The sequence below is a fragment of the Littorina saxatilis genome, linkage group LG2 (genome assembly GCF_037325665.1).
Source record: "Littorina saxatilis isolate snail1 linkage group LG2, US_GU_Lsax_2.0, whole genome shotgun sequence".
In the NCBI taxonomy this organism is placed as follows: domain Eukaryota; kingdom Metazoa; phylum Mollusca; class Gastropoda; order Littorinimorpha; family Littorinidae; genus Littorina; species Littorina saxatilis.
The window spans coordinates 4,372,022-4,444,110 of NC_090246.1; the positions used below are offsets into that span (position 1 = coordinate 4,372,022).

The 72,089-nt window shown below is 44.0% G+C and overlaps 2 protein-coding genes across 7 annotated transcripts in view; one reads left to right on the top strand and one right to left on the bottom strand.

Annotated features, from left to right (window-relative positions):
• The window catches only part of LOC138958048 (uncharacterized), a 64,109-nt gene extending 58,717 nt beyond the window's left edge, over window positions 1-5,392 (top strand). For all 6 annotated transcript variants that reach the window (XM_070329096.1, XM_070329095.1, XM_070329094.1 and 3 more), the window contains one exon: window positions 2,845-5,392. In XM_070329096.1, the coding sequence (XP_070185197.1) occupies window positions 2,845-3,128 (284 nt within the window). In that variant the 3' untranslated portion in view covers window positions 3,129-5,392. The remainder of the gene's footprint in view (window positions 1-2,844) is intronic.
• Window positions 5,393-13,688: 8,296 nt separating this feature from the next.
• On the bottom strand, window positions 13,689-53,236 carry LOC138958049 (uncharacterized). Its single transcript, XM_070329100.1, has 11 exons — window positions 53,103-53,236; window positions 42,649-49,328; window positions 33,028-33,143; window positions 30,698-30,783; window positions 30,019-30,264; window positions 24,502-24,616; window positions 22,331-22,441; window positions 21,741-21,903; window positions 20,440-20,920; window positions 19,656-19,822; window positions 13,689-18,617 (listed from the first exon to the last, which is right to left on the bottom strand). Coding segments are annotated over exons 2-11 (8,055 nt in total). The 5' UTR covers window positions 49,217-49,328; window positions 53,103-53,236; the 3' UTR covers window positions 13,689-18,615.
• Between the last annotated feature and the right edge of the window lie 18,853 nt (window positions 53,237-72,089).

Consider the following 72,089-nt stretch of genomic DNA (forward strand, 5'->3'; position numbering starts at 1 on the left):
TTGCTTTGTCTTGTTTTGTTTTGTCTTGTTTTGTCTTATTTTGCTTTGTCTTGTTTTGCTTTGTCTTGTTTTGTTTTGTCTTGTTTTGTCTTGTTTTGCTTTGTCTTGTTTTGTCTTGTTTTGTCTTGTTTTGCTTTGTCTTGTTTTGTTTTGTCTTGTTTTGTCTTATTTTGCTTTGTCTTGTTTTGCTTTGTCTTGTTTTGTTTTGTCTTGTTTTGTCTTGTTTTGCTTTGTCTTGTTTTGTCTTGTCTTGTTTTGTCTTGTTTTGTCTTGTCTTGTCTTGTTTTGTCTTGTCTTGTGTCTTGTCTTGTTTTGTCTTGTCTTGTGTCTTGTCTTGTTTTGTTTTGCTTTGTCTTGTTTTGTTTTGTCTTGTTTTGTTTTGCTTTGTCTTGTTTTGTTTTGTCTTGTTTTGTTTTGCTTTGTCTTGTTTTGTCTTGTTTTGCTTTGTCTTGTTTTGTCTTGTTTTGTCTTGTTTTGTTTTGTCTTGTTTTGTTTTGTTTTGTCTTGTTTTGTCTTGTCTTGTTTTCATGATGTGAATGCGTGATATATTGTGTAAAAAATTCCATCTCACACGGCATTAATAGGTAACATGCGCCTTGAGTCGCCTTGTGTGGTGAGATACGTGCGCGATATAAATCCTCGTAAATAAATAAATAAAATAAAATATTGTCCGTTTGAAGCCACTCGTTTTTTTGGGATTTACCAAAAAATATTCCGTCGGTATTTGTTTTGTGTTTTGTGTTATTTTGATTGTTGATGTCGTTGGGATTTGTTCATTTTTTAACATATTTTCATGGCTACGCGCCGAATGTCATTATTCAACCATTCTGGCCGTTCTTCGTTATAACTGTAATGCCAAAAATAACTTGGCCAACCCTACACAACAGCAATAGCTTGAAGAAAGTGCTGAAAAAACGATTAGTGTTGTGGTTGCGTTTTCGATGATTTGTTACACGATTTCATCTGCAGTACAGGGACAGAGTTGATTTTTACATTTAGTCAAGTTTTGACTAAATGTTTTAACATAGACGGGGAATCGAGACGAGGGTCGTGGTGTATGTGTGTCTGTCTGTCTGTCTGTGTGTGTGTGTGTGTGTGTGTGTCTGTGTGTGTGTGTAGAGCGATTCAGAGTAAACTACTGGACCGATCTTTATGAAATTTTACATGAGAGTTCCTGGGTATCGTATCCCCAGATTTTTTGGGATTTCTTTTCGATAAATGTCTTTGATGACGTCATATCCGGCTTTTTGTAAAAGTTGAGGCGGCACTGTCACACCCTCATTTTTCAATCAAATTGATTGTAAATTTTGTAAAGCAATCTTCGACGAAGGCCGGACTTCGGTATTGCATTTCAGCTTGGTGTCTTAAAAATTAATTAATGACTTTGGTCATTAAAAATCTAAAAATTGTAATAATTTTTAAATATAAAACGATCCAAATTTACGTTTATCCTATTCTACATCATTTCCTGATTCCAAAAACATATAAATATGTAATATTTGGATTAAAAACAATCTCTGACAATTAAAAATATAAAAATTATGATCAAAATTAAATTTCTGAAATCGATTTAAAAACACTTTCATCTTATTCCTTGTCGGTTCCTGATTCCAAAAACGTATAGATATGATATGTTTGGATGAAAAACACGCTCAGAAAGTTAAAACGAAGAAAGCCACAGAAAAGCGTGCTATGCAGCACAGCGAAACCACTACCGCGCTAAACAGGCTCGTCAGTTTCACTCCGTTTTGCACAAGCGGCGGACTACGGTCATTGTGAAAAAATGCAGTGCGTTCAGTTTCATTCTGTGAGTTCCACAGCTTGACTAAATGTAGTAATTTCGCCTTACGCGAGTTGTTCTTTGGTTAACGAAGTTACGAGCGCAGTGATGTTGATATTGTTCATATGAATGTACAAAACTGTACATTACGATTTCATCTTCGTGTTTTCCCCGCTTTAACCTCTTTTGTCCTGTACAATTTGAATGATACGGACCATGTACGACTTTTCAAAGACGAATTCGGCGTAAACACACGATCTTCGCCATCTTTTTATTTTGACCCACTTTTGTTTTTGATCAAGTCACATTGAAGTTGCCGTTTTGTCGTTTTATGGATGTTGTTTATTACACCCCCGGTATAGGGGTGTGTATAGGTTTCGCTCGATGTGTTTGTTTGTTTGTTTGTTTGTTTGTGTTCGCATATAGATCTCAAGAATGAACGGACCGATCGTCACCAAACTTGGTGAACAGGTTCTATACATTCCTGAGACGGTCCTTACAAAAATTGGGACCAGTCAAACACACGCTTAGGGAGTTATTGGTGGATTAAAATTATACAAGGACTTATAGAGGAACATCTTAATGGTCAAAGGGAAATAACCATTCTCACTCAGTCACTGCCACCAACTGAGAAGGTTATTTCCCTTTGACGGGGGTGTTTTTCCTACCTCGTAGGAATTTCTTGTTTTCCAAGTTGGTTTTTTTTTTAATGTTTTTTTTTATTTGCTGTTTTTTGGGGTTGTTGTATCATTTTTTTGTGTGTGCTTCGTTTTGATTTGTTTGTTAGTTTTTGTGTGTATTTTTTAAATTTTTTTTTTACTGGTGGCGGTATAGCCTTAGGGTTGGTATTTATGTGTGCGTGTTTCTTGTTGGTTGTTGTTCTCGTTGTTGCTCATGTTGATGTTGTTGTTGTTTCTGTTGGTTGTTGTTGTTGTTGCTGCTGGTTCCTGTTGTTGATTTTGTTTATGTTTTTGTTGTTGCTGTTGTTGTTGTTGTATGCTTGACTTGTGTTGTCCTTGTGACGGTGTTTGACCCCCGACTAGCCGTGTACCTGCCTGTTGCAGCGTCCACCCTGCCCTCTCAGCACGTGCAGCAGTCCGCCCCGCCCCCCGTCAGCCAGGACTACCCGGTGCAGGCCGCCCCCCTCTCCCAGCCAGCCCCCCGTGTGCAGTACGGGGACTACAACCCCCGGCCCAGGGCCTGGCAGGCGGGAGGGGTGGGGGGAGACTCGTTCTCCTGTCCAGCCTCCATGTCGGCGTCGTGGAACTCGAGTGACTTTGACGCCTACCAGCACAACGGCTATGGCAGCCACTACTCGCCTGAAGACCTGCCCGCCTGTGACTTGTGAAGCACCCGTTAAAACACCGTCCACTGGAGTGACCGGTCCGTTAGTGTTGTGTGTGGTCAGTGGGGATGTGTTGTGAACCTTCCAGCCCGGCCTCGCTCTCAGTCAATGGCTGGTGCAAAGAGTGGCGTCGTCACTTCCGTCTGCGAATGCCTGAGGGACGGTCTGACGTTTGTTGTTGCCTATTTCAAATGACGTCACGGAGAGGACTTTGATTGGTGTTATTGACACATGGCTGCCAGCCCACAGACCATTGGAAGCCGTGCTATTTCATCGCACATCATCAGCCATGGGAGCACTGTATACCGTCATTTTCGCTGCCTGCCCAAGACACATGTACATACAAGTGCCTAAACTGTTCCTTGTCCTGAATTCAGAGAAGCGTGTCATCTTCCCTCTACCTGAGGTTTCAATTGTGCTGTGCTCCCAAGGTCGTCACACTCTTTCGAACTGTTTGACTTTCCGCTCTCAGTGTTTGCATTATTTCAAACAAATATGTGAATAACAGACCCTTCATTAACGTTTCCTCTCATGAAGTTGTAAGAAAAGATTGATGCAAAAAGTGAGAGACAATAATTATGGTCCTATGCTACAATGGACGCAGCAAACGTGTGTACATGCCAGAGAAAACTGAAGCTATGACTGGAGCGAAAAGAACCTGTAGAGTACGAGGAGCGAAACATCACGCACATTTTGCCTCCATTTTCGATCACCGCAGAGAACTTAGAAAACGATTTGTAGCAAGCTGGTATCGTATCAACACCGAACGCTGATTCATAACTTCGCTACTATCCGCCCACAGAACCTCAGTGTAATCTCTCATTGTATTTATTCCTTTCCAAATGTCATCTGTTCCCTCGCGAGATGAAATGTCAATGCAAAGAAAGTCCGATCGCTGCGAATCAGTAATAATGACTGGTCCCTTCAAGATGGCTGTTGTTAGAGGAAAAACACTGATTCATCTAAGCTGAAACAATATAACTTTTCAATCAAAAGTAACGTTTTACTCACGAATACAGACCACACATGTCCACACCAATCCAGTCCTGTTTAATCTGCGGCCGCCATCAATAATTCTGGTATAATTTCAAAACTGATCTGTAAAGAGAAGAACAAAAAATCGTAACTTGGAGGTAACTCGAGGGATCGCTCATTATTACTTGCAGCTAGACAACTGAAGGGATCACTCATTATTACAAATAGAATGTGATACAGAATAAATGTGACAGCAAGAAACGGGACTGACAAGTCACAGCTACAGGAGTAGAAACCGGGGTGAACTTGTAAAGGCAATGGCCGAGACGAAAGTGCGGCTCAGTGAAAAGTACAGCCTGGGCAGCGAAAAACTGCTGACACAGGTGATTTCGCTGTTACTGTAGCTGTCTCTGTGAGGGAGTACCCAAATTCAAAAAGGTCACATCTTGAAGAAACAAAATTTTTCAAAAATCGTATCGATGGATATTATTTTCAGACCTGTTTTGTAAGATACACACTTAAAACGCAATCGTTTTGACACGTATTTTGGGTTACAGAAGCAGAGGCAGGAATAACATGTATTTGATTAAATACCAGCAACCAAGCAAATAACTGTACATACGTTTGAGAGTTTGTTCTCGTGTTCTGAAATGACGAGTATCTGTTTTGCCTAAAGTTAGGTCTGATCACAGACTTCGTGCATTTTAATGTTTTAATTGATACTTGCTTGTTCTGATTTGTTTAATCTTGGTTTGATAACCTTCGCCTGATATGAATGTGTATTGTTTGAAACGAGTGTTGAGGATAGTGTCGATATCAGTCCAACTGACCATGAATGGTGCAAGCTACATGTGGTTATGTGTGATACATTGTATGTTGGACACTTTGACAGTATTTATACCAAGAGACTTTATCCCTCGCGTGTTCTGTATATTCGTTTTTTCTCCTTTGTATAAAGTACGAAGAGGTCAGTTTTTATACCCGAGTTTTGCCATAACCCGCTGCGTGTGTTAACAACGATTCAACTTGTACATATTCTCGACACAGGTCTTCCACACTTTACAAAATAATCTAACTTTTTTTTAAAAAGCGTTTGTAGATGATACTTGTGTTGACTGGTTTGATACTGTTTCCTGAAGTGTTGTTCATATTCATCACTGATTTGGTTGTTTTACTCATGTTTCTCTATTCCGCTAGAACGACTTTTGTTGGCTGAATTTACCAGTGGCTGTTCCAGTGATTTTGTAATATTATCACCCAAGCGAAGAAAGACAGAACGCGTGCAGGCTTGACCAGCTCGTTGCTTCAGTGTGTGTTTGTGTGTGGAGAGCTGTGCACACTGTGCACGTGATACATGTAGAGACACTCATTCGACATGCACACACAATTATCCACATGCACTCCCACTCAGACAAGGAGCTGGCACGAAGCACTCTACATGTATCGTACCAACACATCAACCTTGATTCCGTTACCATGGAAACAAAACTCCAGGTATGTTTTGGAAGAAGATAGCGCAGACCGTTACAGATGAGTATTGTCATACGCGCTATTCTTCCGGCCAAAGGCTGTGTCTGGTTACCTCAGCTTGCCAGGGACCACAGAATACATTCTATATGTATTCTGTGCCAGGGACAGAGAAGAAAGAGTGCGTAGCCTCGGGAGGGTTGAGCCGGGGGGGGGGGGGGGGGAGATATGCCAGAAAGATCATCTAATCCTTCACAAGTTGGCAGGTGAGCGGTGACTGCAGCAAGATGAACTTGGCACGGAACAAGTCGTAGGCAGGCACGTACATCACGTTACTGAACACACACACGCACACACATACACGTACACACGCACGCAAATACGCACACACATTGACATGCACGCACACACAGACACACACCACACACACACACACACACACACACACACACACTCTCACACACACACACTCTCACACACACACACACTCACACACACACACACACACACACACACACACATACATACAGTTATGTTCAGTTGCAAAGCCGGCGCTGATGATAATAAGACGTGACTGGCAAGGTTAGACCAAAGAGACTGTCACTACATGCCATGAAAGACCGACTGCACCAGGTGACAGGTTTCCTTTTCCCCCAGACGCACGGCTCAGTCAGTGTCGGGGAAGCGCGTTCTTCGAAGTAACCAAGTCAATAACAAAAACATTTCAGAAAAAAAAGAGTTTCAAACTATTTGGATGATACAAAAAAAATCGTCAAAACTTTTTTAATCTCCGATGTTCCGAAAAAGAAGAACATAGTCTTGAGTTACAAAGATGAGGTATGCTTAAAACACGTGCGCCCTAGACATCCCCAAACTGGGTCAACAGCCAGCGTTACTTCTGTGTGGGTGAGGTAACCACTGAATTAAGTCTCTGTGTCAATTTTCTGACTATGCAGGTTATGACTGAGCTACCACTCTGCAGACGAAGCAAGTTATTCCTGGTTACATCTTCACTTGGCATATGTCTTGGGTAAGCTACCGCAAAAGCTGGCGGAAGGTAATACCCGAGATGTACCCGAGACCACAGTGTAGGTGCTGACAGTACAGCCATTGCTCAGGGCCAACATATTCGTTCCCATCAAAACTAATCTTACTTTAGAAAGTGCGTTAAACAGGATTCATTACTCAGTCGCCTCAATCTTCAGGACAGATATTAGTCCAACAACAACAAACAACAAACAACAACCACCACCACCACCAACAACAACAACCAACAAACAAAAACAAACAAACAACAAACAAACCACAAACAAACAACAAACAACCAAACAACAAACAAACAACAAACAAACAAACAACAACAACAACAAACAACAACAACAAACAACAATCATCCTATAAACGTGCACGGCGTGTGTCCATGTCAAGGCAACACTGAAACAGGACCGAGCACGTGCGGCACAGTTAAAACATATTGCGGCAAAGTTGGCATTAGTACAAAGTGATAGACGTTACGTCCGTAAAGTGGGTCGTTACGGGAAGAGTTCAGCGACCTGCACTGTTACACGATGATGACGCTCATTTGTCACGGGACATGTGGTAAGGGTGTTATGAAGAATTTGCTTGATAATCACAGCTACCTGGGACTCTAGTTAACTGCTTGTTCACACCTCATCCACCTGCTATTGTCGTCACACGCGACCAGCGCGTTGTTCACACCTCATCCACCTGCTATTGTCGTCACACGCGACCAGCGCGTTGTTCACACAGACAGGTAGTTGAACGCGACAGGCACATCAAATCTTATTGTAAAATCTCAGTGCATTTCTGTCAAGTTTACGAGCTGAGAGTTCAAGTCAGACTGAAGCAGGTTAAAAACACGGTGAAAGAACGTCCTGCGTGTGCCTGTAGCAGAGAGAGAACGCAGCAAGGTAGGTACAGGATAGATTTTCACCTGCTGAGGAGCCGCTCGCCATATTAGGTGTGCACAATACCTGTGCGCCGCACACACACACACACACGCGCGCAGTCTTGGTTCTTTCACTCACCTCTGTTGTACCTTTCTCTATCTCTTGCGCTGTGCGCGTTTTACCGCAAGTTACACGTGCAACCAGCATTTGGCACACACACAAACACACACTGGTAACACACACTGGTAACACACACTGGTAACACACACTGGTAACACACACTGGTAACACACACTGGTAACACACACTGGTAACACACACTGGTAACACACACTGGTAACACACACTGGTAACACACACTGGTAACACACACTGGTAACACACACTGGTAACACACACTGGTAACACACACTGGTAACACACACTGGTAACACACACTGGTAACACACACTGGTAACACACACTGGTAACACACACTGGTAACACGGCTGGTTTCGAATCACAACAGTTTTGTTTGCGAAATTTCAACCGCCAACATTTTGTTTTAATACTTTTGCTAAGTTCAAATGTAAATGGTCGCTAGATATTACAAACAAAAAACAAACAAATAAAGAAGAAGAAGAAGAGAAATAATAGAAGACAATAACACTCGACACTCTTTGTACACTTCAATTTCACCAGGAGACTATAAAATCAGATCAGATCGAATCAGGTATTGAGGTTTAACGAATAATGTATCACAACGTCAATGGCGGTCAAGAAAGCCGCGGGCGCCGCCGCGATCATTGCGCAAACACTTCAAGACAGCCAATATTTTTGTGCGCATCACGTGCTCCACATAAATCGGCCAGAAACGAAGCAATAGGGATACAGCGTATAACAAATCGTATTTGAGGATTTAAAAAAAAATGTGTACTTGGAATTTGTCTGAGAAATGATGTAGGAGTTGTTAAAATCACAAATGATGCTCGAGGCTCAGAGGCCCACGACTTTTAGGAAAGATATTAAATTTTTATCAAACAAAAAAAAGTAATGTTGCATAATTATTGCTCCCATGATTTATTTTATTCGTTTTGAAATCCACATTGACAGACAAATGTAGTTAATGTGTAAAGCATTTCAAACATGTATTTATGCTAAACTATGGAGCATGTTCATTACAATTTGACGCGACCTTTCTCCAGACTAGTATCACGACGTATTGTAGTAAGCTTCGCACAAAATAAACGGATTGTTGCACGTAATAAGAGTGTTAGTTTTGTCCGCCTTTTATTTTTTATCAATTTATTTATTTTATTTATTTAGTTGATAGGAAAGTGAAAATAAATTTAGATGCTGTCTGCATTCCGTTGAAACAATATACCCGTTTCCTCTTTTTGAGTCTATGTATAGTCTGAGTGCGGTTTTGTTTTTCCCTTCATCTTCATTGGTTTATCCTGTTCGTTCTGTTGACTTCTGTCTCTGGTGTACTCATCGTTTTCTTACAATGAACTAACAATGGTTGTGACAAACCTGTAGCAATTTGTATATTACATTTTTCATTCCCCACGATTTGAGAGTTTGTTGATGATGTAATAATCTCGTCCTGTCTGCTTGAGCGTGTGCGTCGTAATTGTAATGACGTCACGAATGTGACGGGTACAGGTAGCCAATGGGTCACCTATGACGTCACTATGACATACTCGGGTGATTAGACGTGTGACGTAGACTTGGATTCACCTCCGCTTTACCACTGCCCTGGAAACCCCACGAAAAGCATATTGTATTCCCTGTCTTGAATTTGGAACTGAGAAATAAACCCATCAACCTCCACAATGGTGTTGTTGACGATTTGGTTTGTTTGTTTGTGTGTGTGTGTGTGTGTGTGTGTGTGTGTGTGTGTGTGTGTGTGTGTGTGTGTGTGTGTTTTCTCTTTCTGTACGAATAAAAGTGCATGCTGATGTTTTGTTTGAGCTCTAAACAATCAGTACGACAACGTTAACCTTCGCCAGTCCGGGTTATCGACCACACACGGAAGACATCGTGGGGCCGTGCGGACCCATGCTTCTCAAAGATGCACGTTTTTCCTTCTTTGAGAAACATGGGTCCGCACGGCCCCACGATGTTTGTAGTCTAAATTTGACTTTTATTTTTTTTATTAGGGGAAAGGCTCCTAATATGAACCGGCTCCTAATATGGACCACCTCCTGTTCTGACAAGCTAACGGCGCTAGAGCGCTCAAAACATTTTCATTCGCTTTATTCACCCTCTCTGGATAAGTTGCATGTATGTCAAAACACAAACCGCCTCAAAACCGTTAGGCTTTTTCGCTTTTTTTCACTTTTGGCAGCGTTCACTCTAAATTTGCCGCCTAAAACGGACTCGTTTCTTTCCACAGCCAAAGCTTTCATAACACAAAAATGGCTATATATGACAGCTAAGACAGTATTTGTTACATTTTAACAGTGTGTACCCCGAGTTTCTACTGCAAACAAAAAATAATAGCAAAACCTCAAAGTATACTGTTCAAAAAAAGAAACGCATAGTTGCTACTTGCCAAATTTGTTTTATTTTTCGAAAAAATTAACAGAAAATCCAATATTTAGATTATTTGTTTGAAATTTGGTATGGACACAGTTGAATGCACACACAGTTCATTTGCATCTTCAAATCAATCAGTCAATCAATACGATTGGGTGCCGAGGCTGTCAAGTCAGTAGGGGGTGTGACTGCCTTGAGCAGCAACAACTGCCCGGCACCTTCTGGGCATGGACTGGATCAGATGCCGGATATCTTGCTGTGGGATGGTGTCCCACTCCTCCTGAAGTGCCTGCAATAGATCGCGGTGATTTGCCGGCGCTTCTTCTCGCCTGCGCACACGTCTGTCCAATTCATCCCAGAGGTGTTCTATCGGGTTCATGTCTGGCGACATGGATGGCCAGGGAAGCACCTGGACATGGTGGTCGGTGAGGAACTGGGTGGTGAGTCGTGCTGTGTGCGGGCGAGCGTTGTCCTGCTGGAATATGGCATCCTGGTCAGCCAGAAGAGGAAGGGCGTGTGGGCGCAGAATTTCCTCCACGTATCGCTGGGCAGTTATGCGCCCTTGGACGTGCACCAGGGTGCTCCTTCCAGCGGTATTGATCGCCCCCCACACCATGACGCCTCCACCACCATGAACGGGTGCCTCATCCACACAGTTGGGCGCGTAACGTTCATTTACTCTCCGGTAGACCCTCCTCCGACCATCATGTCGCTGGAGCAGGAAGTAGGACTCGTCGCTGAACCACACGTGTCTCCAGTGATTCCGGACGGTCCAGCGAAGGTGCTGGTTGCCCCACTGCACTCGGTTCTGGCGATGGCGGCGGGTGAGGACAGCTCCTCTGTGAGGTCTGCGAGCTCTCAAACCAGCTTCATGCAGGCGGTTCCGCACGGTCTGGTCCGATAATCGGTGTGGCCCGGGGAGAGCCTGGACAGAAGATGAGGCCGACAGGAAACGATTCCGGAGGTGGCGGAGCCGTATGAAGCGGTCGTGAGCAGCAGTTGTCGCCCTTGGTCTTCCCGCTCGTGGCAAGTCAGCAACGGAGCCAGTGGCTTGAAACCTGACCCACAGTCTACTGATGGTGCTCTGGGACACGTGGAAGTGCCTGGCGATTGCACTTTGACTTTGGCCTGCTTGTAAACGACCCAATGCAATTTGGCGGTCTTCTCTGCTCAATCGGGCCATCTTTCGTCGCTGAATTGTCGTCTGATTTCTTTGTGGCGAACAATCCGCTTTTATGGGTTTTGGAAGACATGGTGAGAGCTCAATATTCCCCGAGTTTCACGAGATTACACTGAAGCATGACGAGTGGTCATGCCAAATGAGCAATTTTGACATTGTAGCCACTGATAACGCATGCGTCACGTGCAGAGCTCACTTGTGGCAATGGACGAAAGGTCGACGACCAGATAAACATTTTCTGCAGTTTGGTGGATATCCTTGTAGCCATATAACTAAATTAACCAAATATTGCAAGCTATGCGTTTCTTTTTTTGAACAGTATATGTGTGAGTCCCCTAATATGGACCACCTTCAACAAATCGAAGAAAATAAAAACTAAAGGCAATTTTAATTAATTCATTAAGAAGCTTGCTGAAAATAACCTATAACTAGCCCTCGAAATTTCAAAAAAAATATAACAAAGTCTTTTTTTTGTGGAAGTTGATAATTTCACTTATTTTCACTCTGTTTTTGATAAGCTTCTTCAGTTTCCTGGTGTGCTTCAAATAATGCTCTCATCAACCCGAAACAGCTAAATCCAAAGCATATTTTTATTAGTCTAACTTGCACGCTAAATTGTATCATGTTTTTTGAAGTATAGGGGGCTTTTTACATTGATTCGTGAAGGTTGCTTCACTGGTCCATATTGGGCGCCCAGGCTCCTAATATGGACCATTTGTGATTTTTTTCTGTATTTAATTTTTGCTGAAGGTCTATCAAAGCTATTTCACTCTAATTAGGCCTAACTGTTAAACTAAGAGAGAAGGACTACCAACCACAAAATGAAATTTCTTCGCAAAAAAACAAGCTAGTTATTAGCAATAAGCAAAAAGTGGTCCATATTAGGGGCCCTTCTCCTACTTCTCGCTGAAATTTTTAGGACATAAGAGCTTTTTAGGTGCCTGAGGCTGGTTTTCGCGACATATGTCGCGCTATTTTACGTATACTGTCACCTGGTTGTCACGACATATTAAGTAGTGTATGTCGCGCTACTGGCTCAGTCTGTTTGGTCGGTTCCAATTACCTCCCATGGATGCGAAAACCTATATGATCATTTTTACATTTAGTCAAGTTTTGACTAAATGTTTTAACATAGAGGGGGAATCGAGACGAGGGTCGTGGTGTATGTGTGTGTGTGTATGTCTGTGCTTGTGTGTGTGTAGAGCGATTCAGAGTAAACTACTGGACCGATCTTTATGATATTTTAATGTCTTTTATGACGTCATATCCGGCTTTTTGTAAAAGTTGAGGCGGCACTGCTTGTCACACCCTCAATTTTCAATCAAATTGATTGAAATTTTGGCCAAGCAATCTTCGACGAAGGCCGGACTTCGGTATTGCATTTCAGCATGGAGGCTTACAAATTAATTAATGACTTTGGTCATTAAAAATCTGAAAATTGTAATTACAATTATTTTTTTATAAAACGATCCAAAATTACTTTTATTTTATTCTTCATCATGTTCTGATTCCAAAAACATATAAATATGTTATATTCGGATTAAAAACAAGCTCTGAAAATTAAAAAATATAAAAATTATGATTAAAATTAAATTTCCGAAATCGTTTTAAAAACTATTTCATCTTATTCCTTGTCGGTTCCTGATTCCAAAAACATATAGATATGATATGTTTGAATTAAAAACACGCTCAGAAAGTTAAAACGAAGAGAGGTACAGTAAAGCGTGCTATGAAGCACAGCGCAACCGCTACCGCGCCAAACAGGCTCGTCACTTTCACTGCCTTTTGCACTAGCGGCGGACTACGTTCAGTTTCATTCTGTGAGTTCCACAGCTTGACTAAATGTAGTAATTTCGCCTTACGCGACTTGTTCTTTATTTTTCTCTCTGTTAATTCACCAGTGGCTATGTAACATGTGTTACAGAATTGCACCAGTGTAAGGGTTAAAAGCTCATTAAAAAATTCCAACTAGTTTGAGATATTTGCAATTAAAGACCCTTCTGGGTCCACACGGACCCACGACCACCAGCGAAAGTTAATTGATTCTTTTAACTTTGTGTATTCTCATTCTCATTTGTGATTCTTTTTCATTTCAAGTTCAAACACCCTACGCCAATCTTTTGTTTTCGTTTGATGTAATTGCTTTTTCTTATATTTTTTCTTTGTTTGCTTGTATGTTTGTTGGAGATGAAACAATCACGTATTCATGCCTACTGTTTCTTTATAGACAGCACATGGCCACAGAAAGAACATATAATTATGTCCCTTGGGAGAGCCTCGTGGGCTCGAGAACACTGTCAACACGTATCAACCACACAATAGTGTCCACAACACACACTGACACACACGCGCATACACATACGCACACACACACGCACATACACACACACATACGCACGCACATATGCACACACACACGCACATACACACACTCACGCACACACACACACACAACAGAAGAGGGTGATGGCCACACACACACACACACACACAACAGAAGAGGGTGATGGCCTCGTTTTACCAACACTTTATTTTCATGCACCAACAGAATCATAGGAAGAGAGCTGACTTCAAGTTGAATCCAGTGATCGTCTACAAACTGCTGCAGGAAAGAAGAGTTGAACCTCAATTTATTACTCTAATAAATCTGTCTTTGGGATGGAAAGCAATACATTAAGAGTTGAAAATGAGCTTCCTCAGACCACTAACTTGTAAATCCTATCACAGCAAAATGCCTGTGGCCGTTGTGTTTTGCAGTAATTTTCCCATGCACAAATGCAAAAGTAACAAAGTGCAAATGTATTCTGAACGTCAAGGTAAAATCTAGTTAATGTACTTGTCCTTTCTATGAGAACATTGAACCTTTCCCAACCCTGCACTGGAATTGGAATGACAAGACTATAAACTGGCATCTGTCTGGGTGTTCTTTACACTATTCCATAATTATAATAGAGTCTGCAGTTGCAAGCAAACCCTGTGTCGGGAACAGGTTATTAACATTAGGGTTACGAGGAATGGCTGAATGTTATTCAATCCTGACTTCCTCACTCACAAGACTGCAAGAGGTGAAAGCAGTGTTATAGCATTATGTTACTGCAATGTGTGGTTTGCAAAATAAGCTGTCTGCGCTTGACAGAAGCTGGACACTCTTACAAGTTGGAAAACAGCTAAAGAAAATGTGGATAATTCTTTAGGAAAAGGACCAACACTTCTGTGGTTAGTTTAAATCGTTCTTGGATTGCATATATACTATGTATACCATTAAGAGAAGCAGTTTTTCCGACAAACATGGCGATAACAAATACAAAAAAAGATTTTGTGAAGCTGGTTGTTAAAAGCACGGATAACAAGGCAACCGAAAGCCAAAGAAGGCATTTTCATTGTACGTGTATCACATAGCAGTGTGCATTAAATGCACACACTTATAACTAAGTAAGAAAAGAAAACTTGATGTGGAGAAACCCTATAATGTCAGCTAATAACCATATACACTGACATTTCTAAAGATAATGCATCCAGTTCAAAGAATCAAAATGTATTACAAATCTGACACCGGCTGGTTTGAAAAAACCATAACAAGAATTAAATGCTGCTGCTAGCATAGTTACATTGTGAGGAAAATAAAACAGCATGATCGTACATGAAGACTGATTCATAGTCAGAGGAACAACTTGAGAAGAATGGAGGTTGGGTGGCAAGTAGAAAACAAATCAGAAGCCAGCACACACACAAAATTAAATTTCTGGTACTAGTCACAACAAAGGCTTACACGGAACATGCAAATTGAGGTAAAATACTTTCAAAGTAACCATTTGACTTAAATATCTGTGTTTAAGTGCAACGTCTGAATACCAGAAATTGATTAACGTATAAAAATATGCAGACACTCTCAGAAACTTTTCTACTCTCTTCCAAACACGCATCAAACCAAACCCACTGAGTTGCCTAAAAGCCACACATCAAACAAAACCCACTGAGTTGCCTAAAAGTCACACTGCAGTGCCAATATTTCACTTCATTGTACTGTCTAAGATTACGTAGAACATTGCACTAAAATTCCTGATGAAATTCGACTTTCAATTTCTACACAGTTTCTAGACCTAATTTGTCCTTAACATTTATTGTAGTATCCAGACTGAACCAATGCTCAGGTACTTTTCAGTGACTTCTTGAAAACAAAATCAGAATTCTACAGTGAGAAATTTGCTTATAACTGCTATCCAATGTGAAAAAGTACTGGCACACCTAATTCCTTCTTCATCCCACGCATTCATACTCTGTAACAACAAACGTATACAAAGACGGTTCAGACACTTCAAGAAATACATTATTCACTTTCACGCTTAAATCTACAAGCAGGTAGAGAAGACAAGCATGTCAGCTGATGGGAAAACAGCTCTGGAGTATAAAGAATGAAATAAGAAGAGAAGAAATCCCAGAAATCAGAGCTCAGAGAAGTCATTAAATGTAAAAGAGGAGGGAGGTGGGGGTGCTTTCAAAACAAAGGCAGAGATCGCAGGTCACTATGCATTTTCAGAGTTGCAACTGAAAGAAAAAAACAAAACCAACAAAAACCTCATCTTAAGTATTACAAAACAATTCAATACAGAAACAAAATTGACAACACGACAGTAAACTTAGTAACAGGTGAAGCACGGCACAGAGCGGAAAGAGGGGGTAACCCTCGGGTCTGAGAGGATACAGGATAAAAGTATAACACAATGTTACAGGAAAACACGGACCGTTACAGGAAAACACGGACCGTTACAGGAAAACACAGACCGTTACAGGTAAAGACGGACCGTTACAGGTAACAGACGCTGGGACAGGTAGACAGACACAGGTATAACTGACAAACAACAGACCGGACATTCCTCCAATCTAGCACCAGTTTTAAATTCAACGAGAAAACATCTTGATACAAGGACACAATATATGCGAATCATCCAGTGTTATCACACCAACTGTTGTAGTCTGGACTTTAAAACCGTATTGAAGTACAAGCAGCGATTTATAAATTTTCATATTAGCACAAAAGCACATCTTTTATCAGCTAAAATCAGAAGCACAACACATGATAAAGATGCACAAAACGATATAAGAAACTGAACACATACAAAACACACCGCTGGCAGTTTGAATGAAAATATTCTCTGAACGATAACTTTCTGCATACTTTTAACTTCTTTTGTTGGATAAAAGCTCTCAAAATGTGTCTGGCAATCATATCACCATCAAACTTGGAATATCAGCTGTACAATTCTTTAGCGAATCTACCTGTTTCTTTCTACCAACACACTTCTACACAAAAATAACTTTATTGTAAAAGTGGCTTGAAAGGAATTGTCAAAGAGAACAAAAAACGTGTGGGTGTGTAAAACAAGAGTCACAACACAAAGCGCGATGTCACAACACTGAACTCAACGTTCAAATAAATTAGGATGGTAGATTTGACATGAACAAATTGATTATGCGTCTGCCCCGGGCTTCTGTCACCGACAAGATGTCAGTCACAGGAAGGATTATGATGAAGAGTCACAATATAAAAACAACACAACTAGCTTTTCAAAGTATTACATGCACAGTACAAAACATTGTTTGCATAAAAGCGTATGTCATTTGTGTTTGCATGCAGCAGTGGGTAGTGTGTGTATTTCCCTCTGTTCAACAAAGGAGCTTGCACACAAGCGCTGCATGTCCTTGTAGTGATCTGCATCCCATGCACTTCTTTCCGTCATGCAAGATGCTTTCACATGCAGCAACACATTTTTTTCTTTCCCCACGTCAATGCCCTTACCAACTTTCTCTGACAGTGAGGATCGACAAGCAAGTCTAATCTCATCGCTGACTTTCCTTTTCTAGAAGTTGCATCCTGTCGGCAATGAACGTTTCAAGCCAGCGTAAGACCTCAGCATTGACAATGAATCATGAACGCTGTTCCCAACGGTCCATGGCATCAGTTTGCTGTGACACAGAGAACAGGGCTTGGTGTTTGCTTCATATGGTCAGGGAGATAACTCTGTGGTTGGTAGCTGCTTTGACATGCACTGCAGTCTGTAAAGTGAGGTTTACAATGCACACTTGTTCTGTGGAGTGTCCCCCTTTTTCTCAGTGTCGACACGCAGGGAACAGTCCGCTACTTGGATTGAAATCCTGTCTCCAAACTTCCAATGTGACAAATCTAGCTCGTGTCATTGCCCTGTCTGTTCTACTATCCTGACTTGATCACATGCCATTGCTGACAGATATTTAGCTTGACAAAGTAATCTGAAAAAAAACTTGGCTGTGCTTTTGAGATCTTGATGGTAAAGTTACATTTGGTACTGCCCAATTTCCCTGCTACTGCAATAGTGAATCCTTTCTCCTCTTACCAGGTTTCTGCTGCGTCTCTGAATTATTCCAATAATTTCACACACCAGTTCTACACTTGATTTGCTTAACAGTCCAAGCTATGTACACAATCCATACATAATAATGAAAACAATTCACCAAACATCTTGTCGACTACCTCCTAGCTAGATTCCAAACATAAGCATGGATGAATGAAAATGTTTGTAAATATTGTCTCCGTGATCAATGAATGCTTTCACACATAAGTAAAAATTTGAATCTGAATTAACAGTCGTGTGTTGTCGCTGAGTAAAGGCTCACGCTGATCGGTGCAACTCCATTCCTTCTTTCCGTCAGTAGTTCCACCGATACAACACAGCTGACTTTACACTCAGGCCACAACATCAACAGTTAGGTATGTCTGTACACACTTATTACATTTCTTTGATATACAGCAGAGCTTAACAATTCCCAGAGGCTGCACCCAGTCTGCAGTTTGTACTGCCGTGATGTAACAAAGGCACTCCCTCGCCACGTTCACAATATCCGTCTTCTGACCATCATGCCTCAGGCTTGGTACGGCCGTGAGAACAACCTCACACAAATCCAATTCCATTCCATCCTTTAAATCCAGCGAATGCTTTAACAGGCACTCCCTAGCGTGAAGACAGGCTGACATCGGTCAGACTGGCCGTCATCCTTCACATCCAGCGAACACCTCAACCCCTCAGCACACAGTGTCATGTGTCCCGCAGTGTGTCCCCAACATGTGTCCCGCAGTGTATCCGCGAAGGACACATGACAACATGCAGGTATCAACGCAGGCGGGCCGCATGCAACGAACGCACCCCTGCCACAGGCAGAGACACAAAGCAGCGGTGTGTGTCCGAGCGTTGCATAGATCCTGTGTGTGAGGTGTGCCGCTGTTCCGCCATGACCCTGATGACCTTGATGGCAACACTCTCCATGACGATCACCTGATGATAATGATGACGACGACGATGATGGTGGTGATGATAGGCGAGTGCTGCTCTTCGCTGCGCCCACAGACTTTCTCTTCCGCCCACTTTTGATTTGGTTTCACCTTGCCACGGCATGAACACTCTGTTTCTGAAATCACATGAGATCAAAGAAACGGTCACACGCAGCACATTAAATTCATGAAAACTTTAATTCTGTATCATATATCTTAGCAGCTACGACAACAGCCAAATGTGCACACAAAAAATCTGACTGACATCTTCACTTTTGTACACAAACATGAAGCACATATGCACCAGTCTTCAGTAAGAATTAATGATAGATGGATCAGTTCACTGCAAACTGCACTCCATGGTAAAAAGCAACTTCTACGCATATACACAGCACACTCGCTTCACACACGAGTGTAGCAACAGTGTAGCAACAGTGTAGCAACAGTTACAGTGGAACCACCACACCCCCCCCTCCCCTTTTTAATTAAGACCTTCAAAAATCTGAGAAAATCCGGTCTTAAATTAAAAAAGAGGAGTCTTAAAATGAAGGTCAATATACAGAGGTCATGAACAACACATCTCAACAAGTCAGGTCTTGAAAGGGAAAAAGTCTTAGATGGGGGGGGGGGGGGGGGGGGGGGGTCTAGGCTTAAAAGGTGAGTTCCACTGTACAAAACCCCACCGACATACACAAATCCAAATCCACGCAGTACACCCACAATCCACGCAGCACACCCACAATCTACGCAGCACACCCGCAACCCACGCAGCACACCCACAACCCATGCAGCACACCCACAATCCACGCAGCACACCCACGCCCCACGCAGCACACCCACAACCCACGCAGCACACCCACAACCCACGCAGCACACCCACAACCCACGCAGCACACCCACAACCCACGCAGCACACCCACAACCCACAATCCACGCAGCACACCCACAACCCACGCAGCACACCCACAATCCACGCAGTACACCCACAATCCACGCAGCACACCCACAATCTACGCAGCACACCCGCAACCCACGCAGCACACCCACAACCCATGCAGCACACCCACAACCCACCCACAACCCACGCAGCACACCCACAACCCACGCACACAACAGCCCCCTACCCCCTCCCACACACACATATAAAACAGACGGACCGTGTGTACCCAACTTACATATTTTCTGGACGTAGTTGCCGGGGAAGGTACCGAAGCTTCCGGTTCTGTTGGACGTTCCGACATACCAGCCATCATCACATTTTTCCATCACAAATATTTCGTCTCCCTCCCGTAATTCTAGCTCGTCCTCATTCTGCGGCCGGTATGCGTACACTGCTCGATACCTGCACACCAAAAAAGGTTTTGTTTAGAAAACAAATACATCAATCAAAATTAAAATCAGATTGAATTTTCACTAACAGTGTTATAAATGGTTTGATTGTATGCCTCATCTTCTTCTGAATCAAAAAATATATATATATATGTCATGTTTACTCTGAAAATGTGCTCAGGTCTTCGGGTTTGGGCTAGCCAAGCCTTACTTATAAGTCTTGATGACGATTGGTTTTCAGTGTTGATGTTTAAGTCTCAGGCTGACAGGTTGACTAAATGTTTTGATATTGCTTCACATCAACTATTTCTGTTTTCCTGTGACATCAGGCCCTTCTGAAGGCAATTCTTTGACCACAATGACAACTGTTACCACAGATATCATTTGAGGAAATGGGTAAAGCCTGTCCTTAAAGCCTGTCCTTAAAGCCTGTCCTTAACTGGCCAAAGTCGACTATAAAGCCTGTCCTTAACTGGCCAAAGTCGACTACGCCAAGTATACTTCGCGAAGCTGGGCGCACGAATTCTAGCACTGAGTTTTTGGTAAAAAGACTTGGCAAAGTCTTTAGGAAGTCGACTTGGGGCTCAATTAAGGACAGGCTTAAGGGTAAAAAGCAGCGTCTGAGCGAACCTTGTGACAGCCAGGTCATCATCAGCCACCTTGCCGGGCCGGGCTTGACCGTTGGTGTAGGGCTTGGCCTTGCTGTGGATGTCCACCGACAGGCTGGGTGCGGGGCCAAACGAGGGGGTGGGCCCCGGGGAAGCCCGCTTTCCCTGCAAGGGGCTGCCCAGCCGAGCGCCGGGGCTGATGGGCGACTTTGTGGGCGACCTTGCGCTGGATACAGGGGACCGGGGGTTGCTGAAGTCGGGTTCGGTGCGAGACAGGTTGATCTGCTGGCGTGAGACGGAGGGGGCGGGGGCCAGGAGAGGGGCGGAGCCGGAGCCGGAGCCGGAGCCGGGGTCGGTGGGGAAGAAGTGACCCCCAGGGCCCTGCTGGCGGTAACCATAGGGACCGCTGGGGGATCTGTGGGCAGCCAAGGCGCTGGGGGAGGGCTGGGGGGGAGGGGTGGGGGCAGCGTCGTAACCCACTGGTGACAGCATTTCTGGTGTGCCTGCACACAACACAACACAACACACGTGGTAAGGAGACAGGAATAGCTAGGAGACAGGAATAGAGACAGGAATAGAGACAGGAATAGAGACAGGAATAGGAGACAGAAATCGGAGGTGTGACTGTTTTCATGAGTCATCAAACTGTCCAGCTCAAAGCTGGTAAAACTAACCCAAACTGCCCTACTGCCTTGCAAAGAACATTCCAAGGGAAGTAACCCCACACAATGTAGAAGCACAGGCCAGCAAGTAGCAGTAAGCCACATACTGGGATCAGCAATCATGCTTTTTTATGATGACTTGTTTCAATGTCGGAGATGTATCAAAATCATCTTGCATAATAATCTTGTGTCCCTCCCCAAAAAACCCACTCATAAATCCTTCTCACTTTTCTGCCCAGATGGTTTTATTGTTGGCCCTGAAATTAATCATGAAATGAACATGCAAATAATTCTCTCTGTGCATAGACTAATGAAATGATACAGAAAAATGGTGAAGCCTCAAAAAGCCAAATTTGTGAGACAAAACAAAAACAATACAGCGGAACCCCCATTTTAAGACCTAGTTTTCTCAGACTTTCTGTTCATAACTTCTCTAAAATTACCCCCATTTTAAGACTCTCTCCTTTTTAAGACTCCCTCCTTGTTAAGACCTGATTTTCTCAGATTTTTGGAGGTCCCAGAAGGGGATTTCCACTGTACATTTGTGTGATAAGTGCTTTCAACATTTGTGTGATAAGTGCTTTCACATTTCTACACCGACACAGACCCAAACTGACTATTCATTTATGTAGCGAAAGGAAGTAGAGAGAAAACCCCATACCTGTCATGGGGGTGGTGATGACGGAGGGTGCGGGGGTGATGAGGGGGGTGGAGGGTTGGCGCGTGACCTCCACATAGCTGATGGGGAAGATGCCCTGGCGGTTCCCAATGCGACCTTCGTACCAGTTGTCGTCCACATGGCGCAACAACACCACAAACTCTCCCTGGTACACAGTGACAGAGAGAGAAGCGTTATAACATGGCATAACAGATAGGTTGTTGTGATTTTCAATGTCATGATATCAGTTTCAACTGTAGAGCTCACTCTGGGGAGCTACAAAAAAAAAAGCTGTTTCACGAAATTGCACATGATTTATTTGGGGGGGGGGGGGGGGGGGGGGGGCAACAATTTTGTTTCTTTTCCTAGCAGTGGCTTCTTCAGGCAGAACAGACACGCAGTGGCTGCATATTTGAAGCAAGCTGTGCCAAAATTGTAGTAATTCGCAGCTCTGGTTGTTATAACCTCCACAATGAAAGTCCGTTACACGACTTTCTACATCTAGTTTTCAATGCCACATCACTGATCATCACAAGGAGTACATTTCCCTCTTCCATAAACATTGCTGTCCATGGTTAGAAACTTGCAATTACCTTTCTGAGAGACAGCTCCACTGTTGACTGAGCTGTGAAGTTGTACCTGGCGCGACCTTGACCCTCAGCCTGCATGGCCGCTGCTCTGGCCGCCTCGATCGACGTCACCACCTGTACACAGGTACACATGTTAAATTACCCACTGAAATCACATGCTTAAAAGTTACAATGCAGACATAGACATAGCAAACTTTATAGACATCACCACCTGTACACATGTTCAATCACTCACTGAAATCACACGCTGCATAGTTACGGCAGAGAGACAAGACAGACATAGACACAGAAAGCTTTACAGAAATCACCACCCGCACACACGCAATTACATCTCGCAATCAAGTCAAACACATAATGGTAAGATAGGGTCTGAACAATTGTGTAGCGCAAGGGAGACAATCTGATGCAGTCTGGCTGATTCCAGCACCAAGCCTATTTTCAGTGCAATGGAAGGGAGATGACCTACCTCCACTGTCGACAACTTGAAGACTGACGTTGCCACTGTGTAACTTCATCATGCGCTACTGTTTGCCGACTGTTTATTCATCATTTCAACTTCAGACTTCCTCTTGTAGCAGGCCTACCAAAGAACTTCTGATAGACTTTAGAAGAAACCCTGCCCCTGTCCCTGACCTGATGATTGATGGTGTGACTGTTGAGCGTGTGACTGAATATAAGTATCTTGGCACAGTTATCGATGATAAGCTGTCCTTCAATGCAAACACCACCCTCATACACAAAAAATGTCAGTCACGCATCTACTGCCTTCAGAAACTTAGGAAGTTGAATGTGAACTCTTCTATCCTTCAAACTTTCTACCGCTCTTTCATCGAGTCTGTCATCACTTTTGGTTTTGTGTTCTGGTATGGAGGTCTGAGTGTGAAGAACAGGAATGTTTTAGTGCGAATGGTGAATGTCAGTAGCAAGGTGATTGGCAGGCAGCAAGCAAGTGTGGAGTCCCTGTATGAAAAGCGTGTGGTGAGAAAGAGTAGGCGGATAGCTTCAGATAGGTCCCATGTCCTAGCCCACCTCTATGAACTCCTTCCCTCTGGCCGTAGACTTCGCACGCCAGACCTGTTTACCCCCATAAGTGTTTTGGAGTAATGCTCAGCCCCCAAAATAGTAATCCTGGCACAAAAATAGTAATCATCCAGCATTCGTCGCCAATTACAATGCACATGACAACTGTTTCTGCGAAACGCAATCATGCACATATATCCATCATTCACAGACAAAACACATCAGTCAGTTTTTGTAGTCATCATAATTTCAAAGAAAATCTCATCAAAAGCACATGCATCACTGATTCTTTTTCTTTTGCTCGTAGTAGGCCTTTTTCAGTGTGTCTAGCGCTTCTCTACTGTACTTGCGCTTGCCGAATGAGTGAGGGCGAGACTTCACCACTAGAATAAGGCTCTCCAGCGTCTCATCAGACAGACATGATCTCTGGTCAGTCCTGTGCTTTTTCACCCCATTTTGCCATTGAAAAAAACAATGCCAAACATGTGAATTGATAAAAAAAAATAAAATAAAAAAAAAATAAAAATTTATGAAAATCGTAGTCTTGACACGGATAGCGGAATGGCGTATTTTTTGCAGAAAATCGTAATAAATTACGCCAAAATCGTAAGGGTAAACAGGTCTGGCACGCACAAAGCTAGGACACTCAGGCTGCAAAACAGCTTCATCCCCAAATCCATCACCCTTAGCAACATGTAAACACATCCACATACCCGACTCAGCCCCTCTTCTGCCAGTGCAATCAGTAGTAATGTACATGTATGTATTGGTTTTATGTACAACCGTATATTTCCTGCGATATATTGTATGTTATGATATTTTGCAATGATGTTTAGCCATAGTTCGTTATACGCGTAGGTGTGCGAGAATATGTAAGCGCAGTGCTTTAAAGATGTCCATGTTATATAGTGCTATATGTTTTATGTAAAATCAATGTCTTGTTTGTATTATTGTTATGTACCACCCCTGAATTTCTCTATGAGATAATAAAGTATTCTTATTCTTATTCTTACTATTCATGCAGTGAAACATAACGAGTAAAGAACAGAACAGAATGAACCACATGCATACAACTTTCCCCAGAACCTCCCTCTTCCTCACGCACATGTCACACACACAAACACACACACAAACACACAGTCTCTCTCTCTAACCTCCACATAGTTACTGGGGAAGATGCCCAGGCGACCGTGCCTCTCTCCCTCAAACCAGTTCTTGTCTACCTGGCGATGCAGGTAGATGATGTCGTTCTTGCGGAAAGACAACTCTCTGAAACACAAAACATCGTGCTCTCACTGTCCTGTACTCATCACTATTTTGCTATAAGAGGCAAGCGCTACTCAGTCTTGAGAAAGCCTCTTCGAACACTGATTGTTAATCCAAGTTCTCTATGAAATGAAATATAAATAAAATAAATGTTCTTCTGGTCAGTCTTCAGACAGCTCTGCAAATGACTTACAACCCTAATTATAACCATGGCGATTGTGTCACAACGGAACCACTTAAATGACCACACCCCCAGTCCTTAGACATAACATCATTTTCAACACTTCCAAAGTGAGCGGGTGTTATATTCCAAGCCACATATAAATCCAAAATGACAAGAAAAGTATCTTCAAGAACTACCAGCAGAAATGCTGCATGAATTCTATTGACAATAAGACACTCACAATGAGATGTTTATTTCACTGTATTCTATTCTACTGGTATTTTTGCCTCCTCAGCCAAGTCTGCAAGCGGCTAGTTTGCAGCTGGCGGGCTAATTATAGTCGAACTCTCCCCTTCCGAGGGCAAGCCGGCGAGCCGAAAGCAAGCGTCTTATCTAGGTCACTCTGGAATGTGTCCAAATGAAAATGCCGGTCTGTGAAAAATACGTGTTTCTTGGTGTGAAAATGGGATCGTTTCCGTGACTTGACCCGTGGATTACGTTCATCTTGTATATTTGGTTACTCTGATATACAGGCTTTGTGTTTGTGCAAAGTAGAGGTTTGGGTTGGACTCGTTTTGTTTGATTTTGTAGTAATACTGATATCACTCATACTAACACGTGCTTCTTTGTTCCTCTTGAAAAAAACAGAATGTGCCCGTTGTGTACCATTTTCTAACCACACTCAATGTTGATAGCAGCCACTAACTGTGTTTTTTATGTTGCCGTCAGTAAGTACTTAGTGTAAACTGTGTGATAGAGTGAGAATAAGTTTCGCGCAGGGTGTTTGTGTTTGATTTCTCGAGCAGTTTTGTGCTGTAATTTTTGTTAACCCACGCGCTGCACGGTGCTCGGAACAGGCACTCGATACAAGACACTTGTTTTATGCAGTACGACAATCACTGTGGCTGTAGACTCTAGTGCATTTCATCTTTTCTGTTTTTTTATTGCTTGTTTTGTTTTGCGTTTCCCCCCTTCTTTTTTGTTCTTCAGCATATTAGCGTTTAGTCCTGACTTAATGTTGCGACTGTAATTGTGCTAGCGTTTAGTCCTGACTTAATGTTGTGACTGTAATTGTGCTAGCGTTTAGTCCTGACTTAATGTTGTGACTGTAATTGTGCTAGCGTTTAGTCCTGACTTAATGTTGTGACTGTAATTGTGCTAGCGTTTAGTCCTGGCTTAATGTTGTGACTGTAATTGTGCTAGCGTTTAGTCCTGACTTAATGTTGTGACTGTAATTGTGCTAGCGTTTAGTCCTGACTTAATGTTGTGACTGTAATTGTGCTAGCATTTAGTCCTGACTTAATGTTGTGACTGTAATTGTGCTAGCGTTTAGTCCTGACTTATTGTTGTGACTGTAATTGTGCTAGCGTTTAGTCCTGACTTAATGTTGTGACTGTAATTGTGCTAGCGTTTAGTCCTGACTTAATGTTGTGACTGTAATTGTGTTAGCGTTTAGTCCTGACTTAATGTTGTGACTGTAATTGTGCTAGCGTTTAGTCCTGACTTAATGTTGTGACTGTAATTGTGCTAGCGTTTAGTCCTGACTTAATGTTGTGACTAATTGTGCTAGCGTTTATTCCTGACTTAATGTTGTGACTGTAATGTGCTTATGTTCTTGCCTGTCTGTATGTGTGTACATGGTTTTGCTTGTTTATTGGTGTCAATTTCTTTTGATTTGTAGTCACTCTATTTATTGATTTAATGTCTCAGTTAAGAATGGCTGCAGTGCAACATACGGAAGATCTCCACATATTTAGGCTAAATGCTATGTGCAGAACTTGTGGCAGAAGATCAAAGGCAGCGAAGGACAAACATCATACCATTAGGGATTGCAAAAACTACGCATCAGTGTTGTTTCAGTTTCACGGTATTCAAGTTTCTGAAGAAGCCAATGGCATCACTTTCTCAAGTACATTATGTGTAACATGCGCTTAATTCTCGTCTCAGCCAAGAAAAAAAATCTTGTCGTCGGATCGACGAGTTTTGTTTCCTGTGGCACTGGTACATACAAGTTTGTGAGAACAATAGTGAAAAGTTTTAACCGAGTCTGTGTTGAAAAACTTTTAAATGGACTTGTGTGCTGCTCTGGGATTACTGATGTATGGTGCTGCAATGATACCAGTCAAAAGTCGTGTATAGGAGTGGCCGTCAGGTAGGTTTTTGTTTTATTCACATGCAGCTAACAATTTGCATGAACATGTATTGCGCAAGATCTTTTTTCTTTCTTTTATATTACTGACATTGAGATGTTGGCTTTCCTGTTTATATTGTGCCGTGCTTCGAGATGTTGGCTTTCCTGTTTATATTGTGCCGTGCTTTGAGATGTTGGCTTTCCTGTTTATATTGTGCCGTGCTTTGAGATGTTGGCTTTCCTGTTTATATTGTGCCGTGCTTTGAGATGTTGGCTTTCCTGTTTATATTGTGCCGTGCTTTGAGATGTTGGCTTTCCTGTTTATATTGTGCCGTGCTTTGAGATGTTGGCTTTCCTGTTTATATTGTGCCGTGCTTTGAGATGTTGGCTTTCCTGTTTATATTGTGCCGTGCTTTGAGATGTTGGCTTTCCTGTTTATATTGTGCCGTGCTTTGAGATGTTGGTTTTCCTGTTTATATTGTGCCGTGCTTTGAGATGTTGGCTTTCCTGTTTATATTGTGCCGTGCTTTGAGATGTTGGCTTTCCTGTTTATATTGTGCCGTGCTTTGAGATGTTGGCTTTCCTGTTTATATTGTGCCGTGCTTTGAGATGTTGGCTTTCCTGTTTATATTGTGCCGTGCTTTGAGATGTTGGCTTTCCTGTTTATATTGTGCCGTGCTTTGAGATGTTGGCTTTCCTGTTTATATTGTGTCGTGCTTTGAGATGTTGGTTTTCCTGTTTATATTGTGCCGTGCTTTGAGATGTTGGCTTTCCTGTTTATATTGTGCCGTGCTTTGAGATGTTGGCTTTCCTGTTTATATTGTGCCGTGCTTTGAGATGTTGGCTTTCCTGTTTATATTGTGCCGTGCTTTGAGATGTTGGCTTTCCTGTTTATATTGTGCCGTGCTTTGAGATGTTGGCTTTCCTGTTTATATTGTGCCGTGCTTTGAGATGTTGGCTTTCCTGTTTATATTGTGTCGTGCTTTGAGATGTTGGTTTTCCTGTTTCTATTGTGCCGTGCTTTGAGATGTTGGCTTTCCTGTTTATATTGTGCCGTGCTTTGAGATGTTGGCTTTCCTGTTTATATTGTGCCGTGCTTTGAGATGTTGGCTTTCCTGTTTATATTGTGCCGTGCTTTGAGATGTTGGCTTTCCTGTTTATATTGTGCCGTGCTTTGAGATGTTGGCTTTCCTGTTTATATTGTGCTGTGCTTTGAGATGTTGGCTTTCCTGTTTATATTGTGCCGTGCTTTGAGATGTTGGCTTTCCTGTTTATATTGTGCTGTGCTTTGAGATGTTGGCTTTCCTGTTTATATTGTGCCGTGCTTTGAGATGTTGGCTTTCCTGTTTATATTGTGCCGTGCTTTGAGATGTTGGCTTTCCTGTTTATATTGTGCCGTGCTTTGAGATGTTGGCTTTCCTGTTTATATTGTGCTGTGCTTTGAGATGTTGGCTTTCCTGTTTATATTGTGCCGTGCTTTGAGATGTTGGCTTTCCTGTTTATATTGTGCCGTGCTTTGAGATGTTGGCTTTCCTGTTTATATTGTGCCGTGCTTTCAGATGTTGGCTTTCCTGTTTACATTGTGCCGTGCTTTCAGATGTTGGCTTTCCTGTTTATATTGTGCCGTGCTTTCAGATGTTGGCTTTCCTATTTATTTCAATGCAGCTTGCATGTGTTTTTCAGATCTGTAAAGAGTGGCATAATTATATACTTGAGGAGCAAACATTTATTTTAATTCTCTCATGTATTCTTTCTTCTGTCTTGTAAATTGTGGCATGCTTTGTTTCCTATTATTGACATACTTGTATGTGTACGTATCCGCCTCTGTGTTGTCTCCTGCTAAACTTTATTGTGGCACTTCGCGGGAATTCCGGTGAACGGCGCGCGCGAAAAGCAGTTTCTTATCAACAGTGAGCTTATCAACAGCTCACGGAGGGAATAGACAGCCAGCCAGCCAGCTTTCGGCTTATCGCTGTGTGTGCGAAGAAAGAGATGTCTGTGGTGCCCAGGGCTAGGCGGCCGTTGCATTCCTCATTTCAGGCGCCACTGTGTAAGAGATAACAAGAAGGGCAAAGCCCATACGACTCACATGCTTGACCTTGACCTTTACATGACCTTGACCTTCAGGGTCAAGGTCAAATAACTAAACCTAGCAATGACATCATACACTAAGAACTGCTTTACACATTTTTCCTACCAAAATACATGTGACCTTGACCCAAGGTCAAGGTCATCCAAGGTCATGCAACACAAAGCTGTTAATTCAAGACATAGGAAGTACAATGGTGCTTATTGGCTCTTTCTACCATGAGATATGGTCACTTTTAGTGGTTCACTACCTTATTTTGGTCACATTTCATAAGGGTCAAAGTGACCTTGACCTTGATCATATGTGACCAAATGTGTCTCATGATGAAAGCATAACATGTGCCCCACATAATTTTTAAGTTTGAAACAGTTATCTTCCATAGTTCAGGGTCAAGGTCACTTCAAAATATGTAAACAATCCAACTTTGAAGAGCTCCTGTGACCTTGACCTTGAAGCAAGGTAAACCAAACTGGTATCAAAAGATGGGGCTTACTTTGCCCTATATATCATATATAGGTGAGGTATTAAATCTCAAAAACTTCAGAGAAAATGCGAAAATGTGAAAAATGGTCGTTTTTAAGACAACAATTACGGCCCCTGTGACCTTGAACTTGAAGTGAGGTCAAGTTGCCGCACATGTTTTTTGAGATCTTGTAACCATACACCATCAGGCCACATCAGGTGTTGATAGACTTAATAGTGTCCAAGAAAATCCAACGTTAAAGTTTTCCGGACGGACGGACGCCGGGACGGACGGACGGACGGACGGACGACTCGGGTGAGTACATAGACTCACTTTTGCTTCGCATGTGAGTCAAAAAGGGAGGCAAGGGGGTGGAGAGGGTAATTAGACGGGCGGGGGTGGTTCTGGCCAGTTATTTTTAACTCCAGCTGAGCGTGCCTGGAATGGAATAGCGTGATTTCACTATACACCCACCCATCTTGGATTCCCAACTTATTGTATAAAACTATTGTAAAGCTCCCAAACTTGGATGCTGTGTGTTTCCCTATAAGCAAGCCACCTTGGATTCTGTGCATTGAAGTTGTAGAGCGCCCGGGCCTTGCCCTGTAGCTGGAAGCCTCTCCGTCGCTCGGGGGGAACGCTCAGCTGATCTTTGCGCTCCAGGGTTCCCAGGGAGCCGGGTTGGGAGGGGGAGAGAGGGGACGAGCCAATGGCAGGGGAGAGGGGGGAGGACCCGATGCCCGGGGAGCCCATGTTCGGTGAGTCATCAAAACGGTTGGGCGAGATTGGCGACCTCTGTGCATTCCTGAAACGCACAAAACAACATTTTTGCACAATTCTAGACACTGTGTTTACAGGCTGTTTTGCCCACACTGATTTGATCAAACTTTGAATGCACAGTTCCAAGTAAATTTTGAAAATCTTTCCACAAGCTCCCCCCCACTGATCCTCACAAAGGTTTGCAGAGTTGTTTACACACACACACGCACGCACACACTCACTTAAAGCCACAACAGAGACAGACAGATGTTGGATCAACAAGCTGACAGAGAATCTGCATGCATGTATAAACAGAAATATATGTATGTATATATGCAAGACACATCTGCATGCATGTGTAAACAGACACACACACTCACCCACCCACACACACTCACCCACCCACACTCACTCACACTCGCCCACCCACTCACACCCTCACACCCACACACTCCATTACCACTAAGACAAGAACTGACATGAAGTAGTCGTGATGGCGTCTGGCTTCCGTGTCCATCTTGTCTCTCTCCATCTTCTTCTGCCGTTCTTCTTCATAGAGCTCCTCCTGTAACACAATGAGCACATACATCACAGATAGAACACCACAGATACATCACAGATAGAACACCACAGATACATCACAGATAGAACACCACAGATACATCACAAATAGAACACCACAGATACATCACAGATAGAACACCACAGATACATCACAGATAGAACACCACAGATACATCACAGATAGAACACCACAGATACATCACAGATAGAACACCACAGATACAGCACAGATAGAACACCACAGATACAGCACAGATAGAACACCACAGATACAGCACAGATAGAACACCACAGATACAGCACAGATAGAACACCACAGATACATCACAGATAGAACACCACAGATACAGCACAGATAGAACACCACAGATACATCACAGATAGAACACCACAGATACATCACAGATAGAACACCACAGATACATCACAGATAGAACACCACAGATACATCACAGATAGAACACCACAGATACACCACAGATAGATCACAGATAGAACACCACAGATAGAACACCACAGATACATCACAGATAGAACACCACAGATACAGCACAGATAGAACACCACAGATACATCACAGATAGAACACCACAGATAGAACACCACAGATACATCACAGATAGAACACCACAGATACATCACAGATAGAACACCACAGATACATCACAGATAGAACACCACAGATACATCACAGATAGAACACCACAGATACATCACAGATAGAACACCACAGATACAGCACAGATAGAACACCACAGATACATCACAGATAGAACTCCACAGATACAGCACAGATAGAACACCACAGATACAGCACAGATAGAACACCACAGATACATCACAGATAGAACACCACAGATACAGCACAGATAGAACACCACAGATACAGCACAGATAGAACACCACAGATACATCACAGATAGAACACCACAGATAGAACACCACAGATACATCACAGATAGAACACCACAGATACATCACAGATAGAACACCACAGATACAGCACAGATAGAACACCACAGATACATCACAGATAGAACACCACAGATACATCACAGATAGAACACCACAGATACATCACAGATAGAACACCACAGATACATCACAGATAGAACACCACAGATACATCACAGATAGAACACCACAGATACATCACAGATAGAACACCACAGGTACAGCACAGATAGAACACCACAGATACACCACAGATACATCACAGATAGAACACCACAGGTACAGCACAGATAGAACACCACAGATACACCACAGATACATCACAGATAGAACACCACAGATACATCACAGATAGAACACCACAGATACATCACAGATAGAACACCACAGATACATCACAGATAGAACACCACAGATAGAACACCACAGATACATCACAGATAGAACACCACAGATACATCACAGATAGAACACCACAGATAGAACACCACAGATACATCACAGATAGAACACCACAGATACAGCACAGATAGAACACCACAGATACATCACAGATAGAACACCACAGATACATCACAGATAGAACATCACAGATACATCACAGATAGAACACCACAGATACATCACAGATAGAACATCACAGATACATCACAGATAGAACACCACAGATACAGCACAGATAGAACATCACAGATACATCACAGATAGAACACCACAGATACATCACAGATAGAACACCACAGATACATCACAGATAGAACACCACAGATACATCACAGATAGAACACCACACATAGCTTGAGTTGTGGAAGAGCTGTTCCTTGTCAAGCCTCAAATGAAGCGAAATTAGATTTTTTTTGAATTTTAAGCGTAGCAAATGCCGTGTAAGTATAGCATTTTCTCAAATTTATTCCCACATCTGAATTTATGCCACTTTGCACAAATAGATATTTTCAATAAAGTTTCATGAGAATGCAGGAACATAAAATACCCATGAGAGAGAGAGAGAGAGAGAGAGAGAGAGAGAGAGAGAGAGAGAGAGAGAGAGAGAGAGAGAGAGACAGAGAGAGAGAGAGAGACAGAGAAAAAGAGACATACATACAGACAGACAGAAACCAGTCTCTGTTTGCGATAGAGGGAGAGAAAGAGGAAGAGATAGAGACCAATAAAGAGAGAAAGAGAGACAACCTCACAGACAGACAGACAGACAGACAGGTTCAGAGAGAAAGAGAGACAACCTCACAGACAGACAGATGGACAGACTGACAGGTTCAGAGAGAAAAATCCTCACCAGTCTCTTTTTGCGATAGGCCTCCTCTTCCTGTCGCCTCCGTCTCTCGCGTTCAGGGTCCACAACTCCGGTCTGCGGTTTTTGTCGCTGCGCATCCGTCGTCTGATGCTTAAACACTGCAAATACAGCACGGCTCTGTCAGTCGTTAGCACCACGCATAATTCACTAATTACTTCCTGCTGATTGATGCTTGCATAATGTACAGCGTAATGAGGCTGTTGTTATTCTAAGCATGCACACTCTATGATTTAGATGGTTATGATGGTGACAGTCTTTGTAGTTTATGACTTCGGCTGAATGTGTCTGGAAAATTGTTAAATCGTATGTGCACTGAATGTCCTCTTGAATATAAAAAGCTGAGTTGTATAATGGTCTTTTTTATAATCTTACATTTAGGTACATATAATCCTTGTGTTTTGTTACTGAGTTAATATTTCAGTTTTGTTATCATTGTTTAATCAAATCTATGTTTTTGCTATAACTATCAAAGGAAAAAATCCTGTATGTACATTGACACCTGCATACAGTAACCTTAAAACATTCGAAAAACAGAACAGACTAATGAAGAAAATACTACCCTAAAAACGTGTGGGAGGAAACCTTTAATGACACTAAATATGAGTTTTCTTTAGTACACAGTCGACCAACACTAACCTGTCCTACATTTTCTAGCAGCGTTATTTCACACAAGACCAAAAATGTGTTAACATATATGGGATGAACACATTGTACTCTATTCTAAACTGACAAACTGTTTAAAAACTTTTGTCTGAAAATCAGAAGGTTCTCCAAGTCTTAAATTTGTGTAGCACTCGTGGAAAAGTATGGGATAAAAAGAAAATCTGTAAGCAGATATTCACACGCATCCTAAATACTTACAAAAGGAGTAATAATTGTCATGCGTTTTACTTCAACTTGGTCTTATTTGCTTTTTGCCATGTCAGGCTAAACATTTCAGCAGCAGCCAATTACAGAGACCAAGCAAAAAGCATGAGAAAAGTATACCTGGCAATTTAAACTAAAACCTGACAGGTAAAGTGGCATATCTGCCGTGTGCTGACAAAACCGAGCAAGTCCATTTTTTTCAAAAATGATATTTTTTGTTCTTTAAAAAGAAGAAATCAATGCGCATCTTTTGTGTTAATTTCTACTTTTTTACAACCAAAAACAACTTTTTAAGTGTGCATGAATGTTTTGGCAAAACCAAGCAAGTCCAAGGGGCTCCAAATTTTCGTATAATGGTAGTTTCAAAATTCTTGTCAGAGGACTCATGCAAAAAAGACATCATTTTAAGTTCAGAACAAACATGATGTCATTTAAAGTTTAGAACAAACAAATGACATCATTGGATAAGGTGAGACATTAAATGACCTTATGACGTTTTATTTCAAACATTTTTCTTCTCTATAATGATTCTCCTGATGATCCTTGTCTCTCTCCCTCCCTCCCTCCCTATCCCTCTCTATCTCTTTTTCTATCCCTCCCTACCTCTCTCTATTTCACTCCCTCCATCATTCTCTCTATCCCTCCTTCCCTTTTGCTCTCCTCCTCCCTCTCTTCCGCCACCCCCCTCTCTCTATCTCCCTAACTCTCTCTCTATATATATATCACAGCTTCCCTGCCTCCTTTTCTCCCTCCCTCCCTACCGCCAACAATCGACTTTTCTCTACCTCTCTCCTTCCCTCTCTCTCCCTCCCCTCTGTCCCTCCATCTCACTCTCTTTCTCTCCCTCCCCCCTCTCTCCCTCCCACTCTATCTCCCTCCCACCTCTCTCACTCCCTCCCTCCTCTCTCTCTCCCTCCCTTCATCCCACTATTTCTCTCCCTCCCTCCCCTCTCTTCTCTCTCTCCCTCACTCCATCCCTACCACACTCCTCCCCCCCTTTCTTCTCCCCCTCTCTCCCTCCCCTCTCTACGCTCTCCCTCCCCTCTCTCACTCTCCCCCTCCTCTCTCTTTCCCTCCATCCCACTATTTCTTTCCCTCCCTCCCTCTCTCTCCCTCTTCTTCCCTCCTTCCCTCAATCCCACTAAGTCTCTACCCCCTCTCTCTCTCCCTCCCTCTCTCCCCCTCTCACTCATTCCCTCAATCCATCCTTTCCCCCCCTCCCTCCCTTTCTCTCCCTCAGTCCATTCCTATATCTCTCTCTTCCTCCCCATTTATCTCTCCCTCCATAGCTCTCTCTCTCCCCCCCCCCCCTCCCTTTCTCTCCCTCAGTCCATTCCTATATCTCTCTCTTCCTCCTTCCCTCTCTTTCTCCCTATCTCCACCCCTCCTTCCATATCTCTATCTCCCTCCCTACCTTTATTTCTCTCTCTCCCTCCATCCATCCCTCCCGCTCGGGTTTTAAACGTAAATTAATGCTATGTATCTTATTATTTCAGTGGGTTGATGTAGATAATCATCACTGTTGAGACATTTTATCAAACAGTAAAAGTCGTTTTTCTCGGAAGTAGCTTCAGTGGACTTACTCGGTTTTGTCAACACACAGCAGATATATCCAGCTGTTTCACCTTTGGGTCGACGTACTAGTAAATGTAAACGTAACGTTTTGTTTTGTCAACACACGGCAGATATATCCGGCTGTTTCACCTTTGGGTCGACGTACTAGTAAATGTAAATGTAACGTTTTGTTTTGTCAATAATACATGTTCCAATAACCTATCATCCTTGTTTTTTGATTCCTCTTGAATATTTCAGAATATCAGCATTTTTTGAAAACTTGATCCATTCTCAAACAGACTTTGAACGTTAAAGAGCATGCAGACTATCAAGAACTTGCATCAACCATGGTACTAAGCAGACATTTTGAATGCAATTAATCCAGTGAATACAATTCTGCATTCCACCTGTAGGCAGACCCCGACAACCATGGACTTACAAGAACCGAGTAAGATACAGGTCCATGCCAACAACCAATCTTACAGTTTTGCTGGTACACATTCAGACCTGCATGCTTCTGATGTGAAATGAACATTGACCAAATATAATTCTGGTCAAGATGCGTTGGCCTGAGGTACCGTGTAATTGTGAATGCTGCTCATGCAAAGCCAACGCTGTAGAGTTACCTATAGTGTATTCATTTTACAAACAGCTGATGACATTTGGCACTGTAGAGTTACCTATAGTGTATTCATTCTACAAACAGCTAATGACATTTGGCACTGTAGAGTTACCTATATTGTATTCATTTTACAAACAGCTAATGACATTTGGCACTGTAGAGTTACCTATAGTGTATTCATTTTACAAACAGCTAATGACATTCGGCACTGTAGAGTTACCTATAGTGTATTCATTTTACAAACAGCTAATGACATTTGGCACTGTAGAGTTACCTATAGTGTATTCATTCTACAAACAGCTAATGACATTTGGCACTGTAGAGTTACCTATATTGTATTCATTTCACAAACAGCTAATGACATTTGGCACTGTAGAGTTACCTATAGTGTATTCATTTCACAAACAGCTAATGACATTTGGCACTGTAGAGTTACCTATATTGTATTCATTTCACAAACACCTGATGACATTTGGCACTGTAGAGTTACCTATATTATATTCATTTCAAAAACACCTGATGACATTTGGCACTGTAGAGTTACCTATATTGTATTCATTTCACAAACAGCTGATGACATTTGGCACTGTAGAGTTACCTATATTGTATTCATTTCACAAACAGCTAATGACATTTGGCACTGTAGAGTTACCTATATTGTATTCATTTCACAAACAGCTAATGACATTTGGCACTGTAGAGTTACCTATATTGTATTCAATTCACAAACAGCTAATGACATTTGGCACTGTAGAGTTACCTATAGTGTATTCATTTCACAAACAGCTAATGACATTTGGCACTGTAGAGTTACCTTAATATTGTATTCATTTCACAAACAGCTAATGACATTTGGCACTGTATAGTTACCTATATTGTATTCATTTCACAAACAGCTAATGACATTTGGCACTGTAGAGTTACCTATATTGTATTCATTTCACAAACAGCTAATGACATTTGGCACTGTAGAGTTACCTATAGTGTATTCATTTCACAAACACCTGATGACATTTGGCACTGTAGAGTTACCTATATTGTATTCATTTCACAAACAGCTGATGACATTTGGCACTGTAGAGTTACCTATATTGTATTCATTTCACAAACAGCTAATGACATTTGGCACTGTAGAGTTACCTATATTGTATTCATTTCACAAACAGCTGATGACATTTGGCACTGTAGAGTTACCTATATTATATTCATTTCACAAACACCTGATGACATTTGGCACTGTAGAGTTACCTATATTGTATTCATTTCACAAACACCTGATGACATTTGGCACTGTAGAGTTACCTATAGTGTATTCATTTCACAAACAGCTAATGACATTTGGCACTGTAGAGTTACCTATAGTGTATTCATTTCACAAACACCTGATTACATTTGGCACTGTAGAGTTACCTATATTGTATTCATTTCACAAACAGCTGATGACATTTGGCACTGTAGAGTTACCTATATTGTATTCATTTCACAAACAGCTAATGACATTTGGCACTGTAGAGTTACCTATATTGTATTCATTTCACAAACAGCTGATGACATTTGGCACTGTAGAGTTACCTATATTATATTCATTTCACAAACACCTGATGACATTTGGCACTGTAGAGTTACCTATAGTGTATTCATTTCACAAACAGCTGATGACATTTGGCACAGTAGAGTTACCTATATTGTATTCATTTCACAAACACCTGATGACATTTGGCACTGTAGAGTTACCTATAGTGTATTCATTTCACAAACAGCTAATGACATTTGGCACTGTAGAGTTACCTATAGTGTATTCATTTCACAAACAGCAAATGACATTTGGCACTGTAGAGTTACCTATAGTGTATTCATTTTACAAACAGCTGATGACATTTGGCACTGTAGAGTTACCTATAGTGTATTCATTTCCCTTTTCTAACAAAAATATGCTCATCGGATCTTACGATGATTTCTTCTTCTCTTCTATATTGTGGTCTTTTTAATTTTTTTCGAATTTGAAAAACATTTTTTTTATTCTGGTTGCATTTAGCATCTAACAAAATTAGTTTGTATTATTATTTCTTTCCATTTGTATGTTTCTTTAGTGAATATTATATGTCTGGTATTTGTTGAAGGACAAAGCAACATGTGCCTTAAACCTTTATCCTTTAAAAAAAAGTTTGTTCGTTCATTCACGATTGCAGCTGCCTTGAGCACTTATCTTCGCTGATCAGCGGCCATGCATGCTTGCCTCATTGTTTCCAAGACACGCAACTCCTACACAGCATATTATCAAAGCAATAGTTACTTCCCGAATTCATCTATAATAAAGATACACGCAAATAGAAAAACAAGCTGCTGTATGGGTTACTTTGCCCTCAGGCCTTTTTTGCAAAGGATATCATGCAGCAAGTACATTTATCTTAAGCCCGCTACTAACTACAGCGGAACCACGCAGAACAAGTTCGGCGACGTCATCAAATCAGGGGATTCCCCTATTTTTTGGTTGCAGCTGTAACCTTCGCGGTTCGCCGATACAATCCTGCAAACATTCGGCGCGTCATCGGCGAACTGACTTTTCATTGGTTGAATATTTTTGTATCTTCATCCTTGAAAAGTGACAATACTGACGCCTATAATGCTGTCAACTGATCACGAGTCTTCTCACGTGATATTTCTTGATCATATGACCGGTATCGCCGATACATTTCGCCGCTAGTTAGTACACCGAACCAGGCACGGTGTAACGTTCGCCGACCTAGTTCGGCTTGGTTGGGCTTGGTTGGGCTTGGTTGGGCTTGGTTCGGCTGTAGTTAGAAGCAGGCTTTACCCATTGTTCTTGAAGGAAGTCTTGAGTTTTATTTGAAAAAAGTTTACTTCAACAGGTACATTGTCATATATTAGCAAGCAGTGTTTTTATCAATGAGAAAAGGCAATGTCAGAAAGAAAATGTTGGGTTAGACTTGTGCAGGTTAATTAATACCATTCATTGAAAAGTTAAAGTCAAGACACCTGCATGAAGCCAACACAAAAATGTGCTGCCTGCCTGCAAACTTTTGTCCTCTTTCCCCTGCACCTTACATATTCTCCTCATGTTAGCAGTCAATATCTGATTTATTCAGCAGAAAAAGCAAACCACCAGTATATTAGCAAACATGACTGTTTCTCCCCTTTTGCTGTGGATGTTGAGAGACATATTTCCTGAAAGCAGTACCCTCTTTGTATGCTCCAAAACTCAAAGTGTAAAAATGTGATGTGAAAAATCAAAACACAGTATGTTTAGAGAAAAAAGTAACAGAATCCAAAATAAAAAAAAATACATTGATAAAAATAAAACAAAAATCAAAACAGCAACTAGTTTCCCATTATTTCAGGAGCTGGGCAGGTTAAAAGCAGCACTAAGCTAGCAAGGCTAGGGGGAAAGCTAGCTAGCAAGGCTAGGGGGAAAGCTAGCTAGCAAGGCTAGGGGGAAACAAGAGGTATGCAGGTGTAAGACAAGGCACAGCAAAGCACGGCTAGCCAGGCCAATTACACAGGAGGGAGATGCAGGGTTTAGCATTAAGGCATTTAGAAATTAAGGCATTCATTCACTAAGGCATTTAGGCACAGCAGGGTTTAGCATCAAGGCATTAAGTCACAAAGGCATTTAGAAATTAAGGCATTCATTCAATATGGCATTTAGGCACAGCAAAGCACGGACTAGCCAGACCAAGACTGGAGGGAGATGCAGGGTTCAGAATTCTGGCACAGCAAGGCAACAGAAATCAAGCCAAGGCAAAGAGAAGGGAGGCGGGGCTACAATACCTCTGGCCGAGGGGACCAGGTTCGAACCCCCAAACCCTCCCGGTGACCCAGTGCCGGCAGCGGACAGGGGCGGACTTTTGACCCCCAGCTGCTGGGCAGCGGAAAGGCCCGTGGTGTAGGGGGAGCTGCGTTTAGGGTGGGGCAGGGTGGCCGACCCCCGCACCCCTCCGTGGCCACCCCGGGTGGGAGGGGCCGGGGCGCTGATTGCCGACCCCTTGGGAGTCCTGGGGGTGGGAGTGGACCCTCCCTTGTCAGGTTGGGGCTGCCTAGCGGAGTGCGGGGTGCGGGGGAGGGTGTTGCTGGAGGGGGGCGGGGCGAGGGAGGAGAGAGGCAGCGGAGGGATGGGCGGCTCCGTGGCTAGAACACCAGGAGGATAGCATGCTCAACATCAGCAACCAAACTCAACTCAAAGCCACCCACAACTTCACCAAAATACACTCTGGCAAAACAAAAATCAGTTGTAGCTTTAAACTTAACATAAAGTGCTTAAAGAAAACTTAAAAGCAACAACTTCACCAATTTCTACTTCTTCAAAAATCAGTTTTTAACTTTTGAACTTAAAAATAATGCACACAACTTGAAACGAAAACAACTCCATCAAAATCCACTCAAACAAAACATTAGTTTTTGGTCTTAAACTTAAAGAAAGCGCTTGAACATAACTTTAAAAGCAACCACTGAGGTTCAAGTGTTGTAAATCTTAACAGGAAACCGATGCTTCAAATCAGGATGCAAAATTGGGTGCAAATGGCAAATGCTAAAATCTTAGCAAAACTGCAAAATTAATCTTGGCCAAACCAAACTGAGAAACATATGCGATTTTTTCAAGCAGAAAAACAGACAGGATTCATTCAAAGAGTAGAGGGGTATATCCGAGAAAAGATTACACAGGGAAAGGTTTATGGGATAGTCTGTGAGTAATCTGATATGAAAGAAATTGCATCTGGTGAATCTTACGGTAAAGTATATATGCGAAGAATACATATCTCAGTCAGACTGTAAATGCAACTGGTGACTTGTACTACATGTAGTGGCAAGTGAAGTATAGTCAAAGCATTGTACCATGACGGCATCGACTAAATAAAAACACGTACAATCTTACACACATTTAACAACACGGTGCCAGTGGACAACAAAATAAGAGAAACAGAAAAGATGATGAAACGTTCACAAAACAACATGTGCACAAACCACAGGAACTTTTATCAAACGCTGTTTGATCATTATTTACTCCTTCATCCTTGCTGTACCTTACTACTACTATTCACTACAGCAGTACCTGCCATGTGTGGACCCTCCCATGATAGGACACCTCCCTTAAAAGGACACCTCCCTTAAAAGGACACCTTCTCTTGTCCCTTTTTTTATTATCTCTACCAAAGTATACCTGTCATGAGAGGACACCTGCAATGTGGGGACACTGTGGGCTGGGCCTAAGGGCGTCCTTTCATCACAGGTACCACTGTAGTACAGTAAGAATGAAGGAGTAAATAATGATCGAACGGCGCTTTGATAAAAGTTCCTGTGGCACAAACAAAATCAAAACAACAAACACAAAGGCCTTCATGCAAAGTGGGTTGTAGTACTGATCCTATCAAGTATGCTTGTTCGCACTCAATGTTGTTTATTCTTTGATTTCAAGTTTTAGCTTCATGCAAACTGGAAGATGACATGGAGATCACCTAACGCTGATTATTGCGGAGCCTCTCGTTATTTTTCACACACGTGAAACGAAGGATGATCTGCTTTTTATACCGAGGCCCAAAGAAAACAGACCTCTATTTCAGACCAACGGAACACACTGTGATATTTCAGTCTGTGCCATCAGTCTGAAATAGAGATACAGTAGAACCCCCTTTCAAGGCTACCTGATTTCAGTCTCCTGCTTTGTCATATTTTTGTTGATGACATCTGCTGATTTACCTTGTTTTCGGACTGATTATCTCACCGGCATCTTGCATGCGAGATTCATCGACGATTTAGAGATAAGTTCAATATTGTACCATAAGTGTCTGTCTGTCTGTACCACAAGTGTTTGTCTGTCTGTACCACAAGTGTCTGTCTGTCTGTACCACAAGTGTTTGTCTGTCTGTACCACAAGTGTTTGTCTGTCTGTACCACAAGTGTTTGTCTGTCTGTACCACAAGTGTTTGTCTGTCTGTACCACAAGTGTTTGTCTGTCTGTACCACAAGTGTTTGTCTGTCTGTACCACAAGTGTCTGTCTGTCTGTACCACAAGTGTCTGTCTGTCTGTACCACAAGTGTTTGTCTGTCTGTACCACAAGTGTCTGTCTGTCTGTACCACAAGTGTCTGTCTGTCTGTACCACAAGTGTCTGTCTGTCTGTACCACAAGTGTCTGTCTGTCTGTACCACAAGTGTTTGTCTGTCTGTACCACAAGTGTTTGTCTGTCTGTACCACAAGTGTTTGTCTGCCTACTTCAAAGACCAGTGGGTGGACGTACAAGGACTAGTAAATGTAACGTTTGGTTTTGTCAATAATTAAACGTTCTAATAACCTTTAATTCTTGTTTTTTGATTGTGTATATCTCATTTCCATGGAAACTGGGTGGCCTTCAAAGAGAGGATTCCCTGTACCTGGACTGGGTGGCCTTCAAAGAGAGGATTCCCTGTACCTCCATTGTAAGACTTTCTCTTTATTAAACCTGATATTTTTTTCAGAATTTTGGGTGCACAATCATAAAAAAAAGTGGACCGATGGCCACGAAACCATCCCAGGTGAAGAAGATCCCAATTCCTCTCCAACCTTTACCTTCCTCTACGTCAGCGCCGTACCACACAGAGCCCGTGGAGACGCAGTACACACCCCCGTAGTCCCCGCCGCTGCTGTGCTCAGAGTCAGACGACTTGCTGTGGCGATGCTGCTGTGTGCGTGGCTGAGGTCGCGGCTGACGCAGCGAGGGTCGCGGGGAAACTGGTGGCGGGCGTGATGGTTCTGGAGGCACAACACGAACACTGTGCTGCTGTGAGGAGTTGCCTTGACTATTACGGCGAGCTCTGTCTGTTGGAGCTGTGTGAACGTCTGCTGTGTCTCTGAAGGACTGGTTCTGGTAGGTTGTAGGTGTTACCGTTCTCTCACTGTCTTTGCCCTGTATGCGACCAGCAGCTGGCTGGGACCGAGGTCGTGTGCCGGGGGTTTCTGCTGGCACGGTCTTCATCCCTGCGCCTGTTGTTTCCGGAGGCTGAGACCTTGGTCGTCTGACAGGCGCCTGTGGCTGAGTTCCATAGTCTGGCGGTCTGGGCCTCTCGCTGGACCTGCTCTCTCTGCTGACAACACTCCTCTGGCTGCTGCTGCTGGTAGACTGGAAGCTGGGTGACCTCTGTGGCTGGCTGTAGGGGGGAGGGTCTGTGGTGAACCTTGCTGCTGACTGAACGCTGGGTGTCGCGATAGGCTGGCGGTACGGGGGCAGGTCTGCGGTGTACCTTGCGGCCCCAGCTCTCTGACTCTGCTGCAGCTTGACGTCGTCTGTCTGTGGGTAGGTGCTGGTGAAGGCCGTCTGCTCGTTGACGTACTGGTGAGTCAAGCTCCTCCTGTCCTCCGCGCCGATTCCACCCGGTGCTGGCACCGTCCTTGACACTCTGCTGTCTGTGTTCACTGCATACCGTTCCCCTGCTGATGTGGTTGGAGTTCTGTGCCTGACAGACGCCCCACTGCCGCCCTGCTGCCACTCCGAGCCGATCTGGTCAAAGTACTGGAGGGTCATGTGACTGACGTGGGACGGTCGATGATTCCTCTTCCTGGGGACGTCCAGCTTCCTGCCTGTGGCCGTTGCCGACACCTCCTTCAGGATGTCCTCGGGGGGCAGGTAGGGGTCGTACCTGACCCGACCTTCGTACTGCACCCACGCCTTCATGGCCTCGCCCCGGGGGCTGTCGTCAGCCGGCTCAATCCCCCTGCCCACGACGGGCGCTTGGTAGTCATAGCGATGGCGTATGTCGGCTATATCTCCCGACACTGTGCTCGGCACTACTGAGGGCTTAGCCGTGTCGTGGTCTGTGAGAGAGTTAAGATCGGTCTGAGACTTGGCCGACCGCGGTCTGTGTGGCTCCTCACTGCTGTCAGTGGACAGACTGGGCTCCGACCGTGACTTGCTGACTTTCTGCCGCCGCTCGAAGATGTCCCTCAGCTGGGACACGGATGTTCCAGAACTCTCCATGTCGTCCTGAGCGCTGTCCTCCTCATCGGTCTCCTTGACGATGAAGGTGTCAGTGCTGCTGATGGAGGAGTTGTTGGTGTCCGGGGGGAACGGTCGCACTTCACGCGTGGGGCTCCAGCTCTTCTCCACGCCCCGGTAGATGTCCGCCACCGCCGTCCACTTGCGCAGCTGACCGTAGTTCTTCTCCGCCTTGTGCTGGTCACTGTCAGCCTCAGGGCTCATGGCTGACGCAGCGCCTCCACTCTCCGCTCCTTGCAAGTACCCTGATCTTGGGGCTCCCCTGTTCAATGACGGAGCATTCACAAACACAATCTCAGCCCTTTTGACATCTCTGTCTTGTGTCCCCCTCTCTCTTCTGTCCTGGCCGTACGGCTGGTGTGACACCCCTGAGATTCTCAACAAGTCTGTGCTGACTGTGTCAGGTTGTTGTGTGACACTGTGGTCACCAAACCTCTGCCCACTGCCCCTGGCCCTCACAGAGAAGGACGGTCCTGACTGGGACTGTGTGGGACTGAAGACAAGAGCTGAGGCTTTCTTAGGGGGAACGGCTGGTGGGATCTTCTGTGCGGTGGGGGGGATGTTTTCATAGTCATCATCCCTGACTGCCGCTTTTCTGTAGGTAGGGACTGCCTTGGGAACTGAAGAATCATCTCTTCTTTCTTGACGAAATTTGTCAAATTGTCCCACGTTAGCTTGTGAATATGGAACACTTTTCTGACTGTTGTCAAATGTTCCCACGTTAGCATGTGAATATGGAACACTTTTCTGACTGTTGTCAAATGTTCCCACGTTAGCATGTGAATATGGAACACTTTTCTGACTGTTGTCAAATGTTCCCACGTTAGCATGTGAATATGGAACACTTTTCTGACTGTTCGGTGCTCTGCCAAGCTGAGATGTGATGGGCAAAGTCTCTCCAAGTCTGTGTGGTGGAAATTCATGCTCTCCAGCTGCAGGGGCTTTCTTTGCCCATGCCAGGTTGTCTGATGAGAACTCACTGTTAGCAGCCAGACTTCTCAAGTTGGTGACACGAAACACGGCACCCTTTCTCTCAGGGACTGCAGGTGTCACGTCAGAGTGGTGCAACGTATCTATGCTTTCAGCAGGAGGCTTTCTGTTCCACTTTGTTGAAGAGAAATTCTCTTCGGTGTTCCCTCGACCAAATTTATGGTGTTCTGCAAATGTTGGTTGTTGGGTTTGTGGATAGTCATACACTGTGGCGGTGTTGGATACTATATCCGAGGTGACAGGGTACTCGGGTGGAGGGTTGAACTTGTTCCAGTCGTGGTGCCTGTCCACCTGCACGATGTCAGGCATCTCAGAGTACTTCTGTTTCAAATGCCTCAGTTCACATTCTGCCAGGTCCAAGCTGTCCCCCAGGTTACCATCATAATCGGTAGATATTCCTGATCTGGCACTGCTCCAGAGGTTGGAGTTGCATCGAGGTAAGCCTGAATCCTCTCTACTTCTTGGTCCTCCTCTGAGATTTTGCTGGTTTGGGCTGTCACCACTATCTTTGTCAATGGCTGGACTGTAGCCACTATCTTTGTCAATGGCTGGACTGTAGCCACTATCTTTCTGAATGGCTGGACTGTAGCCACTATCTTTCTGAATGGCTGGACTGTGGCCAGTATCTTTCTGAATGGCTGGACTGTGGCCAGTATCTTTCTGAATGGCTGGACTGTGGCCAGTATCTTTGTGAATGGCTGGACTGTGGCCAGTATCTTTCTGAATGGCTGGACTGTGGCCAGTATCTTTCTGAATGGCTGGACTGTGGCCAGTATCTTTCTGAATGGCTGGACTGTGGCCAGTATCTTTCTGAATGGCTGGACTGCAGCCCCTATCTTTCTGAATGGCTGGACTGTGGCCAGTATCTTTCTGGATGGCTGCAGGAGTGTATGGAACTGGCTGTTCTGGGACAGACGTTGAGTCTTTTGTCTTTCTTGTTCCAACTTCAGCAGGAGTATACCTATGTGAGCTGTAGCCTTTGTGCTGAACGGTTTCTGTGGAGTTAGGTCCAGATGTCTCCGGCACATGATCCCAGTCTTTTACCTTTCTAGGTCTCACTTCAATGGGACTGTAGTTGCGTGAGCTGTAGCCTGTGTCTGCACGCGGCATGCTTCCTGGGATGTTGGAACCAAATTTCTCCTTCACAGAATCTGAGTATTCTACATTTCGTCTTCTTTCTCCGATGGGACTGTATGTGTTGTTTGCACCAGATCTCTCTTGCACAAAATCTGAGTCTTTTACATTTCTTGTTCTTGCATCAGTGAAAGCAGACTTTTCCAGCCAGGAACCAGAGTCTTTCTGCTTTTCTGTTCTTGTTTCTGTAGGACTGTGCTTGTCTGTGCTGTCGGCAATGACTCTATGCTGAACGCTTGTTGTGGAATTTGGACCAGAAATGCAGTCTTTTCTTTCTCTCTCACTAGTTATTCCAGAGCTATCCTTGCCTGGGCTGTACTGCAAGTTCTTATTCTGAACATTTGCAGCAGTGGTAGGCTGAGGTTCATCTTGGCCCGAGTCTCTAGTCATCCATTTACTAGCAGGTTCAGGGATTGAAACGTCTCTTTCTCTCCTAGCAGAGTGGCTGGCGGCAGGTTCAGGGATTGAAACGACTCTTTCTCTCCTAGCAGAATGGCTGGCGGCAGGTTCAGGGATTGAAACGACTCTTTCTCTCCTAGCAGAGTGGCTAGCAGCAGGTTCAGGGATTGAAACGACTCTTTCTCTCCTAGCAGAATGGCTGGCGGCAGGTTCGGGGATTGAAACGACTCTTTCTCTCCTAGCAGAGTGGCTAGCAGCAGGTTCAGGAATTGAAACGTCTCTTTCTCTCCTAGCAGAATGGCTGGCGGCAGGTTCAGGGATTGAAACGTCTCTTTCTCTCCTAGCAGAGTGGCTGGCGGCAGGTTCAGGGGGTTGTGTCGTATCATCAACCCTCTCCACCTTCATGCCCTCAAACTTCACCTGCAGCCCTGAGCGGGCCTTAGCGGCCGAGTCCACAACGATCTCTGGGTCAGCGTCAAATCTTTCTCTCGTCTTCTTCACGATTCCCGGCTTTCCGAACATGTCGTTGGGCTCCTCTGTGCCAAAGAAGGATTCCTTTGAGGACTGCGAGCGGGGCAGTGTGGCGAGGGCGGGAGTCTTGAGGGCGGAGTGGGGGGCTGACAGCGACCGAATGTGGAGGTTGCTGGCCTCGACCTCCTCCCTCGTCATCTTCTTCATCTCCTCCACGTACACCTCGTACTCGTTACGCGGGGCGTCCATGTGTGTTCCGTGGATCGCTCGCTGGCGAGATTTTTTAGCTGCGTTATCCATGAGCTGCAAATAGGACAGTTCTTTGGGGTTGCTGCTTCCTGACATTTCTGTTGAATTGGACACCGACTCTGCTGGAGTAATTTCTTGCCCGTCTTGATCAGTGAATCGTGTTCTCTTCTGGCTTTTGTCAGTGTTTTCAAACTGATGTCTGGTGCTTTCTCTTGCTGGCCTGCCACTAAGGCTGAAGCCAGTTTCCTTTCCCTCTGAATCACGACGCCTTGAAGCCTCTTTTCCTGGTGCTCTAGAACTGTACAATGATTCTGAAGGACCATGGTCTTGGCAATCTCTTCTGCTAGGTCTGTGTTGATTAGATGAAGCTTCTGTATCTCTTTCGTCTCTGGAGGCTGTTCTCCCCTTTTTGCCTTGTGAACTCTGTGGTAAATCCTCATCGTGATGGCCAATGATGGGCCTGCCAAACTTGTCGTACAGAGCTCCGAACGACACAGCTCTCCTTAGCGGCTCCTCTTTCACTGGTGATGACGCCTGTGAACTAGGGCCTGTCTCTTCACCCACCCGCTCGGCATAATTTCTCAATCGGTCTCCAAAAGACAGCTGCTTTTTCTGCAAGCCAAAGTCTTTGTGCGGTGTCCACTGGAACTCCTGTGGCTTGTCAGGCTCGTGGAAGAACTCCTTGTTCCTCTTGGCCTCCCTCAGCTCAGAGTACAGCTCCTGCAGCTCCTCCTTTGACTGGAAGTCCTGCGCTGGAGGAAAACCTGAACCTCCCATCTCTCTCCACTTGGAGCCGTGCTCATGCAGTACCTCTGGGCTGGAGATCTGGTCCAGCTCCCCTATCCTCTCCAGAATGGCAAAGTGCTTCTGTAGCTTGAGGAACTTCTCTGACCGACCCGAGGAGTAGAGGATGCCTGCAGCGTAGGACTGGTAGGTGTGGGGGTCAAGCCTGGACGACTTCTCGCTGGTCACCGAGTCTTTGTAGGACGATGCCTTGAACATGTGCATGTCTGGTCGCTTCCAGTCAGCAGTAGAGGATGAGGCTTCCAAAACCCCACCCCCCTTGTCCCAGCTGCTCCCTGGCTGCCTGCTTTCTCCGTACATCTCACCCCCCTTGTCCCAGCTGCTCCCTGGCTGCCTGCTTTCTCGGTGCATGTCACCACCCTTGTCCCAGCTGTTCACTGGCTGCCTGCTTTCTCCGTACATCTCACCACCCTTGTCCCAGCTGTTCACTGGCTGCCTGCTTTCTCGGTGCATGTCACCCCCCTTGTCCCAGCTGTTCACTGGCTGCCTGCTTTCTCCGTACATCTCACCACCCTTGTCCCAGCTGCTCCCTGGCTGCCTGCTTTCTCTGTACACCTCCTCCTCCAAGTCTGCATCTCCTTCAAGGTCGTAGTCTTCGTCGTCTGAATACCGAAGGTCAAGCTGGGAGCTGAGGTCACCACAAGGAGACACGGAGCTTTTGATGACAGACCTGGTGATGACGGTGTGGTCAAACACTTCCCCTGTCCTCGGTGGACTGAATGCCCGCATCATGCCGCCACCACCACCACCACCACCAACTGAAGACTGTCCTGGGCGCTGAACGTTGGCATTTCTACTGTCTTCAAGCAGGTTCTGATGGTCCTGAGAGTAAGAGTACATGTCATTGTCCACCGTCCTCCCGTGTGAGGTACCGAAAGAGTCTTCAGGATCCGTAGCAGAGTCATAAGCTTGGTCTTGCGGTGTGTAGGGGTGTGTCCGAGTCTGACTACGATCTTTCACCGGCCTGCTCCTGAAGTCTGTCGTGCCTTCTTCGTGTTCATGGTAACGTTTGGATGGAGTCCTGCTATAGTCTGTTGCTGTCGTACTGAAGTCGTACACACTTGTGTGCCAGGTGGGCGGTCCCACAGAGCTATCCATTGCGAGAGCAAAATGCTGGTGGTTTTCACAAAACTGAAACGTTCCGCTCAACCCGGTGTGGACATGAGCGTCTGTACAATCCGATCTTTGTGTTGCTTGTGAAATCCTATACCTGAAATAAGAAATTACAAAATCTTAGTGAATCAAAAGTTATTAGGTGAATACAGAATCATGCACGCACAGAAAGGAGAAATAATTGATTGTGAAAAGAGCTGGCTACAGGGTTACAGTAAATACGTGAGCACGCACGCACTCCCTCTCTCTCCCTCTCTCACACACACACACACACACACACACACACACACACACACACACACTCACACACACACACACACACACCACACACACAACACACACACAACACACACACAATCTTCAAATACACACTTTCTCTCTCTCTCTCTCTCTCTCTCTCTCTCTCTCTCTCTCTCTCTCTCTCTCTCTCTCTCTTCATCATCCAGTCCTAATACATACTCATAATGACTTCATGATAAAATATCAACTTGTTTAAAGTTTTCCTGAAGACAACATGTGTGTGACACAATTACAGGAGATGATGCAGAACTGACGATAAATCAACTAAAGCCCACAACATCAAGGAGAAGACACCCACACGAGTACCTGAAGCTCTCTTGAAGATCTTTGCAAAGTTTAACGGTCTCACATATACTATTAGCAGCCTGCGCATTCTGTAACTTGGGAAAATCTTGAGTGACAAACAAACCAACAAACAAACATATGCATAAACATACAAACAAACTCACAAACGAAGGGGAAATTTCCACACTAAACTGACAGCATTTCACAGCATATATCCCAAATGTTCACAGTTAAAAAAAATATATATATAAAAAAAAAATTCTTTATCAATTTTTCAACTTCCAGACACATGCTGGTCAACTTAAATCCAGATCTTTCACAAGAACTTTCAGTTACCGATACAGAAGTGACGCACGTGAACACACAGCTAACCAAGCGACAGAGGCAACAGAGCGAGACTCAAAACAAAACATAACTCAAAGATAACTGAAAAGGGAGGTAAGCAAGCAAAGGAAGACAAAAGCGAGCTACTTACTGCAGCAGAGGGAGGTGAAAGTAACGGCATGGAGTGCTGCCACGGTCACGCAAACCCTGGATCCGAACCACGGCACCACCAGGACACCTGCCCCACCAAGCTCATTTCTCTCTCAAATCATTGGCCCCAAGCTCATTTCTCTCTCTAATCATTGGCCCAACCAAGCTCATTTCTCTCTCAAATCATTGGCCCCAAGCTCATTTCTCTCTCAAATCATTGGCCCCAAGCTCATTTCTCTCTCAAATCATTGGCCCCAAGCTCATTTCTCTCTCAAATCATTGGCCCCAAGCTCATTTCTCTCTCAAATCATTGGCCCCAAGCTCATTTCTCTCTCTAATCATTGGCCCAACCAAGCTCATTTCTCTCTCAAATCATTGGCCCAACCATTCTCTTTTCACATGTTTGAAACACTTCAGGTGTCATTGTGAATTAACATTTCTCTTTCACATGATTGTGGCATTTCACTTATAACTTTTAGTATTTCAGTTCCTACATAACTCAATGTTTCTCTTTCACACGATTGCAGCACTCCAATCTCTTACAGCTCTCAACATCCACAATCAGCTGTGCTGCAGTGTGCTATCACCAATTGTAACCGTCGTGAGGTCATTCAGTTTACGTTCCCCTTCTATCCTCACGTTGAATCCTCATCACTATCTCACGTAGGAAGTTCCTTCAAAACAGATCCTTCCTTCTCTAAAGATTAGTCCATTCAAGTTTGAACTGTTATCCTCACAGCCGGAGAACAGTTTCACATAATTCAACCTGCCTCTTACACTCAAACTCTCTTGAGAAGTGATAACAGCGCAGTGTGTCGAAGGAAATATCGCAGTCATGATCTAATCTGACACACAGGCCACTGCAGCAGGCTGATGAGAGCAATTAACACGGGCAATTTACACACTGCTGTTTCCATTGCCTGATGAGAGCAATTATCATGGGCAATTTACACACTGCTGTTTCCATTGCCTGATGAGAGCAATTAACACGGGCAATTTACACACGATTGTTTCCATTGCCTGTTGAGAGCAATCCAGACACTGCTGTTTCTGCAAAGTTGTGTTCTGTGTGTGTATAATCTACTGCACAGCACGTACTAATCAGTGCGAACACAAAACAATTTTGTCAATCGTCCGTGAACACAAAACAATTTTGTCAATCGTCCGCGAACACAAAACAATTTGTCCCAAACGGCCATCAAGACACTGTTTCCACTGCTTGGTGGGGTTTTGAGAGTGTAGCTGCTGCACAGCACGTACTAATTAATCAGTCCTACGTCAGCCAACACAAAACAACTTTACCAATTGTCAGCCAACACAAAACAACTTTGCCAATGAACAGACCATCGATACTGTGTGACTGTTTCCACTGACTGGTGGTGTTCTCAGAGTGTAGCTATTGCACAGCATGTAGCAATCGATGTACACAAAACAATTTCTGTCAATGGCAGGCCAACACATAGTCTCATCATGTATCTTGCTGGGAGATCATGTTCTGAGCAGCCTTGCTGGGGATTACACTCACATCAATACAGCCCTACACACAGTACAGTCCTAACACGTGTTGGTGAGTGCCTGCTGATAGACCTACAGGACCCAAGCACTATGATAAAGCAGGCTCCATGATAGGGGCCATTGTTTCTCCATCTATCTACATCCGGCCTGTGATCCTGATCGTCGTATGCACAGATCTATTCAAAATCATATACAGTTCAGCCTTATTGGTTATTGAACGCAGAAGAAGAATAAAAATATTGAGCGTTATGAGTATAGTTGAATGATAAAGTATGCTGTGTATGTTCTTCCAACACAACAGCCTCTCTTCTTTTCTTCAGATGTTTCAATATTTCAAGTAAAAGTTTACACTTACTATCTAAAATTCAGCCTTAAATTTACAATGAGAAATGTGTGCATAAACACAGTAAATCCTTAAGGTATGAACAACCCTTGTTTTGTATGATTCATTACTTATTAGCAATGAAATGTAAAATAATTACTAAAATTAGTCTGATATACAGACAAACAAAAATTCTAAATTCTAAGAAACATAACTATGTCAATATATTCATTTTGTTTTTGTCTTGCATTTAAGAGTTAGTTCAGTATCATTGAAATTAGGGCACTTTTTGCGTTGAAGCCTTCCAAATAAATAAGGAACCGAGACTTAGTGACAACCCACTTTGATGGAAGACACACACAGGAAAAACGAAGTGGATAAAACAAAGCCACTTGAATATGAAACGGAACAAAACAAAAAGTACTACAAAAACAATGCACACCACAAACTGAAACAGAATGAGATAGGTAATACAATAATCATCAATACTAACAGGTAGAGATGATTTTAAGAAGGCAGAAAGAAGGCAGAAAGGTCAACGCTGACTTCATTCTGCCTCCTTACAAATCAACAGTGTGCTGATGATACAGTTTCAGTCAAATCTCAATCATGAAAAAGTAAAGTGAGTATTTTACAAAACAAAATCTGTTTCCTTCTTAATACGGTGGCTTAACCAGCTTATCCATGTAAATCAAGATGAAACAAATGCAATCTTCAAAGGATAGATAAAAAATGTCTTGAAGGAAAAATTAAAAATGGATTAATGGCAGAATTCCGCTCCGATCAAGTCCAAACCCCCACGTTCCAATTCATGCAAAATGTGATTATGGGGAAAAAAAGCAAAACTCCATGATTGAAAAAGGACGTAGCAGCAACCATCGCTCACTGCAGGGAGGAAATCAAAGAAAACATCCAACAGAGAACAGCAAGTGAACCACGTAGCCAAGGGAGGTAAGGCCAGGGGAGGTAACTCACCACGCGGTTTGTCAGGGGCGGGTTTCTGCAGTCCCTTGGCGGGGATGTCGCCGCCAGACTGAACTTTCTTGTACTGTTCTCTGGGGTCAGCCCCGTCCCCTTCCTGTCGTTCGTCATGGCCGGAGGGGTGGCGCGCTCCTCCCACTGAGCTGTAAGACACACAGAGAGACAGACGTTAAAGTAAAATGCCTTTATGACTGAGGGAACATGAAGTTATGGCAAATATTTTTCACTCTAAAGGAGCATATCATTTGCAACGCCAAATGGTCCCTGTAGATTATAAATCAAAAACAAGATATTAAGATATAATATACAATTTCTGCTGTTTCAAAAAAACATTCAAACAAAGACATAATACACACACACAAAAATTCAAACTGCTTCTTGTGAAAATGACAGCAAGACACAGGTAAATACTAAAACACACACGTCAACAAAGTACCAAGAACACAACTTCTACAAAACAGAGTAGTGTTTAAACAATACATGCATAGTGTTGTCGTAAAACTATAACTGATGAGTAACTATATGTATCCATGAGAACACCAGCCGTACTCATCACACTTGATGTTTTTATCCCATTTTCCCCCATTATGTGTACGTGTAGGAAATGTCATATCACTGCGCGTACCTCTCTCTGGCGTTAGTATTTTGTTCAGTTTGAACCAAGTCAGTGCCACTTCTTGCTGTAATGTACCATCACAGATATTTTCTCTGTGCGTGTTCAAAGTGTGGAGAGCAAAGTGACGCATGTGTGCACAACATGAAAGCCAGCAGCCTGTGTCAGTGACAGCTGGTCATTATAAAACGCTTGCCATACCAGGGATCGTTAAAATGAGACGTGACAGCTGTGTGGATAATATGTACCTACAACTCTTAGTCATGCTGCACTTCCCAAGTTAAACATGCATGAATTTCATGTCCATCCAGAAACACTGCAACATATAGAGATATGACTCAGCTTTCAAGTCATAGAACTTCAGAAATGAACAGAATTTAATATGTGAGATCAATTCACAACTAGACCGTAAGCTCAACAGCTGGATAGGCTTTACACGGCCGTAAAACAGAGTTGAGTCATTTTTAATGATATATCCAGCCAATGCTGACTAATGACGAAAAAAAATGAACACAGGTAAGCTCTAACAAAAGGAACCAATTAATGTATGTGCTGATTCACAATCACAGAGAATTATTTCTACCTTATTTCTACTAGCATCAAGCCATCTGGTGACTTATTAACCAAGCTCATCCAATTAACTCATTAAAGCATAAATGGTGGTGGCTCCAATTTTGCCTAATTACTTCAGATTTGTTGAGAAGGGGCAGAACATTGTGAAAACTATTGCCATGTTCAGAAGGGGCAGAACATTGTGAAAACTATTGCCATGTTGAGAAGGGGCAGAACATTGTGAAAACTATTGCCATGTTGAGAAGGGGCAGAACATTGTGAAAACTATTGCCATGTTGAGAAGGGGCAGAACATTGTGAAAACTATTGCCATGTTGAGAAGGGGCAGAACATTGTGAAAACTATTGCCATGTTGAGAAGGGGCAGAACATTGTGAAAACTATTGCCATGTTGAGAAGGGGCAGAACATTGTGAAAACTATTGCCATGTTGAGAAGGGGCAGAACATTGTGAAAACTATTGCCATGTTGAGAAGGGGCAGAACATTGTGAAAACTATTGCCATGTTGAGAAGGGGCAGAACATTGTGAAAACTATTGCCATGTTGAGAAGGGGCAGAACATTGTGAAAACTATTGCCATGTTGAGAAGGGGCAGAACATTGTGAAAACTATTGCCATGTTGAGAAGGGGCAGAACATTGTGAAAACTATTGCCATGTTGAGAAGGGGCAGAACATTGTGAAAACTATTGCCATGTTGAGAAGGGGCAGAACATTGTGAAAACTATTGCCATGTTGAGAAGGGGCAGAACATTGTGAAAACTATTGCCATGTTGAGAAGGGGCAGAACATTGTGAAAACTATTGCCATGTTGAGAAGGGGCAGAACATTGTGAAAACTATTGCCATGTTGAGAAGGGGCAGAACATTGTGAAAACTATTGCCATGTTGAGAAGGGGCAGAACATTGTGAAAACTATTGCCATGTTGAGAAGGGGCAGAACATTGTGAAAACTATTGCCATGTTGAGAAGGGGCAGAACATTGTGAAAACTATTGCCATGTTGAGAAGGGGCAGAACATTGTGAAAACTATTGCCATGTTGAGAAGGGGCAGAACATTGTGAAAACTATTGCCATGTTGAGAAGGGGCAGAACATTGTGAAAACTATTGCCATGTTGAGAAGGGGCAGAACATTGTGAAAACTATTGCCATGTTGAGAAGGGGCAGAACATTGTGAAAACTATTGCCATGTTGAGAAGGGGCAGAACATTGTGAAAACTATTGCCATGTTGAGAAGGGGCAGAACATTGTGAAAACTATTGCCATGTTGAGAAGGGGCAGAACATTGTGAAAACTATTGCCATGTTGAGAAGGGGCAGAACATTGTGAAAACTATTGCCATGTTGAGAAGGGGCAGAACATTGTGAAAACTATTGCCATGTTGAGAAGGGGCAGAACATTGTGAAAACTATTGCCATGTTGAGAAGGGGCAGAACATTGTGAAAACTATTGCCATGTTGAGAAGGGGCAGAACATTGTGAAAACTATTGCCATGTTGAGAAGGGGCAGAACATTGTGAAAACTATTGCCATGTTGAGAAGGGGCAGAACATTGTGAAAACTATTGCCATGTTGAGAAGGGGCAGAACATTGTGAAAACTATTGCCATGTTGAGAAGGGGCAGAACATTGTGAAAACTATTGCCATGTTGAGAAGGGGCAGAACATTGTGAAAACTATTGCCATGTTGAGAAGGGGCAGAACATTGTGAAAACTATTGCCATGTTGAGAAGGGGCAGAACATTGTGAAAACTATTGCCATGTTGAGAAGGGGCAGAACATTGTGAAAACTATTGCCATGTTGAGAAGGGGCAGAACATTGTGAAAACTATTGCCATGTTGAGAAGGGGCAGAACATTGTGAAAACTATTGCCATGTTGAGAAGGGGCAGAACATTGTGAAAACTATTGCCATGTTGAGAAGGGGCAGAACATTGTGAAAACTATTGCCATGTTGAGAAGGGGCAGAACATTGTGAAAACTATTGCCATGTTGAGAAGGGGCAGAACATTGTGAAAACTATTGCCATGTTGAGAAGGGGCAGAACATTGTGAAAACTATTGCCATGTTGAGAAGGGGCAGAACATTGTGAAAACTATTGCCATGTTGAGAAGGGGCAGAACATTGTGAAAACTATTGCCATGTTGAGAAGGGGCAGAACATTGTGAAAACTATTGCCATGTTGAGAAGGGGCAGAACATTGTGAAAACTATTGCCATGTTGAGAAGGGGCAGAACATTGTGAAAACTATTGCCATGTTGAGAAGGGGCAGAACATTGTGAAAACTATTGCCATGTTGAGAAGGGGCAGAACATTGTGAAAACTATTGCCATGTTGAGAAGGGGCAGAACATTGTGAAAACTATTGCCATGTTGAGAAGGGGCAGAACATTGTGAAAACTATTGCCATGTTGAGAAGGGGCAGAACATTGTGAAAACTATTGCCATGTTGAGAAGGGGCAGAACATTGTGAAAACTATTGCCATGTTGAGAAGGGGCAGAACATTGTGAAAACTATTGCCATGTTGAGAAGGGGCAGAACATTGTGAAAACTATTGCCATGTTGAGAAGGGGCAGAACATTGTGAAAACTATTGCCAACAACAACAATGAAGAAAACAAAGAACCACACGGACACTTCTTTGTTCTCAAGAAATCATTGAACGCTATTTTGTCAAGAATATATTTATATATATATTATCTTATGTTATAACCTATAGTACATAGATTGTAGTGCTCTGACCTCTGTATACATAAACTCTTTGGCGTGCATAAATACCAAGGTACAAGCGAAAGATGAAACTGCTAGGATATCCCTTATCTATGTCCTGTCCACAGGAACGTTCATCAAAAGCTAAAGGCCCAACAATGCTCAACTCCAGGCTATATGATTCCACAGCTCTATGACACAATGGCAAACTCACAATGAAACCATGATACAAAGTCTCTCAGCAGGACATTCTCCCCTTCTGGTATCGCTACTCTTACACCAGATGTCTTCAACAGGTGAGCCCCTCCACCTTTGACTAATTCCTTCCCAGTAAGGTAACTCAATCTGTATTTCACTATATCATTTGTAAAGCAAAGGAATGTGTGGAGGGGGACCCACTTATGTGGTCACTGATCTCATTCCACCCAGCCTATTTCTTTTAACACTTTACTAACAAAATGGTGTCATTTACCGGGACAAAAATGATCCAAAAACTTGATCGTGTGTACGATTGAACATGGGTTCGTTCGTGTGTGTGTGAGTTAGTGTTAGTGTTAGTGTTAGTGTGTGTGTGTGTGTGCGTGTGCACTTTTTAAAATAAACACTGCAGATAACCAATAACAAAATATAATTTCAAGAAAACAAACACTCTGCGTGGCAAGGTGGGCATTAAACTGAAATCCTTCTGTGCACTCGTCACTGGCACAGTTGACTGCATTCCATCATGCAAGGCGAAGCCAAGTCGCTCATAACACCTTTCTCACCTGTCTTGGCCACAAAGTCACACCTGGGGGGGGGGGGGGAGGAGGGGGGGGGGGGAGGAGGGGGGGGGAGGAGGGGGGGGGGGAGGAGGGGGGGGGTTGCCAACACCATGGGGGAGGTAATGCCTGGGCTAAATCTCCCCAGGTAACTTTCCAACTTTCACACCAGGGGGACGAAACACAGCCTACCAGGCAAGGTCGGATTACAACAAGAAAAAATGTTGTTCAGGATGGGATGACAAGGATGACAAGAAAAAACAAACCAGGGATCTGTGTCACAACTTCTGTAAGAACTTGAACAAGTCTATCTGGTGGTACATTTATTAATGAGAAACTGACGATGTCAGTACCCTAACCCCCCTCCCCCTTCCACCAAGTACGCTATTCTAGATGGTATCTGCACAGGCATCTTCCTCCATTCAAAAGAGAGAGACATAGATACAGATTGAGTGGGGGCGAGATAGACAGGGAGAGCGACACAACGGGAGAGATGGGGAGATAAGGAGAGATAAGGAGAGAGAGAGAGAGATAAGGAGAGAGAGAGAGAGATAAGGAGAGAGAGAGAGATAAGGGGAGAGAGGGAGAGGGAGAGGGAGAGAGAGGGAGCGAGGGAGAGAGAGAGAGAGAGAGAGAGAGAGAGAGAGAGAGAGAGAGAGAGAGAGAGAGAGAGAGAGAGAGTACTACATAATTGCAAAAAGACACATCACCGGCAGCTAGCAGAAAACCAGAGGCTTCATGTCAACATTCATTCCAATTCCATGAAGTGAATGAAGTGAATCAACTGACCACACCGGGGAACAATGTATCTGTAATTATTGTAACTGACGGACGTGACCGCACACAGCTGGGCTGAGCTGGACACTTCACTGCTCACAGCCTGACCTCATTAAAGGTGCACGTACTCAGCCCACAGACCCAGTGCAACGCCCTACAGGCCGGCCTGTCACTGTGCAACTCATTCGCTGCGCGTCGGAACTGGAATTCCGACACCTGTGTTTAGCGTTGGCTGCGTGCCGGCACTTGAGTTCCGACGGATATCACGAATTTTTAACGGTGTAAACGGTCCTGCTGACCAAGGGAAACAACCCCTGCAATGAACTTCTATCTGTCTACAGTGGTACCATTCACTGTAAACAGTTCCTTCCCTTAAATTGTTGGGATTAATAAAAATTTTGTTGACGGTGTGCGACCCACGTGTTTTGACTTTTCCAAGATGGCGGATCGTTCTGCTGAGACGTAGTAACTTGAAAAGAGTGCTAGAACGTGTTATTCAGTACGGTTCTGATCTTGACCTCAGTGATGATGATAGTGGAGATGATATTTTAGATTCTGGTGACGATTTTGTGCCAATGGACGATCATTTGGGTGATGATTCGGGCAATGCAAGTGTCGATCATGACATTGTGTATGATGAACCCATGACGTAGAAAGTTTTTTTGTTTTGCTTCAAATTGGATATTTTGCGTGGATATGAAGACAACAAAAGGTATGTACTTTCAAATGTTTCATATATTTTCTAAAAGAGTAAGTTTCAAACTTTGCAAAAACATAAGGTATGTAAGGTTATCTTGTGTTGTTGATTTTTAATATTTTTTTCAAAATGGCTCTAAATCGCGCGTTGGCAGGGAACACAGGGGAAATTTAGCTGCGCAGCGAATGAGTTATTAAAACCTGAATTCAACTCCCCACAAGTTGGGATTTGATGGACAGGTCATCCTGTTTACGGTCCCATTTCACGAATGATCTCGCGCCAACTGCCTCCCTGCTCTGTCTTTTATAGTTGTGTCCGTCATAAACACTGCATAGGGTGAATATTGTTGCTCTTGGGATCATTGCGAAAGCCTGCCTTCCGGGCTTTAAAGCGTTCGTGAAGGACTCGCTGCATTGTGGATTCAGAGTGCAACCACAGACTGGCTTTAAACATCAATTCCTATGAGAAATAAGGCTGAAAGAATAGTCGGGATTTTAGGGCTTTTTTTTTCAATCCGCATTGCGTTGTGCTCGTTTCATCATGGGTTGCAATCAAACTTCGCAAACGCACATAATTAATAGTTAACTGGCAAAGTAAAAAGTAAACTTTGTGTAGACAGCAGCCTAACTCGAACTCCGCGAAAAATCGAACTCGAATACTGCATTACTCAAGGATAGTAAGAAAGCAAGCACGGGCTGACTTTATCAAGACAGCATACATCATGCAGGAGCAGACGGTAAGCCCTATGTCCCACTATCCGATGACCTATGGCAATAGTCATACAGAAGTCAATGAAGTGGTCAAGTGGCCATAAATCACAAGAGACAGGTCTATGCCACCAGCTCTGGGCAGCTAAGTTTCAACATCACTCCCGTGTAAATAAACAGCGTCTGTGTATTGGTATTGTACTTAATTGTAGGTTTATATAGAGGTTTGACCTGTGTGTGTGTGTGTGTGTGTGTGTGTGTGTGTGTGTGTGTGTGTGTGTGTGTGTGTGTGTGTGTGTGTGTGTGTGTGTTCCTCCAAACCACCCTTTTCTCCCCATCCAACCCCCTCAGTTCACTAAATTGATAGTTCGTTCAGAAGCCACATCTGCTAAACAAAGACGTCAACAGAACCCACAAAAGCAAGCCTTTGACCTGACAATCAGACGTCCTCCCCCACGTGTGAAGGTGACAAAGAAGGCCGGGTAGAAATCCACCCCGATCAATACAGCCCGACGCCTGAATAGTGTTCACCTGTCCCGTGCCAGAGCCGCCCACGCGACAAGGGAGGGGAACAAAGCGAGACGTGCACGTGCGATCCGCTTCACGCTACAGTCGTGTGACCAACACAACAAAGAGAGAGAGAGAGAGTGAGAGAGAGAGAGAGTGAGAGAGAGGGAATACAATGTTCAGCTGCGTCCTCCGCCCCAGCGAATACACCGTAGCTTGTGAGCTTTCACTCGATCACTCTTAAAGTTTGGAGCTCACCGTGCATGTAATTACGACAGGGCAATAAATACAGGCTTACTCCGAATTTAACTCCCAACAAAAAATGCAGGTATAACGGCTTGGAAACAGACCATCTTTCCCGGTAGCACTAATTCGGGCTGCTGCTCTCGTCATTTGTTCACAGTAACGTGTATTGTCTTTACCACATTGTAGCATCCCCACCCCTTACTCATATTGTCTGTTCTATTCCAGATAAGGAAAGTTCTGTGAATGCCGTTGACGGCTTTTCACAAGTTTCATGTTTGACAACTAAAAGCACATGTCCATTTCACAAGGAAATGACAACTAAAAGCATATATACGGACATTTGACAGCGAAAAGCACATCGACAATGCGCCATCGAAAAAATAAACACTTTCCATTTCACATTAGTAAATGAGTTCAAATCAACTTCTGATGGAGTCAAATTGTATCTGAACCTGAATCTCAGCGGAATCCTGGCCAAAACACATTGGAAACTTGTCGCATTTGTTACAACTAACGTTCCTCGTGTCAGTGAACCCCACACTACTTTTCCATGCTGGGACAAAAAGATGTTGTTAGGAGATAGGGCATAGCGGGGGGACTTGACTCGAAAAATGAAGAGCTATGACTGTGACTATTGGGGAGAGCGAAGTATGATGACCTGATGAGATGACGACAGGTGACAGGGGCAAACAGGGACGGCTGACCTAAACCGCTAAGAGATGAAGCAGGGAGATTGGGCTCAAGTGGAACCTCCTACACATGTCCCCGATAAACGAGCAGATTATGCCAGATAAACGAGCAGATTATGCCAGATAGGGGATATCGGGGTCGGCTGATCTCATGGGGGAGCACGACGTCGCCTGAAGGCAACACAAGTCGGACTATTGTTCTCAGCCTAACGAGATTTCTCAGTCTCCGTCACACGGATCCAGTTCTCTTCCGCACCCCTCCCCCCCACCCCCCCCCCCCCCAACATATACAATGACAACGAGTTAGTTGTGACTACAGAATGGCCGTTACTGTCTTGTAACAACAAGAATGACCTCAGCTGTTGAGTGTGGTGGCTGGTGTCAGTGTAACAAATGACCGCTTCCTGTGTGACACACGTCTGACAGCGCCACCAGGATGGAGAGATATGGAATGACACCGGTGTCATTGGTCAGTGGGTCAGGGATGGAACAAACGACTCAACCTACATGTCACGTATATATGCATACAAGATATATGGGCAGAAGTCTAGACCCTGTTCTCGAGGAAAGTCTTGCCAGAATAGTGTTACATTATTTTTTCAACAGTAAGGCCAGTCTTTCTCGTCAAAGTAAGTCTTTCTTTCTTTATTTGGTGTTTAACGTCGTTTACAACCACGAAGGTTATATCGCGACGAGGGAAAGGGGGGAGATGGGATAGGGGAAAGGGGGGAGATGGGATAGAGCCACTTGTTAAGTGTTTCTTGTTCACAAAAGCACTAATCAAAAAATTGCTCCAGGGGCTTGCAACGTAGTACAATATATGACCTTACTGGGAGAATGCAAGTTTCCAGTACAAAGGACTAAACATTTCTTACATACTGCTTGACTAAAATCTTTACAAACATTGACTATATTCTATACAAGAACCACTCAACAAGGGTAAAAAGTGAAGAATTTTATGGGTGAGAAAAGGAAAGTAAAAGGACTTTGGGGAGGCAGAAATAGAGAAGAAACAAGAAAAAGATCCTAATTAGGTTCACGGCATCGAGAGTGATGCGACCTTCTCTCAGAAGTTAGTAGAGAAGGCTCCCCCATCCACCACCCGGGGGACGCGCCTCTACGCCAATTAGGGGGCGCGAGGTCAAAGTAAGTGCATAATTGACTTTGGTGACTAGTCCCAGACTACGCAGACTACAACGATTCGGCAACAGCAACCAACGATGAAAAGGTCATCAATGACTTATTCAGACTGCAGCAACTTCGGATTACAGACATTCCTGGTTTGTATAAGACTCGTTCTCGCTTCGTTAGAAATAAGAGAATTGAAAACTTTCTTTAGTGCATACTCACGGCATCATGCATCCGAAAGACCTTGCTAATAACACACAGGACGATTCCTGAACAGCCAGCCACACACGTCACTAACACAGCACACACACTGAGTCTGTCGGGAGCATCTCCACCAATATAGGCCTATATTCCAGACCCACTGACCACAGAATTAGACACAAAAGAACTGCGACTCGTGGATACACAACTGGACAGATAGGTCGTGAACGTGAACACAAGTAGAGATCAAAGTTCCGCGGTCAACCCCAACACACAATTAGAGACCACGATACTGTGACGAGTCTTCAGACAACTAGAGACCACGATACTGTGACGAGTCTTCAGACAATTAGAGACCACGATACTGTGACGAGTCTTCAGACAATTAGAGACCACGATACTGTGACGAGTCTTCACACAATTAGAGACCACGATACTGTGACGAGTCTTCAGACAACTAGAGACCACGATACTGTGACGAGTCTTCAGACAATTAGAGACCACGATACACTGATTAGCATTCAGACAATTAAGGACAACGATACTCTTTGCCAGTGCACCGTCATTTGAGTGAAAGTTACTGCATGCGTTCAGTGCTCAAACAATTAGAGCATGGCGGTCAGCGTCATTCCTAGAGTGTCCAAGCTGTTACCGGAATGGTTAGGCTAATGAGCGGTCACGTCGGCAGGGAAATAGGGAGAGAGGGTTGTGACCGTTTTGTTCTGTGACCGAGTGGCGGCTAGCTGCGTAGTTAGCGGCGCCCTCAGTTGACCAAAGCCGGACAAACATTTGCCGTGGGTTAAACTTTGCTCAGACACATTATGGTACGTGGAAACACACGCGCCGTCCGGAGTCGAAACATGGAATTTGTTTGTACTGCGGTGTGAGCATGTGTGTGCGAGTAGCAGAGAGAGAGAGACAGAACTACAACAGTTATATTTGATGTGAATCACGCTGTGACCTAACCAAATATTGCTCAAACGTCTCAACTTTAACAACTCGCAAACGTATTGTTTCACGGGAGTGGTTTGGGGTTTCCCCAGTCATTGTATCGAATTTTTATTATTCCTCTTCTACTGTATATTTCACCAAGTATTTCCTTCAAAGAATGCAAAACATGAAAGAGGAGGCCGAGGGGGAAGGTAGGCAGGTGTGTTTATATGAACTCCAGTCCAGCCATTTTAAAATACCAAAATCATAACAAACTCTTGACACACATCTACAAAGGCGAGCGAGAAATTTATGTTACTGTCATGTCTACAAAGTGCACAATAAAGTGTTTGCACTAGAAATGCACGGCATACATAGTACACAGAATGGCTTTCCCTTTGACAGGCACTAAACACAGCACACAAAGTGCCCGGCCTGATTACAGCACTACTGGCAGCACGAGGAGATCAACCCATAAATTATGTTGCTGTCACTGACAGTCTGCCAAGTTAAAGGTACCGTCCGTCCCGTCTAAACCTTAAAGGTACCGTCCGTCCCGTCTAAACCTTAAAGGTACCTTCCGTCCCGTCTAAACCATCATAAACACCAATACAGGGCTGTCCAAGTTCACAAAAAAATAGTTTTTTTTTATTGTTTGGATATGAGCATCCTTACAACAAAAAGAAAAACAAAGGCAAAACAACTCAGGGTTGAAGCAGCCTGCATGCAACTGAGGTCACACAAAAAAAGAGGAAAAAAAGAGAAAAAAAAGCTTCCTTCCATTTGGACTCGAGCCTTTCCTTCTTCTTCGTTCATGGGCTGAACCTCCCGCGGATTATGACTGTTTTTCCTCGCCATTTTGGCAGCCATACTCCGCTTTCGGGGGAACTGACCCGAGCCCAAACTCTACAACCTGACTGCTATCTGTGCTGAGTGGGGCATGTGTGATGCACTGATCTGTGCTGGCTGACTGTGGGTATATTATGTCCAAGTGGAATGATGCTATGATGCCATGTCAAGTTATTGTATTGTTGTATTGTAATTGACACCTATGTCAATCGGCAACATTAATTCAACAACAATTCCACTCTGCCAGGAAGCAGCCAGGCTGTAGACTGTGGGTATATGTCCAAGTGGAATGATGCTATGATGCCATGTCAAACCTGGATAGACCTGTGCTGGCTGACTGTGGGTATATGTCCAAGTGGAAAGATGCTATGATGCCATGTCAAACCTGGATAGACCTGTGCTGGCTGACTGTGGGTATATGTTCAAGTGGAATGATGCTATGATGCCATGTCAAACCTGGATAGACCTGTGCTGGCTGACTCCAAGATCGTGCACAGGGAAAGGAAAGGGATCTTTATAGCAAACAAGACAATTGATCCGACAGGTAACTGCTTTTACCTGCACACCCGAGTCTGCTGTATAGCTTGAGTGGAGAAAAACGCAGGTGCCAGGTGTGGGCGTGTTTGAAAACAAGATCGTAATCTGAACATCAAACACGCAATACACCGTAACGGTGTTTTGAACAGTATGCACTGAAACAGTTGAAGTTACAATTTCTGACCTTGTTATGAACAACATGCACTGAAACAGTTGAACAGTTACAATGTCTCACCTTGTTATGAACAACATGCACTGAAACAGTTGAAGTTACAATGTCTGACCTTGTTATGAACAACATGCACTGAAACAGTTGAAGTTACAATGTCTGACCTTGTTATGAACAACATGCACTGAAACAGTTGAAGTTACAATGTCTGACCTTGTTAAAAACAACATGCACTGAAACAGTTGAAGTTACAATTTCTGACCTTGTTATGAACAACATGCACTGAAACAGTTGAACAGTTACAATGTCTCACCTTCCCCGTTGTAAGCTTAATAACTGACAAGTGGTTGGGTATGCAAATGTGCCAGTCTTCAAGTCTTGTGATGCAATATCCTTTTTGTCTGCACAGGAAAACATTTGAATACTGCCTGTTGATGTGTGAGAATCCGTCAGTTATAATCCTCGGTGTAAAAACACCACATCATTCAAAGCAAAAGGTGAATGCCTTTTTTCTGCAAATACCGCCCTGTGGTGTGTCCAACCTGTCACTTTCAACCCGGATATTAAATTAACATAACATTAAAACAATCCAAACAAAATGAGTGTAGAGGGGGAATGCATATTTGGAAGAAGTCTGAAGCAATGTATTTCTGAAAAGACTACTTGTACTAACAACCATTTACGTCAATGCAACCAGCACAAACGTAGGAGGACGAACTTGTGTCAACAGACTACCAATGAAAGCCTAATTCAACTAAGTCGTAGTCAATTTGATTTGATGGAGGCTGCGCCCAACTGTGCACGTTTGAAATCCTCCCCCCAGGGTGGTTACCTTTGGTTTGAAGTGTGTATAGAAAGACTGTGTACCCGCTCATTCAGCTTGACAAAATGCCCCCTCTCTTGCCTTTCACTTGCACTTCACTCGCACAATGTCTGGAGAGCAAGAACGCGTGTAAAAGGCTGGTGTTTTTGCCGTGTGGGTGAAAAAGACGTTTTGTATTGAAAAATACTGAGAGAGAAAGGAAAGCTGATACGGAGGGTTCGTATTGCAGCACACTCGGTCCGCATGTTTACCATTCCTAACGTTGTGAGTGAAGGACAGCGAAATGCGACATGAAATGCGTCTGTCACATAATTATATAGATCTATGGGTGCATTCATAGCAATGCACACACAGATAAGCTGTGTAGATGTTTAGCTGTGTGAAACACGATAGGGGGGGCATACAGTGCATATCTGTTTACCATAGCAAGGAGAGAGAGAGAGAGAGAGAGAGAGAGAGAGAGAGAGAGAGAGAGAGAGAGAGAGAGAGAGAGAGAGAGAGACAGAGAGAGACAGAGAGAGAGAGAGAGAGAGAGAGAGAGAGAGAGAAAGAGAGAGAAGAGAGAGAAGAGAGAGAGAGAGAGAAGAGAGAGAGACAGAGAGAGACAGACAGACAGAGAGACAGAGAGACAGAGAGAGAGACAGAGACAGACAGAGACAGAGGGGAGAGAGAGAGACAGAGACAGAGACATAAAGGAGAGAGAGAGAGAGGAGAGAGAGAGAAGAGAGGGAGACACCGATAGAGAGAGAGAGGGGGGGGGGGGGCAGCTAATCCCCCAACAACTGACTCTCGCGAGGACAGGGTGGAGGGACAAGAGAGCGACACTTAATCCTCTAATAACAAACCCGTACAATGACACGAGAGGCTTGACCCTGTTTGGTGAACGGCAACTCGTAATCCACTCCTGGTAAAAGCACTGGTAGCATCAGCCACAACTACCATGAAGACATTGTCATGTCATTCTCTGTCCTCTATCTGGTTCAACCATTGACAGAGCTGTGAAGCAACTCCATTGTCACTCTTTTTGCTGTACATTTTGTCCAGTTCTGCAAATAATACGCCGAAGTCTGGCGGAAAGCTGTGGCAAGACTAGCTGATTAGAGAGTCCGAGACTCAGACTGGTGTGGCCCAAAAGACTCTAAGCTGAGCTGTGAAGTAACATTTTCTTTTTTATCTTTCTGGTTCACTTCTCAGTGATGGAAATCAAAGTGCGGTGAATGCAGATTGCTGACGTCAGGCCGGAAGTTAAGGTAGGTCTAGCTGATCAAACGGGTTTGGTCAATAATTCCTGTGAAGTAACTCTTCCTCCGTATGAAGTAACTCTTTCTATACTGTATCTTTTGCCCGGTCTCTGAGTACAGGAAATGAGAGTGCTACCCATGCAAATTCCTAATGTCTGACCGGGAGTTAGGGCAAGTCCAGCTGATTAGCGAGACAAGCTGGACAACAGTATCTTCTTCTGTGGCCCCCCTAATCCCCGTGTTGTGTCGCCCGATCCCCGGCCAATATTCCCCCAGCGCGAACATGCAGGGTTCGAACCTTGGCTAAACTTGGCGACAGAGCGACTTGAGACAGAGCACAGACCATAGAGCTAAACTGGGTCCTTCTCCTACAAACAGACCATAGAGCTAAACTGGGTCCTTCTCCTACAAACACACCGCCACCCCCGCTAGCCCAATATCTTCAAGTTCAACAGTCAATACGTTTACAGCTTCAACACGCATGGTTCGAACTCTGACTAAACTTGGCGACAGAGCGACTTGAGACAGAGCGCAAACCGCTGAGCTACATTGGGCTCAGTGACGTTACCTGGGCCATTCTCCTTCAAACACACCGCCACCCCCGCTTGCCTGATGTCTTAAAAAGTCAATACGTCCTCAGCTCCAACATGTAAGATTCGAACCCTGGTCAAACTTGGCGTTAGAATTTCTGAGACAGTGTGCTAACCACCGAGCTACACTGGGCTCAGTAGCGCTAACTCTGCCATTCAAGTTAAACATTCGACTGCCCCTCCCCCTCTCTCCCCCCCCCCCCCATCACTCTCACTCATCCACCCCCGACCACAATTTCACCCAAATCATAAAGCTTTATGGTACAGATATGAATGTAAACAGATATGGAATATGCACCGGGGTTCGAACTCCAGTTAAATCAAGCGTTGGATCCCGGAGACAGCGAAACCGCTGAGCTACACACCATTCTCCATCCCACAACATCTCCGCTGGCACAATGTCATGAAAGTCATAAAGCTCTATTATCCCCAAACGATAAAGATATCGATTTTCTGGCAGTTGACAAAGGAAGTCGGGATGTTGGGGTGAGGATGTCGATCATGTTTTTCACACATCTCTCTCCTTCCCGGATAATTATGGGGAGGAAAAAGCTAGCGATAGCAGGAAACTATGGACAATTACGGCGAGGAAATTGGTTGTGAAAGAGCGAATGCCCTCGCTTTTTACTCGGACAAACATTGGAGGGGTCAAACACTGGCGAGGGGTGTGTCGGACACACATTGGAGGTGCTAATCACTGGCGAGGGGTGTGTCGGACACACATTGGAGGGGCCAATCACTGGCGAGGGGTGTGTCGGACACACATTGGAGGGGCCAATCACTGGCGAGGGGTGTGTCGGACTAACATTAGAGGGGCCAATCACTGGCGAGGGGTGTGTCGGACTAACATTAGAGGGGCCAATCACTAGCGAGGGGTGTGTCTCAAACATTAGAGGGGCCAATCACTAGCGAGGGGTGTGTCGGACACACATTGCAGGGGCCAATCACTAGCGAGGGGTGTGTCGGACAAACATTGGAGGGGCCAATCACTAGCGAGGGGTGTGTCGGACAAACATTGGAGGGGCCGATCACTAGCGAGGGGTGTGTCGGACACACATTGGAGGGGCCAATCACTAGCGAGGGGTGTGTCGGACAAACATTGGAGGGGCCAATCAATAGCGAGGGGTGTGTCGGACCAACATTTGAGGGGCCAATCACTAGCGAGGGGTGTGTCGGACCAACATTTGAGGGGCCAATCACTAGCGAGGGGTGTGTCGGACACACATTGGAGGGGCCAATCACTAACTAGGGGTGTGTCGGACACACATTGGAGGGGCCAATCACTAGCGAGGGGTGTGTCGGACACACATTGGAGGGGCCAATCACTAGCGAGGGGTGTGTCGGACAAACATTGGAGGGGTCAAACACTGGCGAGGGGTGTGTCGGAAACACGTGGACAGGAACACGAGTGAAGCTATTTGTCAGAGGAAAAGCAAGGGTGTTCACTCTGTTACAACCCATACAAACCCGATGGAGTTCTTTCCGAAAATCGTCTGTTACGGTGTGAAAAAAGCTAGCCAGGGACGGGAAACAACTTAACACAGAATGAGAGCGAGCGAGCGAGCGGAAACGAACGAGTGAATATAAATTATGATGAACGTATAAAGAGTCAAAAGGGTGAGGAGAGTGAGTAAACGGAACTAGCCCAGCACGCAAGAGAGACGGAATTGTAAGAATGAGAGAGAGAGAGAGAGAGAGACAGAGGGGGGGGGGGGGGGGGGGGGGGGGGGAGAGAGAGAGAGAGAGGGGGGAGAGAGAGAGAGAGAGAGAGAGAGAGAGAGAGAGAGAGAGAGAGAGAGAGAGAGATTGATTGATTGATTAAACTTTATTACAGAAGGATGGATATTTTAGGCGTTGCCTTGTCTTACAATCTGTCCTTGCTAACAGAGAGAGAGACAGAGAGAGAGAGAGAGAGAGAGAGAGAGAGAGAGAGAGAGAGAGAGAGAGAGAGAGAGAGAGAGAGAGAGAGAGAGAGAGAGAGAGAGAGAGAGAGAGAGTGAGGCCTAAGAGCAGAGCAACTCAGGAGTAACAAGCCCAGGGTCAGGTCAACACTCTTACACGTGGACACTCTACATGTCTGCCCGCCACCCGGCTAACCATCCCACCCGTCTACCTGTCTACCCGCCGAACTCTTACACACCTGTAGCCCGGCTCTACCCGTATTGCCACGTGCTACCCGTTGGGTCAGGTGCGCAAAGGTACTCGGTGAATTTTGACGATTCCGCCAGAAGTCTTGCGTCATAGAATACAATTACAGTGACACAAAATGTTGACTGTACCTACACGCGCCTCCAACACAAACACACTCTCTCTCTCCCCTCCCTTTTTACTTGACTAAATGTTTTAACATAGAGGGGGAATCGAGACGAGGGTCGTGGTGTGTGTGTGTGTGTGTGTGTGTGTGTGTGTGTGTGTGTGTAGAGCGATTCAGAGTAAACTACTGGACCGATCTTTATGAAATTTTACATGAGAGTTCCTGGCTATGATATCCCCAGACGTTTTTGTCATGACGTCATATCCGGCTTTTTGTAAAAGTTGAGACGGCACTGTCACACCCTCATTTTTCAATCAAATTGATTGAAATTTTGGCCAAGCAATCTCCGACAAAGGCCGGACTTTGGTATTGCATTTCAGCACGGAGGCTTAAAAATTAATGAATGACTTTGGTAATCAAAAATCGGAAAATTGTAATAATAATTATTTTGTTACAAAACGATCCAAAATTACGTTCGTCTTATTGTTCGTCATTTTCTGATTCCAAAAACATATAAATATGTTATATTCGGATTAAAAACTAGCTCTGAAAATAAAAAATATAAACATTATGATTAAAATTAAATTTCCGAAATCGATTTAAAAACAATTTCATCTTATTCCTTGTCGGTTCCTGATTCCAAAAACATATCGATATGATATGTTTGGATTAAAAACACGCTCAGAAAGTTAAAACGAAGAGAGGCAACCACCACCACGCTGAACAGACTCGTTAATTTCACTGCGTTTTGCACGATCGGCGGACTACGGTCATTGTGAAAAAATGCAGTGCGTTAAGTTTCATTCTGTGAGTTCCACAGCTTGACTAAATGTTGTATTTTCGCCTTACGCGACTTGTTCTCTCTCCCCCTTTCTTTTGCTCTGTCCCAAGTTCTCCCTCTCTCTCTCCCTCCCTTCTCTCTCCCACAGTAACTCTCCCTCTCTCCCACAGTAACTCTCTCTCTCTCCCACAGTAACTCTCCCTCTCTCCCACAGTAACTCTCCCTCTCGCTTTCTCCCCCCTCACACACACACACATGCGCACAAACAACAAACACACACAATGTATACAGCTGATGTTCGGCCGATTACACGTTTAGCACTGACTCAATTTGCATAATTTGCCAACGCCGCAAGTGGTACGTTACACATGCACACACTAACAAAGTAATTAGGATGGTAACTATTATTTATAAACTTGTTGTGGTCATGAACACTTCGGTTTGACAAAACTACACGCTCTGGCAGATAATCATGCTTTCTCTTCTGACAGTGTGTGTGTGTGTGTGTGTGTGTGTGTGTGTGTGTTTGTGTGTGTGTGTGTGTGTGAACATATTATATCACTACAAAAAGCTACTGTGTCGACCTTCTCTCACCTTAAATGCGTTTTATGATATCATCTACACCTCCACCCCCCCACCACCATCTACACCTCCACCCCCCCACCACACACACCCACACACTTCGCCAACCCCCTCCCTTCCCCAGCCCTTCTAAAGACTCCATTTCCAACTTGTCAGATGGCCGTGCTTTTCCTGTCATACCCTTTACAGGAAGAGAAGGCTATCAGCCTCAACAATCACTGAAACAGCACGACACAGTGCTCTCGGACATTTTCTCGGAAAATCTGAACGCCCACGCAGGTTTTCCTCTTATATATTTTTGACCGCCACGAAAGTTCTTGTGAAAGTCGTTCACATTTAAATCCACTTGAGCAAGCTTTTGCACAGTTTTCCTGGCGGAGTGGGGGAGGGGGGGGGGATGAAAGACGTTTGCCACTGTATTAAGCTCTACTACGAGTGTGAAAGAAAGGGGTTCAGTCTGCATTCAGTCTGCAGCCTTTTTCAAGTAGACCAAAGGATTTCTTTCTCCATCCCTGTCAGGCTTTATGATAAATCGTGCACACATTGGATTGACCACCGCCCTGTCAATTCTGGACTTAGCATTCAGACTCAGGCCTAGTTGTGTCAGCAACATGTGATTGACATTGCC

Excerpts from the sequence above, each read along its gene's own strand:
- LOC138958049 (XM_070329100.1), bottom strand. The coding sequence starts at position 49,216 with ATGGATAGCTCTGTGGGACCGCCCACCTGGCACACAAGTGTGTACGAC. Across the intron at positions 24,617-30,018 it reads TTCAATGCACAGAATCCAAG|AGAGTTGTCTTTCCGCAAGA; the intron begins GTGGCTTGCTTA and ends TTTGTGTTTCAG. Across the intron at positions 19,823-20,439 it reads GATGACCTGGCTGTCACAAG|GTATCGAGCAGTGTACGCAT; the intron begins GTTCGCTCAGAC and ends TTTGGTGTGCAG.